Consider the following 63,846-nt stretch of genomic DNA (forward strand, 5'->3'; position numbering starts at 1 on the left):
ACCACCAGCCATGTAACACAGCAGGAAAACACTCTGCCATCAGAAACACTTGATGACAGCACCGGGCTGAGCCCTGTGAGAGGGCCAAATGACAGCAGTAGTGGTGGGACACTGCTGCTTTTCCCCATGAAGGAGGCAGGCTTAGAGGTGCATAGGTTCAAAAGTCATTTTTCTACAGCAACCAAGAGAATCACAGAATCATTAAGATTGGAAAAGACATGCAAGATCATCAAATCAACCCAAGATTGTAAGATCGTCAACCCAACACCACCACGCCCACTAAACCATGTTCCACAATGCCACGTCCACACTTTCCTTGAACACCTCCAGTGATGGTGACTCCACCACTTCCCTGGGCAGCTTATTCCAGTGCTTCACCACTCTCTCAGTAAAGAAATTTTTCTTAATATCCAGCCTGAACCTCCCCTGGCGCAGCTTGAGGCCATTTCTTCTTGTCCTGTCGCTAGTCACTTGGGAGAAGAGACCAACACCCACATCTCTGCAACCTCCTTTCAGGTAACTGCAGAGAGCAATAAGGTCTCCCCTCAGCCTCCTCTTCTCCAGACTGAACAACCCCAGTTCCCTCAGCTGCTCCTCCTAAGGCCTGTGCTCCAGAATGGTGCAGGGGACCCGTTATCATATTCGTAGGGCGTATTTCTGCCTCCAAAGCCCCTCCACCCTACCTAGCTGTTCTGCTTTCCTTAGAGCCTCAGACCCTGAGGCGACGCATTGCAAAACTCTCCACACACACACAGGAAGGGCAAAGTCCTACAGGCGGTGTGGGGAGGAGGCAGGATCCCGACGGCCTCGAAACCCGCAGGGATCCTTATTCCTGCGCCTCCTCACCTGAAAAAGAGGAAATTCGAAGAATACACCTGTTAACGTTACCAAAACTCCAACAGCTTGTACAACTACACCCCTCCCTCCACCACCGCCGCCGCCGCCATGTTCCCGCCGTGCTGCCAGCACTGCGCATGCGCAGCGCCGCTGCCGCCGCGCCGCCGGCCGCTGCGGGGCGCGGGCCTGCGGCCGCCGCTGGCCGGATGGAGGAGGAGGATGGAGGCCGGGGAGCCGTGGGGAGCGCGGCGGCGGCGGCGGCGTCCGGCCGCTTCGTGCGGTGCCTTTACGCGGTGGGCTTCCTGGTAAGCGGGGAGGCGGGGTGCGGCAGCGCCCTTCCAGGGTGGCCTGGGACGGGCGGCCGTGCATGAGGAGAGAAATCCTCCCCTCGCCGACGCACACGACCCACTGCTCGGCCCCACGGCTCCGGGGCAGCCGTTGGAGGGGCCGCGGAAGAGGGGGGCGGCCCTGCAGCTGGCTCCGGAGCCGTGAGGTTCTCTCAGGGCTGTGACAGGAGATGCTGCAAAGCCCGAGGTCGGGCAGGCAGCCCCCCACACACCTCCTTCTCCGAGTCCTTTGCCGCTGCCTGGCTGAATCCCGCGGGCGCCCGCCGGCCCCGGGTCCCTGCTGGCAGCGGGCTCCCCCGTCGCACTCTGGATAAGGCTGCGGGGGTTTGAGGTACATCACTGCAACTGCCTTTTTGGAGTTTGAACGTTTGTAGGGATAGTGGCTTTTAGCGGCTCTATTGTTTTATCCGTGCAAACAGTCGCGCAGTTTGATACAAAGTTATGATTTTTATCCTGTGAATGCAGTGGAATAGCAAAGCGCCCTTAAAGCTCAGTGTTGCCTTATGCTTATCAGAGAACTATTCCTTGTTTCATTAAAATACCCTTGAAATACCAGTAGCTGGTGTAAACTAAAAAAAAAAAAAAAAAAAGCCACAAAAAACCTGCGCTTTTTCTGAAAAAGAAAAAAAAAATTCCTTACTGAAAGAACATAGTGTATCGACTTTAAAGGTTTGTATTCTGTAGTGATTCTTGAGCCTTGGGAAAATGCAATTTAATTAATTTAAAATTAAAAGGGATAACTTGGAAAATTAGTACAAAGTGAGTACAGATTCACACTGTGAGATGCAGATATATTCTGTTACCTACCTTTTGGTTGGGCAGTAGAAACAATCTAGTTAGTTTGGGTCCTGGAGCAAATATTGCAGGCAAAAGTACATTAGAACAAGCTTGGCTTCTTACCTGACTTTTAAACACTGTGGTTCTCCAACCCTGTAATACCTTGCTGACACTGAGCTGGAGTACACACTGAAATCAACCAAGAAGTGGGTGTCCTTTTAGAGGGTGTAGAGTGTGGTGAAATACCATAATAAAGAGCTGTTGCCTGTGATGCAAGCTTCCTGTAACCAAGCAAATACAGCGTAGTTATCATTCGACATAAGAAATTATAGGTGAAATGAGAAATAACTACCCATCAGAGGGTAGTGGTTAATGGGTCTTGCTCTACCTGTATGCCTATGAGAAGTCCAGGACTGCCAGGGTATATTCTGAGACTTGTCCTTTTTCATGTCTCTACTGATGACCTGGATGAGGTCATTGAACCTTTCTTTAGGTTTGCAGATGACTCCTAAGATTGTCTTGTTGAAGATGTTAGTACCTCGTGTGCTCTGTTTGCTTATAGTTAATGACGGACTGTGAGAATTTACTTAGTGATACACACTGTTACAGTTATTCAGGCTTTGGGCATACTATGAAGGGCTAGTCTAGTCCAGCTCAAGCTGATCTTGCTCCAATAGATCTTCTGTAAGGTTCTGCTCTAATATACGATACTGTATCCTGTGCCAGATAGTAGTAGTGAAAGACCTAATGGGTCAATGTGGTTAGCTTAACAAAAGATAAAAAATCAAAAGGAATATGAGTAGGAGATCCTTGTAGTGTTCAGGATGGGCAGTGTCCTTTGCTCTCCTCTTACAAAACGTTCTTCACTTATGCTTTGCTTTTTTCCTTTTTTTCATGTTTCTGTCTTTTCACTACATTTCTTAAGTTATACACAAAGGCAGTCTGTAGGTAGGCTTAGATCTACCATAGCTTCTTCACCATTGTGGTTGAGAGTTAAAATACTGCAGATTTTCCAAATATACTATCTTTGCACAAGTAAAAAGTATCTTTAGGTGATTAAAATTACGGACTACTTTGAATTTAAAATAGTGGTACTAAGTACTTTTCTTGTTACACAGGTAAGGTTTAACATACATTAAAGGAATATTTAATGTTTAAATATGTATCTTCAGAATGATTGTATCTGGAGGGGGAAACAGGATTGCCATTTTCATAGTTTTAATTCCTGTGAGGCAATCTTTTACCTTTCAGTTTATGTGCTTTTGTAATTTTGTATGTACTGGATGCACTGTAGAGGTTACAACATACCACGTTGACCATGAAAAATTTTCTTTTAATCTTGTATTGATATGGCAATAATTTTAATTCTTTTAAAATGGACTTGATGATCTTACAGGTCTTCTCCAACCTTAGTGATTCTGTGAAAATATTGACTGTTATTAAGTCAGGTTGCCATCATTTTTGCAAAAGTGATCAGTTATTAAAACTTTTCTTGCCTTCTTTTCAGGATTTATTTGGTGTGAGCATGGTTGTTCCTTTAATGAACCTTCATATCAAATCTCTAGGAGCAAGTCATACAGTTGCTGGAATAATAGGTGAGCTGCAGTACTTGACTGATTTACCAAAGAATACTATAATGTGAACTGGATTATGCCTTACTGCAAATTGGACATTGTAACATAATTCTTCCTTGCTAGTAGCATAATAAAAAGTAAGGCAAATTTCCAAGTAAAACTGTATGGGCAGCCGTACTGTGTTAGACCCAAAGACCTGTCCAAACTTGAATACTGACAGTAGCCAAAAGCAGGTGCTTGGGAAAGAGCATTCTTGGAAAGAACAAGGAAGTCTTGCAGTAATACATGTACAGATGCTTTTCCAGCATCCAAGAATTCACAGCTCAGCAACTTTGGGAGCCACAGGTGTTGCTTTTAGTTTTATTGTTATTTACAGGCTTTGCAAACAGTACTTCTGCAGCTGGTTTTCTTGAGCATTCCAAAGCCTGTGATAGCTCCCAGTTTGATTACATTCCTTGCAGCTGTCTTTTGGAAAAATATTTATCGTCTTTAAGGGGTGTTTACAAGTAAATTCTGAAAGTTTGGAATTTTATCTTAAAAATGAAGTGGTAAGATGAAGTTCCGTAGTTCTAAAATTCTTATTTATATCTTATGGTACTGTTTACGGTTTGTAATGATACAAGTATTGTATTCTTTATAGCTATGTGTGGTTGACATTGGCTCTGTTATTCAGTTTTTTACTACCTTGCTTTTTTATTTTGGATTAAATTTAGCACTTTTCATGAAATAATTTTGGTTCTGCTCTAAGTTATCAGAGTATTATTTTAAGCAGCAATTCATCAAAAATATGTTTTCATTTCAACAGTCTGCTTTGATTTTTAACTTTAAGAGAAGCTGGGTTTTGAGGTGTATTCTTATAAATGAAAGAGGCTGGCAGATGTTTCTCTCTGGTTCTCTTTGCTTCTTCTCTTCTGTTACTAACTGCTGCTAAACTCTTAGCCTCCAAAATGAGAGAGTAGGGTCTGTGGTTTCTTCAGGGCTTCTGTGGTGCCTTGTAACACATTGAAGTGCCAAGTGGAAAGTAATTAGTGCCTCCAAGTAATGAAATTCTCTCCTGATTCTGAGAAACCAATTATAAATGCTAGTGTTTAATACAGTGTACAAAGCAACATCCTCCTTCGTTACATAGTTTCTGCTGAAAACTTGTACAACTATTTCCTTGGTTATGTGCTAAACTCCACCTTTGGTTTGTCCTGTTCCCTCTTCCTATTCTTCTAGTAAATTATTCCCAGAGTTTCTCTTATGTTTTCTCATTTAAAAATTTTGTGCAGTTTTCATTTTTTTAAAAAAATCAGTTTAATTTTTAACATTGGTATTTTACTTATTTGCTTTAGGATCTCTCTATGGTATAATGCAACTATTTTCCAGCACATTTGTGGTGAGTTCTAACACTGCATTTCTAAGTATGTTGGTATTTGTATGGATTTTAGGGGAAAAAAGGATGAGGTTAATAATAGTGTTGCTTGAAATTTTTAAAATGTTCATATAAGCATTTTTGGTTGGTGGATCCAGTTTTTAGTCTGTGTGGAAAATGTTTGTTTCATTTATAGGGAATTATCAAATTTTTCAGAACTAAACAGAATACCGTCTTTAGACAAAAACTAGAATCCAGATTTGGGCTCAGTCATGCATTACTGAGCATGGCTCAGTCACACAGGGTTCTCTTCAGTGGGGGTGCTAGCTAAAGGAGTTTTCTTCAATGCACTAGCCTGTCCAAAAACCAGCCTTACGAGTTAGCTCTTCATAGCCTGTTATCTAGAGTTTGCTTTCCCTGCTTAATGAGCAGTGCACTGTAATTTGCCATATGGTCTAAATTCATGCGTTACGCCTTTGAGTTTTGTTTGGTTTTATTTTCTGTTAGCTTTTGATTTTTTTACATCCTAATCTAAGCAAGAGTGCAAAGACCAAACATCAAGGCTGAACCTCTTGAATGTATGCTTTACCTGTCAATACCTGAGATCCCTTTATTTAGCCAGGAGCACCTTTAATATTACCCTGGTACCTCCTAGCTGTCAAGAGAGCAGATTTTGAGATTTCATCTCATGAAAAAAATTGTTACAGGATTTGTTATGCAGGCCACCTGGGATAATTTGCTTCTATAACCTTGTGGCATTTTCTTTGAACTGCAAGACTATTGCCTACTTTCTTAAAAAACTTCCTGTTTAGAATCAAGCTGATTTATAAGCACGCTACCTGCAAATTTACTGTTTGCCCTTCTCATAAATACTTCCTACTTGTCTGCACTCAGATGACGAACGCCTCATAGCTAAGATCATTCCTTTTAGGATGCTCAACAAGTGTCTAGTACATAGCAGTGATTGTTGCAAAGAAATATTTGTGGTCAATTATGATAACACTTTCACAGGGGCCCTACTACTAGTATTTCATGATGTTTATTGCAGGATTGTATTTTTAAAAGAGAGAAATTATTTTTTAAAAAGTTGTATGCATGGCATCAAATAGAATGATAGTTTCAACAGGTGCACTGCTGGCAGGGCAGAACTCTGCTCATCACTTCCAGATTTTGAGCACTTAGGAATGTTGTGTAATAAGCTTATTAAGCTTTCATTGACAGTCCTTTGATATCTTTTCTCAATTTAATTTAGAAGTACTGATTGTTCGTTGTACATAGTTAAATGTTATAAAAAGCTAATCTTAATTTCCTCCTTTATGAAAGGGCTGCTGGAGTGATATAGTAGGAAGACGGTATTCCCTGCTTGCTTGTATTCTTCTCAGTGCACTGGGTTACTTCCTTCTTGGAACATCCACCAGTGTGCTACTGTTTGCCATTTCTAGAGTCCCTGTAGGTGAGTAAACGCTTGGCATTTTCCAGTTTAAATTCCCTGTAGTCTCAGCTTGAGAATTACTACTAGAGAAATTGTCGTATGTGGATGGCTACATAGCATCATCATCCAGCAGCACCAACTGAACCCTAATAATGGAAAAATCTCCAGAAATCAAATATTCTTGTGACTTTTTTCTTAAAATAATTTGAAATTAATACTCAAATTGTCACAACTTTTATGCCACCTTGAGCAGCTGAATTTTATGAGAACAGGAGTGTAGCAATTCCGTGAATGAGGCTATTGTAAGGTTACTCATAACAGGTACACAATACACCAGATCACTGCTGGAAATCTTGGCCTGCACTTGGAACGCAGAATGGAATGATATGTGCATTATTGTGAAAATGCTGAAAATATACCTCAATGTGATACTACAAAATTTGGCTGAAATTTTAGGTCACTGCTTCTACAGAATATTTATGTTGTGCAAAAGCATGTACTTTTGCAGCACTGAAGCTAAGTTTGTGCCACAGTTCATACCAGAGTTCTTATAATAGCTGAACACCTTTTGCATATATTCTGATCTAATAAGCATTTCTATTTCTGTGAACACATCTACTAAAGGGCTTTTTTATGGCCCATAGTGTTGATTTAGGAACTGTTCATATTGTTTCTCAATTTAAAGACAATTTGCTAATGAATTATTTGGTTGATATTTGATTACTTAGTACAGGTAATACATTTTAACGCTAACAGCACTGTGACTGTGGCAGCATTGCCCTGGTCAGAGGGAAGGAGCATAAAAGATTGCATTATTAGTATTCCTGCAGTATGCTTACCCTTCTGTACTCTGCCACCTACCAGTCTCACATATGAATTTGGTATGTTACAATCCTGGAAATCTCCATACTCAGCAAAGTTGACACAGAGCTATGTTCATAAACAGACAAGCCATTCCTACTCCACCACTACCCACCCACCATTTCCTATTTTAGCAGCTATTTTATTCCTAGTGTGCTCCAGCACGCAGCTAAGTTACCTCTTCTTTCAGCAGGGTTGCAGGAGCACTCCTTCCACACAGATGTGTGAACAATTTTGATTCCTAAGTCCAAATCCTTGAACAGCCAGGATGATGGTCATGGCCCAATGTGCTGCATGACTCTAGCATTGAAGAATTTGTGATTTATGGAATCTTAACAGTAGATTTTGAACATTGATATTTCAGATAGCTTTTGTCATTTTCTATCTTTTGGACTGAGCAATACATGTTTATTATTTTGTTTATATTATGCTGCAGGTATTTTCAAACACACACTCTCCATCTCTAAAGCCCTGCTTTCCGACTTGGTTTCTGAGAGGGACCGCCCTTTAGTAATGGGCCGCTTCAATGCAGCCTCTAGTGTGGGCTTCATTCTAGGGCCTGTCGTTGGTGGCTACCTTACAGAGTTGGAAGATGGCTTTTATCGAACGTCTTTCATCTGTGCCTCTATCTTCCTTCTGAATGCTGGTAAGTTGTATGTCATATTTTGCATCTTGGGTCCCTTCATTCCTCACTTTTGTGGTTTTATGCCATTTCTCATACCTTGAATTCATGGTGTGTTTATCATCTATGGCATACGTGTTCTGTATACTGATGCTATCCCTTGAATTTCAACCTGTGTGGAAGGGCAGGAGTTTTGAAACAGTTAACCTCCAGATGCTTGTCCTTTGTATTCTATATATCACTTTTACATTCAGACACAGGAATGGGAATTTTTCATGTGCCCAAAGATGAAGATCAGAAATCAGAATTTTGGCTTTAGCCTTTAGGTTTGTTTATATGTTGCGAATGTGTCACCTCAGTGTTTTCCTTCCTTGCTTTCACAGCATTTAAAATTGAACTGATACTGTGAATAACACTAGACTTAATCTTTGTAATTTTTTAAAGTGAAATGATTGTTGAAGTCCTTTTTTGAATTTTGATCTTTACACAAAGTGAACTGTTACAATCAGACTAAAGTCTTCCATGTAAAGTTCATGCAATTGAATGAAATCAGCTCATTTCTTGATCTATATAGGTCTTGTCTGGATGTTACCCTGGAGTGAGGAAAACACTGGCAATAGGGAACATCAACAAGACAACAAAGGAACAGACAGTTTCTCAGCCAAAGCAAATCACGACCTGCACTTGAAATCAGCAACTAATGGAGCTATGGCAAGCAATAGTCTTTTCCAATCTCCGTGGATCCAAGTTGCAACAGTGCTGAAGAGGATTAAAGGAATTGCGTGCTCTGATCTGTGGGATATATTTTTAGTGCGGTTGCTGATGTCTGTTGCTATACTGCTGTACTATAGTAATTTTAGTTTGGCCTTGGAGGAGAGATTTGGGGTGAAACCCTTGTTCGCTGGATACCTAATGAGCTATAGCAGTGCACTTGGAGTCCTGGCTGGTTGTCTGCTTGGACCAATAACAAGACTCTATCAGCACAACACTTACAGAATTTTGTTGCACTCCAGCACTCTTACCTGCACGTTGATTCTCCTGTATGCGTCAGCACTGAGCATATGGATGGTCATTTTGTCTTCCACATTCTTAGCCTTTTCAACTACTATAGGTCGTACTTGTATCATTGATCTTGAATTGACCATTGGTGGGAATGAGGCCAGTGGTACACTCCTAGGTGTTGGACAGTCTGTGACATCAGTGGGACGTATAGTTGCCCCGCTCCTTTCTGGAATTGCTCAGGAGTTCAGTCCTTGCGGCCCTCCAAGTCTAGGGGTTGGACTAGCTTTAGTAGCTATTCTGATAATGAACATGAACAAACAAAAATACTGTAGCCATGGAAATATTAAGTTAAAAAATCAATAGCTGCAAATTTGGATTGCATAAAGGTATCTTACAGGAGAAGCAAAGTGAATCAACTTGGGATGATGCTTACACCTGCCAGACTTGTACAGTAGTAACCGGATCTTTTAAGAGGGCACATTATGTTCACATGGAGGCAAGTACATATAAATGTTTCTGCTGCAGGGATGTTAACTCCAGGCAAATGTTATTCTAACTGGTACCGCTAGAACACTTGTGAGAGGGACAGGTGTTGCTGTATTGTACTGGCTGGGATTTTTTAATGGATTTTTAACCTTTTTTGGAGGGAAATAAAGAATGACATGAAATACACAAATCCTGCTTGTAGCTCACATTTGAAATAGTGTTTAGATTGATAGATTGTTAAAAGACAGAAATTGATTCTTATTATTTAATCAGAGGTGAATTTTTATTATTTAATCAAAAAGAGAATTTGCATTATAGCCTTAATTTCTTATGCTGTGGTCTGCTGCCATTTGTCTGCTGTGACAGTAGCTTAATTAACAAGAGTATTTGCTTATGTGATTTTGTTAAGCATACTTTGTCTACAAAACTTGCTGCACAGCATGATTAGGCACCTTGGGGTAGCTATCTGACCCCTGCTGATTCCTTGTCTTTCCCAGGTAACGGAATTGGGTATATGCTCAATTCATGTATTAGAAGGCCTAATATGGACAATTCTAGAATAATATGGGGCCATTCAGTCTGAAACTGAGACTGAATGTAAGCTTTATTGAAACTTATCCTGGTGGTTTCTGTTTAGTAATAACTTCTACCAAGCAACTTTGTCATAAATTTTTTGTTAATATTTCCTATGCAATTTTTCTACCTTCATTTTAAGAATAAATTTGCTTCTCAATTCTTCTGAATGACTGTGAAGGTGTGCTGGAGGAACTAGCAGTAGTTCATGGATCTGGATTAATGCATTCTCTCATTTCTGGAGGCATAAGTGACATTTCAGTGACAAGAGAAAAACTGTTTATTTGTTGGTATTTTAGTCTTTTCTCTGCACTGCTTAAGTAATGAGAGGTTACTCTCAGCTATACTGAGAGTTGTAGCACTCTCCTGTGCTATTTACTGTTCAAGCTCATATTACTTGCCAGTCACCACTGTGTGCATTTCATGTGAAACATACAGAAGAGGTATTTTGCACTGATAACATTTCATATGCTTTTACTAGTATTACTTGATGAAAGTACAAAGTCAACTATGTACAATTGTTGGGGTTTTTTTTATTAAAACCAATTTAGTTATCTCTTTGAACACATCCATGCAAATAGTGTTGCTGCTTCAGGATAATCATAGATGCTGTTTTGCATTTTTTACTTTTTTTTTTTCTTTACCTTTTCCAGTGCCTACTATCATTTAAATCCTTGTTGAAACCTCAGTGATTCCCGTGGCAGCACCATGGGAATATGTATAGAACTCTGAGTTGTTTTAATTTTATATATTGACATAATGAGTGTGTGTCTTATTACTGCTATGATTTCAATACATATCCTCAGAGTTCCTTGCTGTAATAATGTATGTTTCATTTCTCCCCAGGAACTTGAGGCATTTTCAAGTGTCTTATCTCCTCTTGTCTTGCTTGGTAGATGCCCCAAAACATCCTCACCCTAAATTTCCTATTTTGTTTCCATCTTTTAAATTTTTTTTTTTTTTTTTTAACCTAAAACCACCCTTCTGTAAGTCAGGGACTTCTGTTTTGCAACTATAGCAAGGGGTGAAGGAAAAGGGTAGGAAAAAACCCTAAAAAATTAATACATATGAAAGATTTAGTAGTTTTTACTATACTCGTTGGTTGTATGAGGTAACAGATAACATTTATCCTTCTAAGTTGCTGCACTGATTAAAGCTGAATTCTGTAAACACCATAAAATTCAGTTTATACTAACATAAACAGCTATCTGAGTATTGCTTTTCTGCTTATAAAAACTTCAAAACTTCACTGTTTTTGCTCATACAAAATGTGCTTTGCACAATCAGCAAATGTTTTTGTTTCATTTTAAAAAATAGTTCTCCATATACACTAAATAAAAATGAAATTAAATAATTGACTTGAGAAATCTGTGGAAGGCTGTGGTCTCAGGGACATGTTGCAACTGATGTTAAAGAAGAAAATTTTTTTACTTGTAGGCCAAAATGATTTCTGAAGTGCTGCACAAACATTTCTTCTTTGTAAAGACTCAGTTACGGAAAAGTTGCCCTAATTTTTTTTTTTTTAAGGAATAGAAATAAAATGAAGTGACATTCCACATCTATAATTTTGTTGCTGTGTTTTTTCCCCCCTCTTCCTCTGCTGAAACTACAGCACAAAATAGAGGTGTTCAAGTCAATGTGGATGGTTTATTTTTTTTCTTCAAGCTGTTCCTTAAAATGATCATTTGAATCTGCCTACTTTTCATGTGAAAGTCACAGGAGCCAAGGATTGAACCAAGAAGTGGCTTGACAGTGAATGAAAAAGAAATAAAAGAGAGAACTTACCGGTTTTGAGACGGAGTGCTAAGAGCTACTCTTCCTAGTGCCTGGAGACCATGTTTGGATCCGCTGTGTTGTCTCTCAGTTGCCATCACTGTGCAAGTTCAGAGAGTGATGAGTAAAAGACATCCCTGGAGATGTGACTCCCCCTTTTAAGTTGAGGGAGGAGCAGGTGCAGCTATTTTTGGCTTCAGTCTAGTGGGCTTTACTGAATTACTCAGCAGTTTCTGGAATCCAGTTGTGGTATATGAAGACTGTAACAAAACAGAGATCTGAATGTGGACTACAGAACGTTTCTACCTGCAAATCACTGCAAATTAAGATTTTTCTCTTGCTTGCTGTTACTTTAGTTTTGGGTTGGATTTCTTGGGCTTGTAGGCAGGGTTGGGTTTTTTTTTACTTCTCACCTTTTAAAATTTTCATTTTTTTAACAGTGACTACTTTTCTGACCTTTATGATCAGCTGATGTTGAAGAGGCTGTGTATACAATATAGTAATTTATTTCTGTAAAATAGCTGGTAGCATATGATATGTACTGAGCTTCTTGCTTTTAAATGATGAAGCAAATGTAAGATTTATTCCATGTTGGTGTATGCTGCATACATTTGAAGACATCCTTCATAAACATACCAGTTCTGCAGATTCCAGTTTCTTGCCCTGTTTTCTTTTCTCTGAATTTACTCACCGCAGCACCATCACAGAGGTTAGCACCATTCTTACTTTCTGAGAACAGCTTGATTATTGAGCAGATAATGCAGCAACAAAAGAGGACAAGCATTGCTTACTAACTGTCTCACTCATTACTTCAAGCACTCTGTAATGCTGTCGCATTCTAGCTGATGGGAACCTCTGTGGGTATGTTCAGGTGCTTCCAGCCCCCATTTGGTTATGGGAGCTGTGGAATACCCCTGGGTAAGTGATGCTTTATAGCTTGGTGCTTTGGGATTTGAAAACCCAAGACTCGACTGTGCTGTTATTGCTATAATTTTGAAGACTCATTCACAAAGTGCTCATCATGAGTCTTGTAAGGGAGTACACTGGAGCCTGAACTTTGAGAATCAAATGATTGTGAGTGGAGCTCAGACTTCTTTCTCATAAAAATGAAAGAGTTTGTAGAGCTTGTTTTAAAGGGAAGTCTTGAAAAACTTATGCGTTAACTTACAACGAGAAATGAAGCCAAATTTCTAGTTATTTTAAATCCTAAATTAGCATTAAAGAACTATTTTTGAGATGTGCTACACAATAGGAACTGCTTTTCCATTCTGTCAAATTCATAATAAATAGGAGGCCTTAGATATGAAAAATAAATGAAGTAAACTGGGGTGTTTAAAATGCCTTTTCCTTCTTGTGGCAAAAAATTACTTTTTGAAACAAAACCTGTAGGAATTAGGGTGCTCTTGTAACTCACAAATTACAAATTTAAACCTGAGCACATTTCAGATCATGAACCAGTGAGACTCGCCAGCGCAGCCAGTGTAAATATTGCTTTCCCTTCAGCAATCTTAGGCCTCATATTCTGTCAAATCTCACAAGATAAAAAGGCTTCCAAAGCACGTCAGTGCTGTTGCGGGAACCGCATCAGTGTTTCCAACTTGGGAGAGGAATGATGCTAACCCATTCTCCCATTGTGTTGTCCTATTAGAAGATCTGTCTACCACCTGCAAGAATAATTCTTCTGATGGATAAGATTCTCAAGTGGCTCAGCACAGTCCAAGAGGGACAATTTTCAGCCCCAACTTTGATTAACTCCCAAATGCTATGGTTCCTTCAACTGTTCAGAGGAGAATTAAGCTGCCATGCATTTTTTTATTATTATTTTTTAAGTAGCTCCCATTTAGCTGGCCATCTGATAAACAGGCCAAGAGGGAGATGAAACTTTTTGACTTGAAAATTGTAAGACAGCTTCCTCGTGGTTGTTCACACAACTGACAGTGTCAAGCACAGCTGCAGGTTTATCTAGAAAGTGCAAGTTACATCATGATCTGCTAAAATAGGGATAAAAGGACTGTTAGTCCTCCCATCTCTCCCAGATTTAAATAGCACCTGAATCAGTTAGTCCATGACACCTCTCTCTACTGTGTCCTAAAGCAGTTCCTCCTCATGCTCGGGCTTGGTATCCCCTCCATCATGTTTTCTGGCCTGAGCCTCCAATCTGTTGTTGGCCTGGCTGGGGCTGTGTATTGCAGATGCCATGTTTTAAGCATATTTTTATAGGATGAGAGCTCTTGTAGTACAAAAAGCATTCCTCCAGCCAATTTCAAAATCCTTCATCTTTTCTTCAGGAGCTGGGGAATGTTGGCAGAACTTAGACAATTTTGGAAATGGTGACTAGCTGAAGCATTTCTTGTAGTGTCAGTTGCTGGCATCTGGCATCTGGAATTGGTGGACTTGGCATCTCTTGAAAAAGGTGGTGCAGGGTGCAGTGCGTTTGCTCCCAGAGACCCCAGGATGCCCTTCGTAACAGCATGCATGTTATCTTGGCCAAGTTTTTAACTTTGTTTCTCTATGTGATTTCTATGTGGCTTCAGTGCAGAAGGATATTCTCAGTTTCTAAATTGTTATGCAGCATGGTTTTCTTTTGTTGAACACCTGTGGTTTCAGTGGAGCTTGCATTATACTTTAGTACCAAGTAGGACAGCCCTTAAAATTATGCCTCTTATGGCAAATTATTCTCATTTTCTCTTTCAAATATCTGCTTAAAGCAGATAACTGGATGTCTATCTACTCTCGAGCCCTTGCTATACCTACTTTCTTATCCTATGTGCTTTCAATTTATAGGCCTCTCAGCAGCTGAAGTGGGAAAAATTCTCAGAAAACCCTAACTCAGTGTAACATACGTATTTTCCTACTGTCCCCAAAACTGAACAACTGGGCAGTAAAATATCAATAGTACAGAGTGTACTGGGGAGTCCATCTGGAAACAAAAAATTTGTATGTGGATTTGGCGAGTTTCGCAGCCACTGCTGAAGACGTGGTTTCCTGAAGAAGTGAAAAACATGTCCCCAGTCAATACCTGACTTTCCCCATCAGATGGTGCTCGAGGACAGATTTAGTGGGCATTTCTGTCTCCAGCAAACTCTCTTCGCTACATGAAGGAAAAGTCTCCTCTGCAAGCGAAAGTTAGATGGGCCTTTTAGAAAGATCAAAAAGTGCTATTGCACTTTTTTTTCCTTTGCAGGAAAAGAAAAAAAAGAGGAAAAGGCAAACCTCGGACCCAAACCAGAGTGAGAGTTGAATGAGAAGGGCTACCTGGGACACAGCTTGTGTCAGCTGCTGCTGTCACTGCTACTGAAAATGAGACCAACCAGGCTAGTTCCCAGAGGTGATGAGGGTCTGACCCAGCAGTAGTGGAAAAGAGCCTGAAAAGGGTGGGAGGAGCAGGAGTGGGGAAGGGAGAGAGCACTTGCAGGGAGACAGAGTCCCAAGAGATTTGTGACGCTGCTTCACAGTGTAACCATGCTGGAGATCTGCCTTGGTACTGGTCTTCCGTGGATCTCAAAGTGCTTTGGAAATGTAACAATGTGCTAGCACGTTTTGAAGCACCAAGAGCTTAAGACCATATTTCATAAAAATGACCTCCAGTTTGGTGTGCTTGTACTATGGAGCACCCAGTTTAAATACCAATGACGTGAGCATGCACTGTACTAAGGGACAACCAGCAAAGCAGTAAGGTTCCCAAAACCTACATTCATTATTTAAAATTGTGCCAAAAAAAAAGACAACCATTTGAAAAAAAAAGGCAGCTTTCCCCAGATACAAGCTGATTGCTTGGTCATGACCAGCACATGGAAGAGAAAGCTCCACAGGGAGTAAACTAAATGTTGATATGCAACTTTTCAGATTTATTTATTTATTTGGTCAGATTTCAGATGGGCCTGATATAAAACACCTCATCTAAACAGTCTGATCTGCAAGGAGGACGTGGTTTCAAAACTGAAATCCAAACTCAAAGCTTCTTTCTTATTCAAACATGATCCCAATAATGCACTGAGAGAGTACTCGCTGACAGTTTTACTGATGAAACTTACTTTCCTGTTGAAAGAGAAACCCAGTTTGAACCCAGTTTTATTTCCAAACAGGAGATGATCATTAAAGAATAGCTAAGTATTGCCTTCCACAAAAATCATTTGTTGAGACTAGCCATGAACATTTGACTGAGACTTCTAGGGTTCACAGAGCCATTTCTCTGCAGCTTAGACTTTGCATTTGACACACAGCAGAAACCTCCATAGCTGGAACAGAGGAAAAAGACTAAAAGACCTGTGCCAATAAAAGAGTTTAGGAAGGTTTGACATTTCAAATACATAAGTGAAGTAAATATTTTGGAAAAGCTGTTAGAAGAAGGAAAGTCTTAAATCTCCATTTATAAAAGTAGTTTATCAACCCCCGCCCACGAACCTTTGAAAGAAATTTACCCTGTGCTTTTAAAAGGAAATTCTGATTTTTAATAGTTCTTTCAAAACAAGCTTAAATAAAAAAAAATAATCTTATTGCCCACAGATTTATAAATGTGCTAATGAAAAAGGAAAGTTATGATTTCACAGTGTACATTCTTCAATGGAAGTTATCAATCTTGTAACAAGTAGAATGAAAATGATTTCTTCATTGTGCTGAAATGTGTATCTGTGCTAAAGCAAGCTCAAAACTTAAGACAGATTAAGTGGGACAGAAAGTGCAAATTCCTGAGAGCTACAGTTAAGTATCATTTATTTTAATTCACCCTCCCTTCCCATATGCACTCAAATGGCAGCCATTTACGCTAGGATGAAGAAGTCCGTCTTTCTTATGGGTGTTATTAAGGGGCACAGTGACTTCAACTGATTCCAGGGCGCTGCCGTGCTACTTTTCTGTACAAACAAATTAGACAGAGCATTGTTGTTCCTTGGAGTGCATAGTTCAGACAAAGAAAAGATTATCTTCCCCCTTTTACAGATGAGGAAACAAAAAGTAAAAGAAGTTGACCAGCGTCACAAGCATGAGTGAACGAGCTTTCTTGAGTCTCAGTGGTCCCTCACAGGAGACTGCTCGCTTTGTCTATGTGCAGTGCTCTGCAACTATTCTACTGCTGTGTTTGCACTGCAACCAAGAAACTAAGGTGCAAAAAGCAATTTTGAATAAGAACATTATTTATTCACTTGAAGATTTCTCTTTTTAGGGCTTCTGGTGTCCTGCTAGGTGCTCTCAGCTCTTGTTGACATTAGTGAAAGTCAAGGTCATTCAGATTTCCCTTGGCGATCCTCAGTACCTTTCGAAGGTTATATATTGACAAAAATTCAGAAAGTAAAAATTCAAGCTATTCAGGTCTTGTCTCTGTTGCAACTGCTCTCTATAAACTGTATTTGCAGTTCTGCTCCTACAGCTTGTTCCTTCTCTTCTTCCTCTTTTTCTGCATCACAGCTCTTTGAAGCTGGGCTTCAGGAATATATTTATTCTTCTTACAAAGTCTGTATGATAGGTGCATTGTGCAATTTTCATTGTTACTCATATTAAAGCTCTGGTTAAAACAAGTATTATTTGTTTATAAATAAAATCTGAAATGATACAGAATTTTTTTTAAGAACCCATTCATCACCAGACTTTCAACAATGGTTTTCAATGGATAACTGGGTATTGAACCTGCATGACTTGGTTCCACAAGAGATGATGTGATAAGGCACATTTCCATTCTATCTTAATAGTGGAAATAATGTAATTAAAGCATTGCCATAAGTTATTTATAAAAGAGATTTTTTTTTTTTTTTATGTCTTCAGCTTTGCAATTGCTCCAGTATTCCTTTCATTTAGTTAATGGCATTGACTTTACCCAAATGGAAGTGGTTAGATCCACACTGAGGCTTGTTTGTTTTTTTTTAATGGATCCCATAGTCTGATCAGATAGTTTAGAATCCTAATTCGGTATGTATGTCCATGGTTTATTACCAACAGTTCTCTTTTTGCTATGTTCAATACGGCTGGTTCTCAGGCTTATTTCTCTGCCTTTCCCCTTGCGATGCCTGCCTAACTAACCGTGGTGGTGGCGTAGGTCTTGCTGACCCATGGTCTGCAGTCAAATCTTCCCTGCTCAAAGTGCCAAATCTTGGTCTTGTCAGCAGCGGCTGCCTGAACCCGATGGATGGCTGAGGCAAGGTGCTCAGCTCCTGCTGCTCTCCTCGGCCGTCCTGGCTCCCATCAACTTCATTCTTCCACTCCACCCTAAACTCAGGCAGTGGCCTCTGCTGTCTCAGTCTCTGGTCTCTCAAGATTTTCCCTGCTCTGGGTCTTAGATTGAGCACTGTGGTAGCGGCATCCATCTCAGAGTCACTGCTGTCACCCACTGTTAATTGAAAACAAAATTAAAATTTTAGGTGCAGAATACTACTGTTCCAGGAATATTCAAATAACAGCACACGGAGCACTAGCAGCCAAAGAAGAAAGTTTCCCTGTGTTTCCTAAATTTGGTGCTTTCTGATTAGATCCAATAATAGACACTTGACTCTGCCGGGACAGAGGATAGATTTGACTTACAAACATCACTCCCCTCAAAACTGTGATTTTTAGAAAGCACTCACTCAGCTGCTCCTTAATTGCTGAGTGCCCACCTGTTTGAGTTTGATATTTCCCCAGTTCTGTCTATGGACATGGAAAAACCTGTCTCTGAGCATGGAAAAACCTGTTTCTGAGCTACTTGTGGTCTAGTTCCCACTTACGTCCAAGCAGGATACAGAAATGAGATTTCTCACCCTCACATCCCATGGAATCTAATCTGAGAAGCATTTCCAGAGCACGACATGTATAGGGACTCTAGAAACTTGACTTTGGAAAAGAAGCATCAATAGTCCACCAAGCAAAGGATCTCCCAAGATCAATGTACAGATGGGAGGAAACAACCCATCCTTAATACGCCTGAATGTAATATATCAAAGAAAATCTCCATGACAGATCTCACAGGTTGCAAGTGCTGCAGACTCCTTCACCCCATCACAGCAGGGTAGAAAATGGTCAAGGGAAAGCTGGCATAACCATTCAGGGAATACTCTTAATTGATCACTATCAGGTAAACCAAGCTGGAAACATTCTGGATGTGTACATGTCCATATATTTTCCCCAGCAGGCTTCTTTTAAATTGACTGACGTCTTTATCAAAACTTGCACACTTCAGTCATTTGATAATCATTTTAACAATCATCTATGAATGCCTCAGATTCATTCTTAGGCTTAAGTCAGAGATGATATTTTAAACATATCAAAGCAAAGAATTGTGTACTGTGCAACTGTCATAAGAACAACTTCCATTAGTAGCCTACATGTTCTTTCTTTTAAAAAGGTGAGGAAGGGGTCAACATAATATATCACCACATAATTGTCCATTCACCCAGATAATTATATATCAAGGAAGGTCTTCATCAGACTGTGTTTGCAGGCTTTTCCCCCCCTAAATATGTCAAATAATATATTTTTTGACAATTGAATAATCTGGAGGCACATTTTCTCTTTAATTCTAGGTGACAGTAGGTGACCTCTGCATACATAACTACAGAATAAAAGGCATCCTACATTCAGGAGAGAAAAGTAATTATTAACAGCCAAAACATGGTCTATTGCTAAAATAATTTGGAAGAGTGGGAAACTTATTGGGGTGGGGATCAGGACTTTTTAGTGACTGTGCAGAGATTTAACCTTCCTAGCAAGAGATCTTGATTGTTGCTTGTCATGAAAGGAAATGCTCCTGAGCATGGTATAAGCACAGTAATGCAACCAGTAATAATCAAAAGTAATATATAAAATTGGGCAAAGTTTTCACATCAAATGGTTGTCTTCCTCCAGATTTTTTATTTTTTTGTTAGAATTCAAGAACTCCAATATAAAACATCTGTGAGTTTAGGCAGAAAAAAAACAATGACATTTTGGTTGTAAACCACAGCATTTTGAGAAGTTCTTCATGAGAACTATAAACCAGATCTCATGTCCTCATTCTCCTCTCTGGTTTGGTTCTCAGAGCAGTGTCCTCTACCCTGACGCCAGTGAGAAAAGAAACCAAATAGGCTCATAATCCAAGAGGGAGATCTGGACATTATGGAATAAAGACCAGGAGAATGAGCCATGGCAGTGGTTCTGGTGCACAAGTGTTTCAGGCTGCTCCTTGCTCATATGAGGAGATGTTCTGGGACGACTATGCCACTACAGTATTTGAACTGAGAAAGCCCCACAAGACTCTGCTTGCTGGGGCATTTCTAGACACTCAAATACCCACTTCAGGACTCATCGCTATTAATGCTTTAAGACCCTGCTAAATATCCAACACCTAGAACTATGCTATGAAGGTATTAACTCTAGAATGAAAGCATGTGCACATAAACCATTTAATGTTTATTTGAAATTAATATGTTGATTTCTCTACAACATCCCTGGAAAAACTTTCCTTCTTTGTAGGCAAAATGACTGCAGCACAGTAAGAGACAGCAGAAAATCTTTCATTACCTCTGGAAGATGTTTTATTTCTCACTCGTAGTTTCTCTGGGAGTTTAGTGTTTTTAGGAAGTGAAAGGAATCTTTTTGTATTTGCAGCAGCCTGTGTGCAAAGAAATATAAGGAATGTTAAGTTACTGCAGACTGAAGTACCTGGATAATGTATGTTAAGTTACACAGCTGAGGCTTGAACAGGTTTACATAGCTAAAGGGCTGGAGAGTAGTTTGGGATTAGCTAATATGTGATCTTTTACTACACACTCAAGTTAACGCTGATTGCTGGTTGAGGTCTGTGCTAACTAAGGTAAAGACTGAGTAATCTCAAGCAGCTAAATCAAAGGAAAGCCTAGTGATATGCCCTCTGAGATCCAAGTTAATAAATGCATGCTCTCTAACCTCAACCTTACCTGTACAGGTTTTCCTAAGGAAGGCAAAGGCTGCAAGCATGGCACGACTACATGCAGCTCCAGTTTGAAACTTTTTATTAGTCAGCTGCAAAAATTAGGTTGAGACTGAAGCTCAGGCACAAGAACTGATCTGTATTCTGATCCTGCAAGCACTTTATACATATAAATGACTTTATACAGTTGACTAGTCACACTGAAGTTGATGGGGAAGTTAGGCACCAGCATGATCATTTACCAGTTCAGGGCATAAAAACCTTGTTTTCCCAAGGCTAAACTCTAAAGGCCCTGGGAGCAGAGCACACCTCAAACTTCCTGGAACATGAGAGGTACTTTCCAGGACAGGTTGCTTTTTTTTTAAATACAAAAGTTTCTCAAGGGCATCCTTTCTTAAATTTGTTACAAAGATTTTTTAAAACCTTTACAGTCTACCAGCTCTCCTCTGCTTGTACCATTCATTGTGGCACACTCAAAGGGAACCTGAAAGGAAGTTTATTTTCCATGGGACATTTTTCCTCTTTGGATATTGTTGTGCTGCTCAGGACCACTATGTTTCCCTCTGTGGTGGATTTATCCAAGGATAATTATTTTTGAAATTACAGCCTGTGCACTTTAAAAAGCTGTCAGACACCCTGTTTCTCTCCCTGCCCCAAAAATGTCTCAATCCTGCTGAGTCTCTTCATTATTCCACCTATTAAATCTTTTCTTTATATGACAAAGACCACATATGAAACTGTGGTTGAGAGGGAAAAAATTATTCAGGAACAGACTTATTATCACAATTAACACCACAGTAGCCCTGTAGCTCTACTAAAGAGCCCACAGCATTTTTCAAATGAAGAGCTCACTGACTGACTCGATTAAAAGTTCTCTTTCCCATATTTTGGAGCATACTCTAAGTAGTCTATCTTAAAGCCATTTTCGACCCGAATCATCCACGCTTCATCAAAATACTAATAGAGAATACTGACCATCCCTTAGAAGTACACTGTGTACAGAGCCTGTTCAGCTCCTCTGAGACAAAATTATGATAGCAGATCCCACTCCCGTACCACATTCTACAAGACCGAAGCTTTGCTGAAGGGGTCAACACAAATGAAGGGACCCGTGCGTGCAGCTCAAGGTGTAAGTGTGACATTATATGTGCAGTTGTCTTCCAAATTCAGGATTTATTTGTTTTGCATTTCAGAAGATTTTTTTCTGCATGACATTTAGCTACAAAGAAGTGCTTTCTATAAAACAACCAAAAAATGCAAGTACCGGTCTTTCTCTTGACAGGCTGTTTGTTTTCCTCAGGCTCTCTCTAAGGCTGTGCCGGCGACGGATCAAAATTTCTTTGGCTTGCTTTTCATTTGCATCTGCAGCCAGGCTATGTCGGTTATATGACATTGTCTGAAATATAAAAGCAGTGGTCATATTCTGAAAAGCATAATGTCAAATTTGTTGAACTACATGCACAGTGCAAAACAGGCTTTTTGCTTTAGTGTTTTAATAAGCATCATAAATCCTTGTGAACAAAATCATATTGCAGATGATTAAAAACAAGAACAGTAATTATGCCAGCATTTTTTTAGTCATCTGCTTCAGAAGCACCTGTTTGGCTTGGTTTGTTTTTTTTTTTTAACCTGCTGATATTTATAATGAAAGAGAAATTGGAAAAAGCTGGCTTAATACAGTGTTTACCCCCACATTGTACTAGCTCAGTCAATAGGTCAATAGAGGATGCACATTTGAAAGCAATGAGTCACCTAGGGGGAAGTGATTTTTACCTCCAGCAAGCTGAAGCTTGCTCCACTTTTGAATGTTTTCCAAGGGCTCAGGCATTCAAACTACTTAGCCACAGGAGGGTAAATGTGAAATGTCCTTTTGCTTTTATTTCACTATTTTTACAGCTCATCACCTCTGCTCTTAATACAAACAAATTCACAACTGGAGGCAAATGGGAAATCTAACACATATCACGAAGTGAACAAAATACTGATATAAGTGGGGCAATGTTGGGTTGAATTTGCACCTATGATCCTTTTTAAGTAATGTAAGTATTTGCAGATAGTAACAAAACAAAAACATTAATCTTTATTGATAGTATACGATCAAGTAAGGTATTTACATAAAGGAGTATGAATATGCTGCTGTACGTGTGGTAGGAAATGGATTCATAGGCAACAGAAGTAAGTAACAGCATTAATTATTATGTGTGGTACAGTAGATGCTGCACTAGCCCAAAGATAGGTAAGGAAGGTAATCAGTATATTCAAAGAGTAGTGGAATATTTAAGTATGCAAAACTTCATCCTTACTCGATGTCGTATTTGGTAGAGATTCTTTGTTAATATTTCTCGCATGTTTTCCATTTCAGTGGGAGAAAGTGGCTTTATTTTTCCTTCATGGTATTCACTGTGGCAGAACAAAAAAAGGAAAATAGAGGAAGGACAGAGAGAGGAAGAATGTTTTTATTTTTATGATTGGGAATTACATTTGAACAATTTCCTTTGTTAGCGTTGGAAACAACATTTCAAAACAATCGAGGAACAGGTAAAAATGTAACATGTCGGAATGAAACCTTGATCTCATTTGAGTCAGTGGTAAGGCTCAAAACTCAGTCTCCAAAACTCAGTAGAAATTACATTAAATTGTAAACTGGATTAAGGTACTTTTCAAACTGCCCCTCAGGCTTTCCCCATAGCTACATGCAGCAGCTGTGCATGCACTGGTTCAAGTCCAGCTCCACTCTACATGCCAAATCAATGTTCCCACTAGCAGCTGCCCTTGTAAAACTACACACTCCAGACAAGCACAGCTCACCAAGCACTTCGTGTGTGAGCTGCAAGCGAAACGCTCTTGCTTCGTATACGCTTACTGTTCGGGTGACATTTGGACACAAAGTGTCCTAAGACAAAGTGATTATCCTGCCTACAGACTGGGCTGTGAAATAAATTATGTGACCCAGCTGAAATGCTTGGCCACGCTGACATCACTTGCTTACCTGAGAGACACCGACGATGGGACCTTGCTTATCATTCCGCTCTCTGCCATCTCAATGGCATGTTTGATTTCCAGCTTCTTGTATAAAGAAACAATGCTGGATTTGGGCTGGTTCTCCCGGATTAGAAGTCTTCGCAGGTATTTATTGTCAAACTTTTTAAACCTGTATGTGAGGCAAACCAACCCAACCAGTTAATTTTTACTGTGCATAGTTAAGGAAAGCCAATATACTGTAGCTAACGCAATTGTGAAGGAGTTTATTCCCTGGGAATGTGTCTGTTCATATTAATAATCTACTGCTGAGTAACATAATAAAGGGTCAAGTTCATCTTTGCTTCAGATAGACAAACTTAACCTATGTTTTGGTTAATACGTTAATGGACAGACTCCCTAGCAGCAACTCTTAAATTTTAGGTATTCCATGTTATTAGACAATATTATTTTTAATTCTCCATTTTCATCGAGACAAAGAGAACATTAAATATTTACTGTAATAACAAATAAAAAGTCTAAATCTGCACTGGCTGCTTTTTCTTTGAAATTTTAGCCTGCTTTTGTAAAACTTTGGAAGTTCTCCCTTCCTCTAAAGCAACTGCAACCCTCTTGAATGCTTAATGAAAAAATATTGATTACAGCTGGGGTGATTTTGTTTGTCAGAAAATATTTTGCCCTCTGGGCATTCTGAAATTATTCTTGAATTTGGGTCGAAAATGTTTCTCAAGGTCATGAAGAAGTGGGACTCTCCTTTGCTTTGTAATCTGCTAATTAAGATCTCACACAGACTGGAGGCTGAGTAAAGGAAAGTTGTACCCATGTCATACATCTGTCAGGACAGTGTCCTCACTGTCATGCCCTCAAGTCATTTGGAGAAGGCTCTTCTCAGCCCTTCCTGCTCTTGCTATTCCTCTTTGTAGAAAACACTTAAATTCTTGTTGGAGCAGTGTCTAGGAGGTGGGTGAGCAATGCCCATGCTTTGGGTCTAAAGGATTTGGGTGTAAAAGAGTGTGCTTCTGAGAAAAGGGAGTTAGATCCAAACCAATGATGACAATGAGTCAGCAGCTAAACTGAAAACATGAATTATTCAGGTATTGCTGGTGGTAATCTTCTTAACTGACACTAAGTCTTAAATAATAGCATCAAGAACTGTGGAACTGCTTGCCATTAGGATCTCTCATGCACCTCATGCCAGCTAGTGCCTTGGTCTTTACAGAGTAATCCCAAAGCTTTCGTATGATGTTTCCCATCAAACAGCGAACTAACCCCTCACTTAACACCACAGAGATGTACAATTTGCAGGAGGAAAGCTGGATGGGATGAAAGGATGAGCAGACATACAGGAAATGGTCTGAAACAGTCAGAAACAGGGAGAGGACACGCAGCCTCAGAAGGTACAATCCTTTACCCTGGGATCAGAGGGCTGCCTTTCTTCCCAGCTGGAGATTTTGTTCTACTTGCTTGTGGTTTAGTAAAGAGACATTGTTTTGCTGCTTTCCCTTTGTAATCCACACGTTCTAAAAACAACCATCCACTTTAAAGAATAAAATGCTGGAAATGAAATCTGATGCCCAACAGCCTTCGTTTGTTGCTGCTGAGCCAGTTTAGCCTCTCCTGTAGAACAAAAGTTTTAAATTACGTTCTTACTTATCTCTCCAAAAGTTGTGACCCCAGTGGCCGCACACATCTTCAATTCCAGTCTTCACGTGGTCGAAGAACTAAAGGGGAAACGTTGGTTCATTACATAACTTACAGACATCTCTTGGCTTGCCCTTAGATATTAGTAGTTTCTAACTTACTTCAAAACAGAAAAGCCTAGTCAGAATTCAGGACGATGCTTCAGTTTAACTAAATGCAGTCTAACCAAACTTAGAGGCAGGCTCTGTTTTGTTCCCCTGGAGCTTCCTTAGCTCACAGCCCCAAAAGGACAGAAGTTAGTTGCTAATTTCCTTAACGTCAGTCTTGCTCAGCTCCTGCCTGAATTTGGAGGTATTTTTTTCCCATATTTTCATTTATTTTAAGTTTCCTAACCACTTAGGGCTATGCCTGGGACTTGTCCAGGGACTTCCCCAGGCCTTAGAGTGAACCAGGTCTGAATTTGCGGAGTGAGCAGCAGCTCCCCATGTCAGCACTGGCCCCTCAGGATGCACAGGGCAGAGCTGAAATACCCAGCAGCAGGTCCTGAGCTGAATCAGTTCAGAGTGAATCAGTTCAGCTAAGATCTCACTAGATCCCCAGAGGCAGCTCATTTGCTCTTAATTCAAGTACCATAGTAGGGGTCTCTCAAATTCAGGGGGAAATCCTGGTAGATATGTCCAAAGGATAAGCTCTAAAAGGACGGACTTTTAGATGCCTAGATAGACTTCTTTGCTGAATGTGGCCCTTATCATTCCTCACTTTTAGAATTTCAAAACACCTGCCACAGGTATGCTGAAAGGAGAAATACATTCAAGAATATGCATGGCTAAGAAACTGCAATAATTGGAGTCATACACATACCAAATACAAATCCATAAATAGGCTGATGATGTGAGAGTTAAGTAAGTTTAAGAGTGTGTTTAAGAGGAGTTCACATTTGTTTAATTAGACTAACTCAAATGCAGTGTAATGTAATTAAATTGCCAAAGCTTTCCTAATGTAGCCAAGTTCTAAAATAACACGTATCTCATACGTGAAACAAACTACAGAAAGTTAATTTACATCAAGAAGTGAACAACTAAGAAAGCGAAGATACCAAAATAATGACAGGTAATAATGCTAATTTTGATAATTGCCAAAGGTTAAATATAAGCTTTACAGTTATTGTGCTTATAACAGCTATCAAAAAGAGATCTAAAAGAGTGTGTGCGTCTCTCTGTAATACTGTATGCTGAATCCTTGTCTTACTGAAAGCCACTAGGAATTTCATCTATATGAGGGTTTCATCTATGACACTGAAGCTGCAACATACCCTGTTATAAATTTCTTCACTGACAGCAGGCTGCTTTTTATTTGACCTTTTGACATCAAGAAACTCCACCAGTGGGCGAATTGTTATTCCCTGTGAAGGAAAAAAAAAAAAAGGCAAATACTTCTGGGGTTTTTTCGATAACCATAAAGAATAAACAAAGCTTTTGGGTCTTTTCCATCTCTGTCAGAGTACTGAAAATGTCTGTGGATACCTTTTTAGCTCTGGATACCCTTTCACCTTCCTAACCCCAAAATCCAGCCTGACACAATAATTATAATAGTGAATTCACTCTTGTGATTAGCAGGTGTTGCACTTAGCTATGAAGTCCTTGTCAGCACACAGACTCCACCAATGCAACAGAAGGAAGGGGCTCTCTAGAGCTAAGAGGTTCAAGAGAGGCAACCTGACAAACCTCATCAGGAATACATCAATTACCCCATCCATAGTATTTTTAAACTTTTTTTCACTTCTGTTATGTATTAGAAAAACCCTCATTTGTTTTCTGAATTAATAAACAGATCCCCGTCATTCCAAAGCAAGCATATAAAGTCCTCTTTTTCAGTGATTACTTCTGAAACAGGTACTCAAAGATGTGTCAACAGTAGCACTAAAGCTGCTATTCAAGACCCGTGACGCTAAGAGTTTTTGTAAATATGCATCCTTGCCTGACTATTCTCAGAGAAAGAACAAAAAGTTTTGGCTATCCCAGAATGATATCATGGTTTTGAACAATTATTTGTGGAAGAATTGACATAATTTGTTTATTTGTATAGGCGCAGTGGCACAGGGGAGAGGAATGAATCTCTCATGGTGTTGAGAGCAGTCCCTACTGTCCCAGACAACCAGGTCACGCATTTCTTTTCGTAAATGAATTGAGCTTTATCTTAAAGGTAATTAGGTTTCTTTGCCCCATTGCTTATACTGGAACACTCATCCTGAACATCATTGTTCTGATAATTAGAAAGCTGCTTCTTAATTGCATCATGGTCACTTTGTACCACTTTGTTCTTGTGCCAACATTTGTCTTTTTAGTTTAAACAATGTTCCTCCTTCTCTGGTGTTCACTCCCTCGTATAAACAGTAATTACATTCCCTCTTCTCCTTCATTTTGCTAAGGCCAAAACATCTAGGTCTCCTTTCACACGACAGGCTTACCAGTCCCGTGATCACTCTAGAACATGACACTATTCTCTGGTGGAAATACCTGTCTCAGTACGTTTGAAGATCACATTTGCCTTTCTTCTGTCCCCACTGCATTGGTGGCTTAAACTCTACCCTGTGTCTTTTTCCCTTTCTATTTTTTTCCAAACAAGAGGTTCCCATTTCATAAGAGAAATCTCTAGTAAGAAAGTCCTAGCCAGAACACATTTGCACTTATTAGTGTTAAATTTAATTCTGTTTCTATCATATCGGCCCTCAGTTATTCTCTTCTTTCTACATGATACCCCATCTCACTGTCACCCTGAGAACACCTTCCAAAGCTTGTCATCAGGAAACATCAGCAACAAAAGACTTCTACATTTATGTGCTATGGTCAATAATGAGAATATTAAACAGAAACATCCCCAGGAACTGTCCCTGAGGAATTCCATTAATAACATCTCATCAGCCTATTATCTGACCAAGATGGTCGAACGCTGAAGCATGTGCCTAGAGAGGCTGGGGAATCTCCATCCATAGAGATACTCAGAACTCAACTTGACATGGCCCTGAGCAACATGACCTAGCTTTGAAGGTGGCCTTGCTTTGGGCACGGGGTTGGACTAGAGACCCCCAGAGGTCCTTTCTGACCCAAAGGACCATATCCTTCTATTTCCCTTTATAGGAGAAAATGTCAGCTCCTTCCTCATTCACTTCACAATCATCCTAATGTCAATCTAAACCTCAGTGTAATGAGTAGTTAAGCTAACAATCTCCTATGTAGTCCCCTCCCCCAAAGATTTTACAATAGTTCAGTTAGATGAGATTACTCTAGAAAATAAATTGACTTATCAAAGAATGACACCAGGTTTCCCTTGGGTAAACCATGTTGCATTTCATAACACATTCTGTTTACCTCCATATTTTAAATTATTCTATCGTTCAAAATCAGTTTTCACAGCTTACATGCTAAGGCCAACGAACTGACCTCCAGCTGTTCACGTGTTTATTTGAGGGTCCCAGCCTCCTCTACATCTTGCTGGTTTCAGTCACTTCCCTCTCTCCTGGTCACTCTTGACCAGGCCTCCATGGCCAGGTGGACACCAGAGACAAGTTCTTCCCATTTTTCCACACACCTGGTGCTTTTGGATGGATGTCCAGCTGGTTTGCAGCATTACTGCCTAACACCCAGGCTCAAACACCCCAGTTCACCTCTCAGTACCCTCAGTGTCTTCCAGCCCCTGCTCACTGTGCACCATACCCAACACCGAACTCCTCAGTAAATGCACAACTTGAAATATTCTAACAAGGAATTAGTGCTGGGGCTGTACCCAGATTATCTTTTATCTCTACTCCAACCTCACCAGGTCTTAAATGCTTAATACTACTTATATGTTAGCATAAGTACTTAATATCTGGCATACTTTTGCTACCTGTCTGCAGTCTGCACAGCTTCTTTTTTTTAAACTACGACCATGCAGAGTACCTTCAAGTATGTTCCTTCCAGTAAGTGAGGACATTTGTTTTTCTACCCACTGCTTATTTACAACCTGTCTGAGAAAGAAGAAGTCCAGAAGAGGAAAGGCATTACCTGAATGAAAACAGTAAAGAAAATCACCACAATAACAGCAGTGATGAACAACTTCTTCCTGGGAAACACAGCAGGAGGAAGCAGAAATACAAGTGAAAAACAAATAGCTCCTCGGAGGCCTCCATAGGCGATAATAAATTGGTCCTTAAAAGTGAGAGGAATTGTCCGGAACACATTAATGATCTGAGTCAGAACAAAAACACCTGAGGGAAAAAAAACAGAAATACAGGGAGGAGGGAAAAAAAGGGAAATCAAATTACACAGAAATCCCCCACAATGCTAATATTTGTTTCAAAACATTTTTATTTGTTTCTTACCTATATATTATTGAAGAAATGAAATTTACTTAGCAGCTTGAAAACACTATGGAAGAAAAATTTAAAATGCCTAAGGAGCATCATCTTAAACATATTTAGTGAGCTAACCACCTCAGGTCAGCTGGATTTAGGACCCAAAGCAGCTAATTGATCTCCACAAGACATCTATGTGCTAGACTCTGCACCTCTAGAACGGCAATAATTCTCTGTGTCGGTATAGACCAAGACTCCTAATTTATTTTTTTAATAGGATTTGAGGTGTTTTCGGACACTTTGGCTTGTCACCTCCATCAATCTGTGCTTTGAATCCTGCAAACCCCTATTCAGTCACTTAATTTTACTTGCACAGACAGGAAGGATGCAGGACTGGGGATGGAGGGAGAAGATGCCAGTGCATGCTGGTGTGCTGAAGGCAAAGGCTCCAGGGGTGTGGTAGACTGGAGTGAAGGTATAAAGGCAGGTGAAGGGAGCAAGCATGGGGGCCAGGAGCTGGGGGGCAGTCAGGCTGCTTGGCTGCTTTTCAGCATAAAGTATTAATTTTGGGGTTGCAGGTGCAGGAGGGAAAACAGTCCAGATTTCTGCACTGGAGAGAGACTTGGGAGCTGGAAGTAGGGGTGCAGAGGCAGCTCAGAGCATGAGCTGCTTTTACACACGGAGGGATCGAATCATTGTAGATGAAACTGGGGCGAGGGGCAGGTTTAAGACCTATAAGCCTGAGCTGCACTTAGGTCTCAAGGTAAAAGAAAAAGAGCTAGTACTGCAAACTTAGGAGGGATCAAGCAGTTTCTTACAGGAATTTTTACTTCACAATATACACCTGAACAACACTTCAACTACAGTGTTTCCTGTTTTGATGCTATTTATGCCAATAACTGGGAAAATCCCAAAGCTAGTAAACGTAAATAAAAAAAAACCCCACAACCTGTTTAAAATTGTTGTACAACTGCTAATTCTTTTAAGCAAAATTTGCTTATTTGTAAATAAATATTTACCCAAATACATGTACTCTGATTAACAAGCAGGCTGCCTCTGACTTCAGATGGGCAGGATCAGGACCAAACTGATTTTTGTTTTCCGTTTTGGGGGAAGGTAGAAACTGACCCTGCAATCTAGGACACGTTACAAATAAGATGACCATTCTACAAGATGATGGGACTCTGTCTAAATTTTGGCATTTTCTACTTGAGAAGAGGTAAAAAGTTTCACTTGCAAAGAATATTGATGTGTAATCTGAGACTTGCTTACCCAGTGCCCTCCAGATTAAACAGAAAAGGAGGGTGAAACTAACAAAGGCCCAGTTCCACTCATGGTTCTTCCCAACTGTAGACACTCCCATGAAGATGAAGATTAAGGTCTCACTGACACTGCTCAGCATCTTCATGAAATACTTTATTGTCGTATAGGACTTTTGAGAAACATTTTCCTCCACGTATTTATTCATGGTCATGGCACAAGCTGTAATCCTGAAAGGCAAACATTATCCTGTATTTCATTGGCTTGACTTTTTTTTACTCTCTCTCATGTCTAGAGAATATTATTCACTTTTCCATAGTCCTATTTAAAATACAAAGCGTAACTTACTGCATAACCAATCTCAAATTTATAGACTTGGTGAACCTACAGTTTTGGGCATGAGATTTTTTTTCCGTAGTTTTCTGAGAAGACATCAGTATATGGAGAGTTTTGTCACATACTAAATCCCCATGATCTGTGCAGGCGTCACTCAAACTCTGTGTTTTGAAAGAGACAGAGCTGAGGAGAGCCAGGGAGAGCCCTGGAAAACAGGGATTGCTGCTTCTATTGCTGCTGTGGGACATCGGACAAGATGGCAACTGCATGTCCTGGGGCAGGGCTTCCCTCCCTTCCCCCCAGCAGCTGTCCCACCAAACCATTCCCCTCCTCAATGGCAGTGACAGTAGCCAGCTCCTCTTTCCAGGCAAAGTAAGCAGCAAGGCTACAGACAAGTTGTCATCCTCCACCACTTTAGGCCACTGCTTGCTTTGCCTGTGCATAGGGTTGAATAGGAGAAAAACACCACCAGAATTCACGCTGGTGTTATTGCACATTTAAAGCACCTACAAACGAATGAAATGGGCATCTCGGCTGACACATGAGAGAACAGACAGGGCTTACTGTAAGTATGCCTACATGTCTGTGCCTGTGTTAGTAAACAGAGTTCCTTAATCAGCAGGAAGAGCAAAGAATGACATTACTGGCTGTACATCACTTGCTCAGTACGGTTGCCCATGGTGCAGGGATGGCTGAGGACCACTCAGCTACAAAGTTTACAGGTTTAAGAATAGTTAGCAGAGCTGGCTGGAGGATAACCTCAAGGTGGTGACTCAGAGTAGGGAAGCACAGTCTGAATTGCCTAATAATTATCAGGGTGGGCAACTAAAGCAAGACGCGTTGTGAAAGAGCTGTCACTCCTGGTTCTATTATCTAGGGCAAAAACATGTCTTCTCTGACTTCCCAGTTAAAAACATTATACATACCCATGTATGGGTTCTCAGTCAAACCATGTACACTAAACCTAAACAAAGAGAGGGATGTGTATTTATGTTGTCTTTTTGAATACAGCCCATGAGGACTCGTCCTACGGTTATTTATCCCAGTTCCACCAGGTTTTCAGTTTATAATTATTTGCCAACATGGGGGATGTTTCTTCCTACTGAAACCTCCGCACTTCTCTCTCTCATGGAGGAGGATGGTAGGTTTGCCAGCTTATCTATGGAAAAAGCTGAAGGACACTCTCCCACATCTCATGGAGATCCCACTGCAGAAAGTCTTCTGCTGAGCATGTCCTGCCTCCAAGCCAAGAGCCCCACCTCTGAACAACTCAAAAGTCCCTGAATGTGAGTGTAAATGGAAACGCAAACTGAGGGAGAGCTCAGAAAAAGCTCACTGACATTATGAACACAGGTCTAGGTCCTTTCTTCTAAAAGAAGGGATTAAAAAAAATTTGCAAAGCAGAAAGAGGAATCACAGAAGCAGCAGTAACTTCAAAAGGACCTTCGCATAGTAAACTTCCTTAGCATTTTGCAAGAGGGTGTCCACAGCAGCAGCTCAGGCTGTAGTCACTGGCAGACTCTGAACGTGTTTCTCCTAATTAATTAGTTTTGTCCAGAAGTTTCCTTCTCTTATGTGGAGCCAGCATGGCCTGCTTTGGAGGACAATGGCCAAGATCTGAAACATAGTTGTAGATCTCTGACCCCATCAACACATCCACGTCCCCAAAGTGACTGGGCAGCATTACTTCTGAGGGACAAATCCAGGAGGACACATGGACACTGGGAGAGGACACAGTGTATTTCGTTGACCTCTGTCAAGCGGCAAGGCCCCTGCAGGCACATCAGGGTGAATATAACACAGGGAAGAGGGTCTGATGTGGGGACAGATGCTGTCCGATGGGGCAGGTAGTGGCTTACAAATACAGGTGGAGAGGGTTTGCCAGCAGAACAGTGCACCTAACCTAACCTAATGCATTGACCCTGCATTTTCATCCACCTACACGTGGTGGTAGAGAGACAGATCTAGTCAGCACAAAATAAAATGGCCATTGCCATGCAAAAACTAGCTCCAACCCTAAGCAAACTCCAAGACTAAGAAGAAGGAAAGCTTGACTAAAACTATCCCAGACCCCCATCTGCATTTAGTACTGACATAATGGTCAGCTCGCTCCTCATTGTCAGCTGACTTCACCATTCTTGAACAGAAGGATCCTCTGTGGCCCAAGAGTAGCATACTGTCTGGGAAGCAGAGTTCATCATGGTTATGTGGGATCCACCGTGGAAGAAACCATGCAGATTTCATAAGCATGCAAGCTTCCTCCCTGCAACACTCAGTCATTTAGGTAATGTTTCTAGTTTGAGCGTGTGGTTGGGACAACAGAGGTCCTGCATTTTTGCCAATACTGACAGACTGCCGATGCTCTTCACAGCTCTCCTCCTTGTGCTGATCTTACAGTTGCCCAGATCGGGGACTTGTCATAGATCCCACCACAGATCCCATAAGCATATGTGCCTCCATATCTCGGGAAGAAAGTGGGAGAGGACCTGGGCCATGCATGGATTTTGTCCTGACAAGGAGTGATGACTTGGCCAGGACAGACACCCAAGCCCGGAAGCTGTCAAACATTCCCAGGTTCTTCAGTTTCACCATAGCCCTGGTGACCAACCTCAAAAGTATGTGTGAAGAAGGCTGCACTGACAGACCTACAAATATCTCAGGTTATGTCACGGGTCGTGACAGCTCTCCTGTGCGTGCACAGCTTATCTGTACAAGTGTAACAAGTCCGACACATCCCAGCTACTTCCAGCCGATTGCACACACAGCGGAGCTGGCAAGTGCAGAGGCAGCAAATGCAATATAGCAAGAACGCAGTGGGCAGGCTGCAAAACAGCCATTTCCAGACCCGTGGTCATTTCAGAGTCTCAAAGCTGCAGCTTACTGCCCAAAGCATTAGGGCTATCAGGTCTGTATCAAAGACACAATAAAACACTCAGTACTATTTATTACCGTCTTAAAATAAATAGTTTTCATGATTACAGTCATTTACGAAAGCCCTGCAGCTTGGGGAGTGGGGAAGCATGCTCTGGACACTGTTTTTGGATCCTGAGGTAATGGAGACACTGTAAATAGATGTCACCAGATTAATCAGGGTCTTTGCAAACTGTAACTTAAAACAGCTACCATGCTTAACCACAAGAATTTAAAGGGACGACACTCATATATATATAACATTATTTTCAGTCACATTTTGCATTCACTCAATTAGTGTCAACTAATCAATGAGTTGGTTCACCAGTATAACAAATAGCGCTGTACATTATTTGTTACTCTTCAGGTAAGTAATATTCCACAGGTAATCACTGCTCACTTTATGAATCTGGTATCTCTTCAGAGTACTTACCTACATTAGAAAAAAAAACTGTTGAAGTCTCTTTAATTTGAAAATGATATGGCAACATAGTGTTAGAATTTAATATAAAATCAATTTATTTAAATATGCAAGTTTTTATCTACATTATTATAATACATTCTTCCCAAACTAAATTTTTACTGTCATCATAATCTAAGCAAAAGCTTAAGTGTGTTTTATTTTACATTTCTTATCCACACATATTAATTCTGGCTTCCACTTCTGTGACCTGAGGTAGTTGCCTTGGTCAAGAAGGGGAGGGAAAAAACAGTTAATTGCAATTAACCTGCAACCTTCTGTGCTTCTGAAGAATAAAAGTCCTCCTGTACAAACAGTACAGTTTCTGTCATGACGGCAATAAACTAGGCCACTGAGTTCAATCCTCAAGTTTCCTTGACCTACTAAATTTACAGTAGTTTCAACGTTTGTCCCTTTCGGCCTCCTAACTCACTGTTGCAAAAAAAAACCCCATATATTAATAGTGTTGCTGTTTCACAGCCTTTATGAGAAATTAGTAAGCAGAAAATGCAGCATTATAATTAGAAATGGAAGCAAGCAAATAAAGTTCAGATTCACATCTGTACGTTTTACAGCCGTGCTCCTGATTCAAGCCCGGCTCTAATTACAGTAGAAGCTCTTTCCTCTCCTTCTGGAGAGAACTTTCTCACTGCAGCTCACAGGGACATGGTTCAGCCCCTTCACTATTTCAGCCAGGTAACCCAGTGCAGGGGTTATACACGGATGCTTCAAGAATTGTTTGTCCCCAGAACAAGTACACAGACTTTTCAGAAGAGGGACAAGCACCTTTCATTCCCCTCTATTCCTCTGCCAGTGAATTCCCACTTGCACAGAAATGAGGCACTCTGTGTATATATTTATGTGATAACGCTGTATGTTCTTGCTCATGTCCTCCACCAAAAGTGTGGTACAGCATGTAACCACAAGGTCTTACTGAGTATCTTTACGAACCTGGTTATGAAGGAAGTGGGAATCAACAGTGTAACAGACTCACATGGATATGGGTGAAAAATGGGGGTCAGGCAATTATCCCCTATAGGCTGAACTATAAATGGCCACAGAATCACATAATGAAAAAACAACCCAGGTTGTAAGGGACACTCCAAGGTCATTTGGTCCAACTCCATGCCCAAAGGAGGGCTGACTTTGAAGTCAGACCCAGGCACTCACGCCATGAGTCATTCGCTGCAGAAAATGACAGGGAACTCAATACCAATGCATGTTGCACCGTGACGCAGAGCAAAATACTGTCTGCAGTTCAAAGCCTAACAAAATGTGAAAAGAAAGGGGTAGATTTACTCCAAGGGGATGTGGAGATTACAGGAGCTCCAAGGCCCTCAGCAGCACTGCTGGGAGGGGGCACGCTTTATGTCTCATGACAGCTGAGACACCACAGGGCTGCAGAGAGCCCCTCCTGCTCCCCCTGGGTGGTACTGATGTACCCAGCTCCCTCAGCTGTTACAAAATACCTTTAGCATCAAAACACAGACAGGGCATTTTAAAGATCACTTATTTTCTGGTGCGCTGTGGGAGGGAAAAAATACTTTGCGTTTCCTCTACTCTTTTGCACCTGCTCAGGGGCAAAAGGAGAGCAACAGGCTATTAGTGCCGTGCAAAGCACTGGTGTGCTGGTTGCAGGCACTGGCATGTGGTGGGTCCACTGACCCACTAGCAGACCCGCCGTGCCCCTCCCATTGCATCCTCGATGCAGCATGTCCAAATCAGTATTTTCATGCATACTGTTACAATTTTTTCCATGTACAGTTTAGCCACACGTTTTTGGTTTAGAAGCCCTTTAAATATTTGATCATAGGATGTCAAGGACATTTGACTTAAGAAGTGGAGGAAACTAGAAACCACACAAATGCTATGAATAGACGCTAGGGAAAGAGATGGCACATTTATGAACTCGGTCAAAGTGGATGCATATGTTACTTTATTTAGGCTCATATCAGAGAAAGAAACCCATGCAATCTTTAGCTCTTTACTTATATTAAAGTACTAACCCCTCCTGTTTCATGGCACATTTCTAGTTTTATACTACTGAAATCATCAGTTGCAAGTTTCCATGTAAATTGCTTCCCAGCCCCAGAAAACCTTATACTGGCATGAGTATGATACCAAACCTATCTTTACTTTCCTAAAAGATAATAATCAGATGAGGTATTAGCAAGTATTAGTGATACTCAGAAGTAACATCTGAGCTTTCATAAACAGCTATGCTCCTAATGCCTGAATGACTCATATTTGCCACTAGAACAATACAAAGTCATCAAAGAAGGTTGGCCTTTAAAAATATTACTTGGAACCAGAGCAAACCATTTAAGTATACCAAATGCCATAAAGTCTCTTTCTAAAGTTGAGGTTGTTACAGTATAAACAGCATCAAGCGAGAGGCTATGCTCTCTTTACTGAAGCCCAGGAGTGAAAAACCAGGAGTGAAAATATTTTTATCTGTTGGAAGTGGGAAGAATAATATTATTTTATACATAATATAAGCATTATAACACACAGGCACACGTATCAAGATACTAAACTAAAGGGTTATATCACCATAGGACTAGATTCTGCAAATTTTACATTCACCCAATCCTTACTGTGCTCGTAATCCAACAGGAGTTTGCCTTAATGATATATATACATTGTCTTCATTGAATGGTACTTAGTGGCTGCTCACATGACAAAGTGAACACGTAGTTTCACAATAGACTGGCATTGGAAGTGGAGCCAGTTCATGAAGTTCCCAGCTACCACTCCCTCCCGGTCACCGCTGCCCTCACATCACTGTGGGACACCCCTCAGCCATGCCCTTGTTGTAGGGTCACATGAGGACACAGGTCACCAAACCGATCTTGGTTAAAAATAACCCCACCGAAAATACAAGGGATTATTTTTAACTTGGAACATTTCAAAGATATGGTTTATGGTGTGATGCCATGAACAGTTTTAGTGACACAGCTGGTGTGGTGGCAAGCTGAGAGAATGGGATGGAAGGAAGCAGGAGGGGAGAGGCCGGAAATCCTCAAGCCAGCATCGCTGCCATGCGTGGTAGAACGATGCCATATGGCAAAGTTTGCAAAATCTGGTCCTCTCTGCAATTTCCTTCGGCATTCTTACTTGGGTGCTATTATTACTGAAGTTTGGGGTACTTACGCCATGATGCCCGAGAGATGAAACATTTCAGCTGTTATGTATGACAAGTAACTGTACAGGAAGACAAAGAGTGGCTCAATCACTCGGATTTTATGGGTGAAACGGGTGGTAAAGGCTGCTACAAATCCCAAAAGGATTCCAATCAATACTCCACCGATCCCCACTATAAAGAAGTTAGCAATCCCAGCGAATATGTCAATAACCTTAATTGTGCGCATCTGGCAGAAAGACTTGAACAAATTGTACAGGACCTATGAGAAAAAGAAAGCACATTATGTTTCTGAACTCTTCTTAATTTCCCTTCATGTCATTATGTTCCTCTGCTTCAATGTTGAACTTTGAATTTCTCTATCTACCTCGAACTCACTTTTGAGAGATGCTGTTGTTTACCTCTGGCATATTACTTGTCAACCATAAATATCAGGGAGATATACAAAGAAGGGTAAATACCATTATTCCCATTTTTGCAAATGGGACAGGTTTCTTAACCCATGCCATTCTGCAGGCCAGGAGCATAGATCTATCTGATCTTTCTTTAAATTCATTTATTTGCAAAGCTGCTAATTTTTCCACAAATGGCCATTTCAGATTTTCCCCAGAATCAAAGAAATAAAAAAGGAGAAGGAAAAAATACAGTTTCATAATCAGTGAAAAATCAGGTTATTTTCAAATGTGTTTGATCTACATAAGACACGGAGAGCTGCAGTACTGAATTAGACCATAGATCCACCCAGCACGGGGTGAGGAGGGAGAGAGGATGGACAGTGACCACCCCAAGGAGTACAAGAAACATGGCATCCATGGAGTGCTCTTTCTCTGATATATTAACCATTAAGAATCCAATGGTTTAAAGACATCTCAAACTTCAGATAATTTCTAGAGATTTGGATTTAATTCCTATTAAAAGACCTGTTACCATGTATTTGCTCAGTTTAATTTTCAAAGAGGTTATAACCATCCTCCAAAACAAACTGGGTCAGTGGGATTATCACATTTTCTTAGCCAGAGTGCCTTTTTGTTTTACACAGCAGAGAGAACGATGTAAACTTCACATTTCTCTAATATCCAGCATTTTAGTTACTACAAAACAGACAACAATGGAATTAGTTACTCTTAAAGAAACCTTAAAGGGTCTCCTCATTTGCAGACTACTTGGGAGATTTAAGCATTGCCTGGTGCTGCATATATGCTCCCAACCATGGGATACTGTGATGACTACATAGTCCCCTTGTACAGATCTAAGCTTGGTCATAGACACCTACTCATCACAAAAAGGACCTAAGCCAGAAGTGGAAAATGGGTTCACAGGCTAAGCCACCTTGGTCATAACAAACACCCAACTAGTCATCTTGGACAGTTTGCAGGAGTTAAACCTCTGCTTTCTTTCTGGACTTCTTAGTAAACCAAACAGGTTTCTCTATCAGAAATGCTATTTGAGAGAACAATGCTTCATCAGTACTTGCATTGTGCCAACAACGTAGGTGTTTGAATAGCGACTGGGAGGGATTTGTCATGTTCGCAGTCTTGTTCTCCCTCACATGACAGAAAGTAAGTTGTACAGCTCTTCTTGGCCAACATCTGATAGCTCTTACAAAGATAAAAGTTCTCACTACAGACTAATGCAAAGACATGGCCTATTATGGGTCCTTGGGGCTAAGTAAAAGGAAAGAACCAAAAAAGAGAAGAAAAGAAAAAATATATTCCAGAGCAAGCATGAAAAAAGAAGGTTAAATCAAACCTAGCATGGTCACCAGTAATTTCCAATTTTCATTACAAAGTGACAAACAGAGCAAGAGCAGGAGCATGAACTATTTATTTGATAAGAATTATGCCCTCGGGATGAGTCCACCTGGGAGAAGCATCCTCTTTCACCTGGACAAACCCTTTCATCTTGTTACTCTGAGGCAGATTCCCATCTTTTTTGTCCTGTTCCTTGTTACTATGTCCTGTGCAGGACAGGAAAGTAATGTCATAGGCTCCACTGGTTTTCAACCTGTTTTGATTTGCAGACCTTATGGATTTGCATGAAGAGAAGTATATCAGAATTAAGCCTATTGACAATAGATGTGCCTTTGTTGGTCACTTTACAAGGACCTCCCAGTCCACAGACTCCCAGGAGTCTCCATGAATCACAGACTGAACAAAAAATACAGTCGGTTTGTGTTGTTCGCAAGGAGAGGATTTTCCCTGAATCACTTGTTGAGACTTGGGACTACCCCAGAGTTGTATTATTCTTCAAGACACCTACAGAATTTGACCTGGCACAATACTCCCTTGGTGTGTGCTAGGGAAGATGATTATTTTCTTTAACTGGAGCTTTAAATAGCCTTTTTTATATTCTAAAAAATAACTATATACAAGGCAAGTCTCCAAAGTAAGGCCAGTGAGAGCTGCTTGTAAAGAAGCATATAATTTTTGATCTACTTAAGCAATAGCCTTTCCATAACATCACCTCATCCTCACAGCAACATATTCACCCTGCAAACAGAATGAAGCCCATTGCTTCCACATACAGACATCCCCATAAATCTCAGGTCTATTGCCGTAAGTTATTTGGAAGAAGAAAAGCAATGTTCTCCTTTGTACCTCGGATCAAAACCAGACCGCCGTGGTAGAAGCAGCAGCTAGGACTATGGAATGTCATGAACATGATTTTAATCTTGTTCCTATTGTTCTTTATTTACACTGCTGTAAATGAGATCAAAATCAGGTTCACTCCCCTTTTACTCTACAGCAGTTCAGTTTTACAGCTCTCTCTAAGCTTTCAGGCAAGTTAAACAACATCAACTCTGGTCACATTTTGTAATGTGTTTGGTATGAGAACAGGGCTTTTTTTCAAGTTCAAGATTTGCATTTACTCAATATCCTTCAGCTGAACTCGCTGAAGGCTACACCAAGGAATAACAGTCACCAATCACTTTTTAATCTTGTCTCAGAGTATCTCTGCTCTTCCTAGACACTAATTGCTTATTTTCATCAGTTCTCAGTTATTAGTTTTTAATTCTGAAATTACTTTAAAGCACTCTAAAATAATGTTTTCAGTAGAGGTGGAATACAGAGCACTGCTGTAATGTTTTCTAACATGGGAATAATATTATTGTAATGTCACTGGCTCCTTCTTTGTGATTTTAAGCCCAGAATTGGAATTTGAACTGCTAACACTCAACTTCCAACTGTGATCTTGCAATTTAATATCACTGTGCTAGTTATCACTGATGCAGTCTTTCAGTAAAGGACCAACTCTGAACAAGAAGTCAACTGGCAAACATTGTCCTCAGCCAAATTCAAGCTCCAAAATTCCACCAGTGGGGGAAAAGGATCATCCAAATGCATGGGCATATCGCAAAAACTATTGGACATGAAAGACCATCTGAGAAACGCAGCAGAGCTGAGATTCCTGAGAAAGTACACCTTGCTTTATATCTAAAACGGTGTGGTAGCACATTTTCTGAAAAGGGAAAGCATAATGACATTGCTATCCTAGTAAAAGCTTTTATTAGGAGCAGCCAGGCAGTGCAAGTGGCATAGCAGGAAGAAGGGCTTAAAGTATTTAGAAAGCATGTTTACTAAAGCCACGCCGTTCTGCACTGCCCATCTGTGTAGCCCCTGGGTTTTTTGATACTGCAGTGGCCATAGGAATTAGGCAGCTTCTGCGGATGGCCAGCCTGCCTTCAGCTCCCCTCCTGCTTCATCCCTGCATCCCACCAGAGGCACCTGCCAGGGTAGGTGGGACTCAAGGGCTCCAGCAGACGAAAGCTGGAAGGGGTTGAGCCCTGCCTGCTAGCTGGTTTTATCAGCTCTCCCGGTAACACTACAAGGGCAGAGGAAGAGAGAGTATTTACAAAACACCGTGTTCTTTGAGTGTCTTCTAGCTGTGTAACTCCGGCAGCACCACAGTGAGGACTGGTCCAGCAGCACCGCTATGGGCAAGGGAGGCGAGGTCCTCTAAGGGCACCCCACAGGGGATCTGTGTGGTGGCCTGGGTCACATTTTAAGTAGAATCACATGATTTCAGGTGTGCAAAATCATAACAAGGAACCATTAGCAGACCAATGCTTAGCATGTGGAAAGTACTTGATCTCCTGCCAAGCGATAGCTGGGAAGTAAGACCAAACGTACTCTGAATTCCTTTCACTCCCTCATGAATATATGTCTGGCCAGGGCATATGCTGGGCTGGCCCTACAGAATCCCCAGAGTATCTCCCCCTGTGTTAGGGCATCTGGGCAGGCATGCCATGAGAAAGGACTACCTCCAAATAAGGCAATAATGACGCCTACAGGAAGCCATGCATCACAGTTATTAAATTGCCCGGCCAGCACCAAGAAAAATGGTGTTTTGGAGTAATCTGCCATTGGGCAATAGCATGCACGAATACTTCCATCATCAGGATGCAGTGTTTTCCTAGCAAATCTTGCTGAATTAACCGTTGCTCCAGTGGAAAGGTGATTGATTTTGTGATTGGAAAAAGTGATTTTGGTTGGAAAAATCCACCAAAACAAAAACTTTACATTAACATAAAAGCAGACCTTTTTCCCTCAGAAGAACTTGCATGAAAAGAATTCCACTGGATGAGTGGCCTTTAAGAGTGAATAGAGACAGACACAGCCATGGCTGAACTGCTAAGCCTTTTGAAACTCAGTATTTACACTTATTTTCAGGACTGGCTTAAGTAACAGTTTAGTAATGGCAGGCAGTTTCAGCTGTAAGCTAATGAGAAAGCTAGGCTTTAAGGCAAGCGCAGAAGAGAGGATGCAATTCAGCTGGCTGGACAGCAACAGATTCAGGTAAAGCATGAAGCGAAGTGGAAAAAAAACCAGTACTCCCACGGACACACAAGAAATTATGAGTACCAAGGCTCAAATTAAATTATGAGATATACATGTGTTAAGCAGGCAAGGCAAAGTCCTAGAAAAGGGAAAAAACAAAGGACAATTCTGCATAGAATGGGACAGCAATAAGAAGCCAGTGACAGAAACAGGGAAGGTGCGGACCCAATTCATGAATCTTTCTGATCCTTCTGGCATATGAAAAAGTGGACCTTCATGGCTCACAAAACAGAAAGCATGCCAGGACATAGTTGGCATGGGCAGGATTTCAGTTAAGGCATGGATAAATGAGAGTAATGTCCCAGACATGGTGTCATCAGGTACAAACAAGGGGCACTGGGGGTATTAATGGAATTTGCAGATTGCTGTCCTCAGGCCTGCACCACAAACCCAGTTCAGCTAGTTAATGATTAGAAATTACTGCCTCCAGATGGCTGTCCTATCTCATCTGTAGCCTGGGAGAAATTTATTGGTGGTCTCGGTGCAGTTCCAGCTGGACAGGCACATGCAAAAGGCCAGCATCAACTGGGTCCTGTGCCTGTGGTAGCACAATGATTTGCCCATTCTCTCTGTGAACATGCTGGGACACCCCACACTGGTGCTTTTCCCTCTCCCGTCCAACAACATTTCTGAAGATGAGCACCTCCAGTTTCAGATTACAGAAGTAAAAAAATTCAAAGATGCAGAAACGAAAGAGATCAGGTAGTAAAATACCTAGAGCAAATATGCTATCATTACACATTACTCTGGTGTAGCAAGACTACCGTAGTTTCTAAATCTAAAGTTTAGAGAGTTACATAAACGCATTAGCACTTGTTGACTTCCATCTTTTAGCAAATTCTAATAACCAGATACAAAGAGACGAGTGGCATGCAAACAATAATTTATCATTTTTATCAACTAATCATTTATCAAATATGTCATTTATCAACTTACCACAGTTATAGCATCATTCAGCAAAGACTCTCCAAACACCAGGATGTAAAGCTGCTCATTGACATGAATATTTTCAAAAACAGCTAACACCGCCACAGGATCCACAGCTGAAATGAGGCTGCCAAAGAGCAAATTCTGCAGCAATGTGATATCAGTCAAACCAAACGCACTGATCTGGCAAATTCCATAAAGTGAAATTCCAATGCCAATGGCATTCCAGAGCGTGCCCACCACGGCATACCAGAATATGGTACCAAAGTTCTCGAAGAAAAGACGAGTTGGCATAAAATATCCAGCATCGAGTACAATGGGTGGCAAAAGATACAAGAAAAAAACATCACTGTTCATTACAGGTGGGGACTTCTCCTCTGCTCCAAAAATAATCCCACCAAGAAGCAATCCAACCAGAATAAGGAGGCAGCTTTCAGGTACTATTGAGGGCAACTTGTGATAGAGATGAAAGCCTTCAAAGGAAATTCAAACACAAGAAAGTGACGTGGTTATTTGTACAGAATCCAAAAGATTATTCTGGGTTCTGTTATCTTAGTTTCTGCAGTAAACAAACAGCAATTGCATGGCAATTTCATTTTCATTGCAAAGACTGAACTGGACCACCACAACAGGCAAATTTGTCAGCTAGGGTACTTAATCCAGTTAATTTGGTGGAGAGTCAATTTAATAGCGAGACGTTCCAGTTAATAGCTAGGCTGGCTGAAGCAACTGTGTGCAAGGGTTCTGTCTGTGAAAGTGTGGAGTTTTTGTAAAGTGGAATCCTCCAGAAACACAATCTAAACACTTTTCTAGGGCAAATTACATCTAGATAGAGAAGAAGATCACACTAACCACCCCTTTGTCCAGGTACAGCTTCACAAAGGAGTTTAAGGAGTACATTAATTTCATTTTTAGATGTTTTTTAGAGTCTCAAAGCTAGGGAGGGGAACTAGCACATGTGACCTGCACCCAGTCACCCATGGTCACTTCCCCAGTCACCATGAGGAAGCATTTACAGACACATTATTCTTTTAACTTTAGCGAAGCCTCCACATTAATTTCACGATAACCATCATATTTTCCATAAAGTGACAGTAAGTTTTAGCCTGTATTATTACGCTGGTTCTTCTGTATTATATGAATTGTGGTAGTGTCAGGAGTCTGTTGTAAAAACCTGTGCAAAGTACTGAAAAAATGAATAAAAAATTTTCTCAATAAGGAATTAATGGTTCAATGTTCCTTAGCCTACTGAAACTCTCCAAGACATGCAGTTTTGATTTAAAGATTCCCATTACTTTTAGAAGTTGACTGTTTTAAGGATGATTTTGGTAATGAATGGGAAAAGTTTTGAAGGAACTTACTCTGCCCAATCTAATGGTATGATCAACCTTAGGCACCAAGGTCACATTCCAGGTCCTGGTGATGCCAATCTTTTCCAGGCTCCTCCTTATCTATATTTGGCCCACATAATTATATAGAAAACTATCCACACCCACAAGATCCCACAATTCCTGCCTAACTAAAAAGCATTTAAATTATTTTAAATGAGAGCTGCTCAGAAACACTGGGTGTGGTAATAACGGGCGTCTATTTCAGTAAAACTATTTCAGTAAAAATCAGACCTGTAGTCGAAACAGTTAAACTAGTGCAAACTTAGTATAGTTCACATCCAGTTTCCCAATTTCTGTACCCTGTGGCACCTATTTTGTTAATTCTCTTTTCGTCACAGATTTTTTCCAGTTAAAAGAAAGGCTGAGTTCATAATGAGGAAAAAAAAACTGATTAAGAAGGACTAAGGGGAGAGTTGTTTTCATCTACCAATTTTTTACTTATGTATTCTATAACTATTAAAGCTATTTTTAAAAGTAAGCAGCTCAAGCTGCATTTTTTTTTCTTTCTGGATGAATACAGATTGCTTTTTAGTATTTAGAAACACAGTGTATGTGGCTTGTTAGAAGGACTGCCAAATTCACTGTCATTACTTGAAACCGGAATCACCAATATCCTATATTGGCAGAACAGGTAATGACCCTGGAAACACAAGAACTTGTGGTTGGAGGCTTGACTCTTCACCTTTCAGCCACTGCCACATAAACATTTTATGGTTTGTCTTAGTTTCTGTGGTGGCAGGATGCCAAAATTTCCGATACAGTGATTGAAGTTTCCCCTGAGTAAGTAGGTTTTGCTAAAAGAAAAGTTTTTAAAAGCCCTTCAAAAGTATCCTAAATCATTTTCTCAGTAAAAATGGAAGAGGAAGGAATTTTTGTAAATGCAGCTTTTAATGAAAACAAAAACATCCCAACCGGTTGTAATGCAATGGCAATGAAATGTCTATTGTGAATATAAAATAAAAATCTTTTCTTCTTTACAAGTCCCTCTTTGGAAAATTCATACCTCTCAGAGCTTTTGGGACACCACCTCATCCTTAAAGGTAATGGAAAAGCTCCCACTAATTATGCTTTTTATCCAAGTGAACAGCATCAAAACCCCTAAAAGACTGCCTGCCTCCATGAAAGGCGTTCAAAGGTGATTAGGGACAGGCTGTGGGTCCCCATTTAAGGGCAGAGAGCTAGGATTTAGGATCCAGTGCACATTGAATCAGGTGCAGGTGACCTGAAGGATGAGGGACATCTCCCCTGCTCTGACGGATCCACAGCCATGTGGTCAGAAGCGCCCTGGGAGCAGATCCCCTGCGGTACATGAGTACTCAAGACTTCTATGCTGAACCCAGGAACACAGCTACTTTCTCCTCCTCTGACCCTGTTCTTGGGCTCCTGACTATGCAGTGACCCAGCTTCAACAGCACAGAAGATGTTTACCCTTAGGCCATTGGGCATTAGGACACTTGCCTGAAGTGCAAGTTCAGTATTCTTCAAGCTAAAAGTCATTAGAGTACTGGTTTCCTACTTCTTGGGTGAAATCCAGTGCACTCTGATGCTGGAAATGCCACCGAGACGTGTACTTCTGATTATACGTGAGTTTTCCAAGGGCCCTCTGAACAGCTTAAACCTTTTTTCAGGAGAGAAGTGTTGGAAGGATATCAGCTCAGTTCCCAGAAGCAGCACTTCTAATTGTGCATTTGTGATTAAATGTAGGAGTAATGGGAATCTGGATCAGTTAGACAACATTTTGTAGGTTCAGCAGCATAAGAATTAAGCAAAACTTGGAGGTAAGTAGACTAGTCTCACTGCCTAGAGACTGCAGCATACTTGGGGTGCACTGGGTCCCACCTAATATACTCACAGAGTCCATCAGCATGTGAGTAACATACCTCCTATATGGTATCACCACACAAGGTAATAAATAAGTAGAGGTAACCAGAACATCACAATTCTGTTCAAGGCAAGTTCTTACATTTCACAATGTGCCCTTGTTCTATGCTGGAATAAACAGCATCATGTTTCTAATATCTTTGTGAAAGTGTACCTTGCCAAAATGTTCAAGTTCTGCTTGACAACTTCAGATTTTCCTTTCTCATGCCGTCTTTCTTGCTCCCTCTAAACCTAGCCTACAATGACACGATCACAGCCAGGATCTGAGAAACCTTTCAGGTAAATCCCCTATAAAAATCAGCAAATGCTGGAACACTTCAGCTCCAGTGAAACTGCACTTCTGCGAAAAGACATTTGTTCAAAAAGACTCGTCAGGTGATGAGCAGATGCTGTAACAGAGTTTTCTTTGGGATCCTTCACACACTGTGAGAGCTGTTATTAAATGCGACCCTATCTTCTGAGCTCCTTGCAGCTGAAAAGACCTTAGGGCTAGCTTCATAAAGGTTTGCAACTCGGCACTGCCAAGCATAAGCATTCAGCGCCTAGCCCCAGAAAGGAATTTGCGATGCCAGATTAAGCACCGAAGGTTCCTGGGCAGTGCGTGAGTCTCGAGGTGGATTTTGTGCTGCCTGGCACGACAGGGGTGAGATGCCTGTGCTGCCCGGCAGGAAACGCTGGGGAGAGGAATGCACCGGGGAGCCTCCTCTCTCACAGAGCTGCTCTCGGGGCTACAGGCAGTGAGACGGGCTGGAAAAGCCCTCTCCATCCCTTTGAACTGAGACACATGGCCCACTCTTACAGCAGGACACAGCAGAGCCGACATTTCTGTATCGCAGCAGTAGAGAACTGCCCATCTGGGCTACCTTCAGAAAAAAAGACAGCACAAGCAAGTGGAAAATTAACGCTGTGGGAATGTGACTTAGGAGCAATGAGAGTCTGTGCTGGGAAGGTTTACCTGATACAGGTAAGGATAAGGAAGCACAGAAGGAGCTCCAGGAGCAAGAACTGGATGTTCCTAATTCCAGTCCCGGAGTCAGGGCGCCTGCAGATAGGTGTGGTGAAGCTGAGCACTGCCACACCTAGGGCCTCTCCTGGATCCGGCACTCATTGCTCAGCGCACGCACGCTTAGAACAGTAGAGGCAATGCCCTAGATTAGCCACACTAGCTTTCGTTTGGTATCACTGAAGGGATTTAAAAATTAGGTGCATTTTTCCTCATCTATGTTGTTTGCTTGTTTACTGTACTGCAGTCAGCTTGGAAAATTAAAGTAGTCAAGTCACCTTTTTTTTTTTTTACTTTTTAGATGCCTGTGCAAAATATCATGATAGTCGGAATGTACAGTCCCACAGAAATTATGTATTATTGTGCATGTGAGTGTGTTTACCTGTTTCAAATGGCTTCCCTGTAATCTTCAATAAAACAGAAAGTTTGTCACTAGTCTGAGCTTATTCAAGAGTTCTTGCTGTATCCAAACTCAGAAGCCAGAGCAATTTTACAATACTCAACTGGCTGAGATAAGTTCTTTACCAAACTCCGTATTTTCTGGCTATTACAGTTCATGATATACTCGAGTGTATCGTATTTGAACTCTGTCCTGATCCTGCAAACACCTAAATACATACTCAAGGCTAAGCATTCATCTTTAATGCATTAAGATACATGCATCAAGACACACGCATCCTTAATGGATGCAACATACAATATTTCTGCAGGAAGTAATGAAGCCATAGCAAGTTGCTTGGGTAGAGGATCAGGCCCCCAACTACAATGCTAGCCGTGGCAGGAGGTGAGTACAAATTTTCGTTTTTGCAGAATCCTCATGACCTGATCACTAACTAGAATGTGACACAGTCTATTTAAATGTCACAAGCAGAAGTTGAAGTTTCATCAAAGCATTTTATCAGAATGAGTATGATCATAGTTTTTACGGAAATCTGAGGTGCAAAATCAGGCTTCTGAATCAAACAAGTGGAGTATGAGTAAACATTTTTTTTTGTTCCCACGGCTTTATTCCTTACATTAAGATTATCTTCTAGTTAAGAAGATACAAAGCTCATCATTTGCAGAGATTTACTGATTTTTGAATGGCTCCCTAGTACACCTTTATCTGACATTCTTTAAATTATAATACCGTACTCATTCTTCTGCTTGGAACATAGAAAGCTAATTACAAAACATTCTATATAAGCTGCACAAAACACTGTGAAACTAAGCAATACAAATATTTTCCACATGAGGGAAGAGGTGGCCTTTCTTACTCATTCAGCGCTGTCTTTTTTGTCTTTCTCGGGACATAAGTGAATGGTGGGAAAGTACAATGAGGAGGCTTACTCTGCCCTCATAAATATTCGCTTCCCATCGATCGTTGTTCTGTTCTGCAACTGTCATTATACCCGGCGTTATTTTAAGAAAAAGAAGACAGTGCTCAAATGACAGTAGCGCGATCAAGGGGAAGTCAGTGACGCGCTGGGTGCGCTCTGGGTTTCACAGTCCTCGTAGCCCGGGGTTTACGCGCTGCTGCAGAGGGCCGGAGGTAATCTCTTTTCTCCGCCGCACCTCGCCTAACCGAGAACACCCCGTCTTCTGCCAGGCAGCCAAAGCGCGCCCGGGCATCCCGCCCCGCCAAGGCGCATCAGCCGCCGGCCGCCCCCCCACCCGCGCCCCCCACCGCCGGGCGCGCACCGGCCCAGCCCGGCTGCCCGCGGCGGGTCCGGGGGGCGGGCGGCGCCGGAGGGCAGAGGGAGGGAGGGTCGCCCGACGGCCCCGCTCACCGATCTTGGCGAGGGAGGCCAGCAGGATCCAGAGGGTGATCTCGAAGGGGATTTGCACGTGGGGGTAGTCCAGGGTGAAGACGTGGAGCCGCGTCTCCTCGAAGGCGGTGCCGCTGGGGCTCGGCGGGGTGCCGGTGCCCATCGCCGAGGCGCCGGGCGGCTGGCTCTGCGAGGTGGCCCGCGCCTCCGCCGCCCCGGCCGCCAGCACCGCCAGCACCGCCAGCACCGGCACCGGCACCGGCAGCAGAGGCGCGGCAGGGCGCGGGGGGCCGCCGCGCCTGCCCATGGCGTCCCCGCTCCCGGCCCGGCGCGCCGCTGCCCTACGGCCCCGCGCTGCCCGCCGCCACCATCCCGCCGCCGCCGCGGGCACCTGCCGCCGCCGCGGCCCCGCCGGCTCCGCCTCCTCCCCGGTGACTGGGCGAGTCCCGGCCCGGCGCCGCCGGCCGGCCGCGGCGCCCCGCTCCCCCCGGGCCGCCCCCGGGGCCGCCCCCGCGGGGCAATGCCGCGGGCTGGCCCCGCTGCAGCCGGCCGCCGCCCGCGCCGCCCCCGGGCCCGGGCGGCCGCCTGGCCGCCGTCGGGCGCCGCGGGAGCGCCCGGCGGGGGCCGGATCCCGGCCGCCGCCAGGTGCGGGGGGCGGGTGCGGGCCAGCCTGCCGCCGGCGAGCGGAGCTGCGGCGTAAAAGGGTGTGCGGGCACCCAAGCACCAATTCCTACCCCCCAGCGCATCCCGAGACGAACGGGCCTGCCAAGGCATAGACATAGCCGGAGTGTATTCCTTTACATTACTTCAAAAGAGATTTGTATGCAGTCATATAATGCACATACATATATATTTATTTAAAATAATTTAGAGCGTCAACGCACTCTATAAACATACATGGATATGTAACTGCCTATACATACATAGACATGCATATAAATTCTCTCTATATTAGAGAGACAATTTAGAGTTATTTAGATATATGTATAGATGTACATTTGTATGTGGATGTATATTTTTATATATATATGTGTCTGAATGTGTATATAGTTATATACGCATGTATGTGTATATGATGTATTAAAAGTAATTATTATATATGTATATACATATGTATGTCTGTATATATATGTGTGTGTGTGTATATATATATGTTGCTGTTACCAAATACAGGAAAGGTGTCTCTACCAAATGTATGAAAGACAACATTCTGTTCCCACTAATTAAAAGTTAAATTCTGTTAATTCAAGAGAGTTAAAATAACACACTCTGTATCCATAGATATGTAGGTTCACATAACTGTATATACAGGCTATACAATATATATAATATTATATGTTATATATTGTATAATACATGATATATAATTATATATAATATCTAGTATATTATATGATATATTTAATATATAAAATATAATCTTTTTATATATTATCTATATGTTGCCCCCTATCAAACATATGATAGGCACAATCCTGTTCCTGTTAATTCAGAGATTTACCTTCTGTTAATTCAGAGAGTTAAAAGAACACGCTGTATAAACCTATATGAGTGTTCATACATATATTCTCCAATATGTTTATATAAATATATAACTAATAATATATTTATGTGTGTGTGTGCGAGAGCATGTGTTGCCAATATTGAACATGTGATTGGCAAAATCCTGTTCCTGAAGGCACTGGGATCTGATTCCATCAGATACTGCTGAGCACCAGCTTTCTGTATTTCCTGAAAGAATGGAATCTCAGCCATGATTTGCTCATGACCTCATCACTTGCGAGTAAGACAGTACTGCAAAGCTCAAACTCATAAAATCTTTATAGCACACCGTCCTGCCTGCCTCTGTAGCAAAGCATGTCTTTCTTGACTTCAAATAAAACTAAAGCAGGTAGTAAGAGCTCGTCTTTTTTCCCCAGATGGCAAGAAGTAACCAGTGGCTACCATTTCTGTAGGGAGTTAAAGGTTGGAATCAATTAGCTGAGTATCTGTAGCTGTCATTTACCCCCACAACCTGAAAACAGGGCACTAAGCCTATGGTTTTAATGACAAATTTAAACTCATGACACTAATAAAAGGGTTTTCTTTATTTTACCTAGAAGCCAGCCAGCTTGAATACCTAACCAGTGTACACGCCATCTAACCCTCTAGCAGCATGTGATATCTTCATAGGTCCTTTTATTTGTTATATTAGATTCTCTGAAATAAGAGAAATGGATAAATATTGCCAATTCTGAGGACATTTCCTTTATATGCAAAAAAAAATAATAAAAAAAGAAAACACTCTTTGATTCCTGAATCTCCTGGTCCTTGTCAGAAGACCATGCATAACAACAGAAGTCTAACCCTCAGGTGAAGGAGATTGCATTCTCTCTCACATGCAAATCAGACTGTAAATCATAAATTTAATTCGGTCTAAAATCATAAGATCTATAATTGTACTTGCATGTCTCATTTTATGACCTTTCCCGCAGATGAAGAAAGCCTTTCTGAAAAATACGATTATGAAAGTGTCAATAGCTGCTCTCCTAAGAGCAGCGTTACAGATCCTCTCTAGTTATCTGACCTGTGCCTTCAGGATATTGCACTGGACTGAGAATGATCTTCAATAATGTCAATGAAAATGCATTGGCAAGAGGAAGCTGGCCAAGGCTATTGGAAGTGTAGTTGTTTATGTACTGTCCCATTGACTCTTTTCTCTAATATCACCTCATAATCCCCCTCTATTGCCCCATTCAATAGTCACAGCAGAAATATGCTGTAGAGCAGGGAACCGGACCACTGTCCAATAGACCTGCAGGCGTTTGGATATTGTAAACAACTGGCTGAGGATTTTCAGTTTCCCACAGGAGGCAAAAGAAGCCTGTGGCTGGGAAAGTGCTGAGGCATGAGAAGGTGGAGGAAGGTCCCTTCTCATGGAAAATGTTCTTCATTGCTGCCCTTTTCCCTACAGGCAGTAAGGGATGACAGAGCCTGGCTGCTGCGGACTGGGAGAGACAGCGATGCTTTGGCACCCAGGTCATGCCTTTACAGTCACAGTTTCTCCCAGACACAGGAATATGGACCTTACCTTGGGGCAGTTTGCCCTTATTTGTCCTCTTACTTTCCTCCTCTCCAAAAATAAAAGGGCACACACAACAGAAATCCTTCTAGGTCTGACACTGCTGTGGGTCTGGGTACTAGGCTAATTTTTTTTTTTTTCAATAATACTATGAAAATGAGAAGTTGGTAAATGGGAAGAAAAAAAAAATGAGGGAAGGGTGTCATTAATCCTGAGGCTGGTGACTTACATGCCAGTAATAAAAAGGGGAATAATCCATTGAAACAGACCCCAAAAAACTGGGAGAGCGAGGAAAACTAGAGTTGAGATTAATTACTAGAGTTGATACTCTCCATTGTTACACCAAAATAACCTAGTTTATGGATGGATGGTATAGATGAGACTATCCAACATTTGGATAGGAATTGCCTTCACAGGATAGCACGATACAGCCAGGGAAGTGGACCATATTTGACTTTGGAGCTTGTTGAAATAGATAGAGTGAAGATCAGTACAGTATAAGGTGCTGAAGGTCTTGTGGAATTTTTCTAAGTATTTGCAGCACGTGCTGCTTTTCATTGCCACCAGCTCTGTGCAGCTGGTCCCACAGATGCTGACGGGTTTCACCACGGGTGGAAGGTCTTTAAATCCAGGCAGGGATTTGCCTGAGACAGCAGAGTGGGGTATGATATTCCCATTATCTCTGCTTCACCCAGGCTGTATGAGACGGCAGCAACGCCTTCACTCCTCTCCACCATCGCTCGCACTGTGCCCGGCCCTGCTGGTACCTGCACAACAAGCAGCTCCTCCTGAGGGCATGGCTGGGGACATCGCCATATGGAGAAAATATTCCCGAGCCTCAAAGCTGCCCAGGGAGGTGAGGGGGGTGTCCCCTCAGCCAGGGAGAGCGGTAGAGGAGATGTGAAGGTGTGTCCCTGGCGCCACGGTGTCTCGTCATGGCTCTGCCCCTGACAGCTCAATGCATCTGCTTCCACTTCAGAACAATTTTCTGTCGGGTCACTCCGCACCATTTCAATGACAGCACAAACAGAAAGCACATATGCCGCACTTGCCTGATTGCAACTGATCCATAGAGGACCTTCCTGCAACGCGCCCACAAATGCCTCATTGCCCGTGCTGTGCCGTGCCACCTGCACCCGGGTGTACTTTCATCTCTTTAATTCTGCTCACAGGCATTGGCTGTTTTACCAGATACAGTGCTAACAGCATTTCACGTGACAAAGTGCATGCTATTTTATACATCAAGATGGTAACTCACATAATTCAGTCTGTATACCTTTTAATCCATTTATTGATTACTACTGGAAATTACTACCAGAGCAAGGGACTGCTCAGGCTATCCACAGCGTGCTGTTTGGGAAAGAGGCATTGGTAGTCGCACCACGCAGGTTTGCAAGAGTTCAGGTGGTTCATACAGGTGTTATGACAGTTTAGTTTTACTTTTGCTGTAGTAGGCATTGGGACTTTTTCATTGTAGTCACAGCTTTGAGTTACAGGGTTGTACATCATCCATTAATATTAATCCAGCTTCATCTATATAGTAGGAAAAGATCTGTCTTTATTGCTATTATCAAAATTCTGCTTTCACAATGAAAAAAATAATGCTGATTTGAACAAATGAGAATTTTCACTGTATCATAAATTTAGCTCCATTTTTAGGGATTCTCTAAAAATCATGAGGTCATATTTTCATACTTAATTTTTTGACCTCTCTTTAGTATCAAGGAAGCATTTCTGGAAAATGTTACTGTGAATATTTCAATAACTGGATCTTCTATGAGCAATGTTATAGGTGTTCTCTAGTAAATATGATCAAAAAATCAAAATCGTTGAGGGGAGAAATCATAAATGTATTAATAAATATTTGTCCGTAATTTTCATTGCTGTTTTAGTTTGACAGAAATTTTCAGCAGATTAAAAAAAATTTTATATTCTACTGCTGATATTTTATTTTGATGGAAATTAACTTTGTGCAGAGGAGCTTTTAGGTTGCATACTTCTTAAATTTTCACTGACACAGTCCAGATAGCAGTATCGTAAAATCTGTGGTCCTGGTTCAGAAGAAAAGTATAAATTTCACCCTTCTTCCTAGCCACTTCTCTAAAACAGACAGACAGACTTTCTCCAATTTTCCCCAAAAGTACAGTACATGAGACTTAAACACAGACCATCTTACTGAAATACATCAGTGTGTTACTAAAATAAATTTGTTAAAAATTACAGTATTTCCATTAGAACAAAGAAGGAAGTTTTGAGGTTACCTCAGGTAAAAAGGCGATTCTTCTTGAGATCTGCAGCTGCACGGGAATCACAGTAACACAGGGAAAACCTGTGCCTGTGGTACATGTCACCAGGATGTTCACAGAGTTAAGGGAGAACAGACACCAAAGAGGTGACATAGATCTCTTTTACTTATTTAGAAATAGCTTCAGTGGAGATTTAAGGATTATAAAATACAAACATGCTTGACCAAGGGTTGTTTTCTTTGGGAGGGGAGGTGGTCGCTCACCTGCATGCATTACGTTAACAAACATTTCTCAAAATCTCTCTTCCATTAGGGGTTAGACTCTTTTTTTGAGGGCTACGTCATCAGGGCCTTGACGATGTAACTTTGTCTCTAAATCCATTAATTAGTGAAAGAATATCTCAGCTATCGAATGTTTTATTATATGAAATCAATAGTCCATTGAGGATGTGTTTTTCCACAGCCTTTTCCAGGGCTGCTTAGCAACCGTCCCCATAAACCAGGTCTACCAGAGGCATTATACCTTCCTAATATGGGCACTTTAATGGCAGCAATTTACTTGTGCAGGTCTGAACTTTGGTAAGCTGTTTAAAGGCCCTTGGGATGATAACTGTTGTGTCTGCACAACTCAGTTTTTAAATTGGAAAGGGTTGAGAAAGGGCACAGGTACCGGCACCCGCCTAATTTTCCAGCAATGGAGGAGTGGCAGGAGTAGCAGCCTACAGGACTACAGGCGCAGAGCACAAAGGAAGGAGCATAGCTATTCTTTTAATCTTCAAAAGCAGCCCCATGAATGGAGCAGCAGCGAAGCTGAGCGTGAGTTTGTGACGCAGAGTGGAGACAGCCAGCGCTGAATTCAGAGTCATACGCTCTGCTTTTTTGGGGTCCCCTGAGGCTGCACGCAGAGGCTGCCCTGCCACAGCACCGGTCACAGTAATTCCAGCGTGAAGCCCTGAGGAAGCAACGTGCTGCTGCTTCTGTGGATTATGGGCAACCACCTCCCCAGAGCCAGAGCTAATCTGGGTATCAGAGTAATTGCACCTGTGTGAACACTCTCCCAAAGACTTCTCCTAAGGCTTTCCCCAGCCAGGTGGTGTGTACACAGGCACTGCTGCTCACCGTGAGTAAGCACCTCTAGCAGGTTCAACCAGGAAGCTCTGGGAGAGCATTTTGTGCCTCGTACCAAATAACAGAGAGGCTTTTGCAGTGCTGCAGGGCATCAGCATTAAATATCACCCCAAAGAACAAAAAAGGGACCCACCGTCAGCTACTGCAGAAGGGCTAAGTGATGTTTCTAGCTCCAGAGGGACACTTATAACCCAGGGAGGCTAATAACCCATGAAGTTAATTTTTGCCCTTACTTGAAAGTAAAGTGCACTTCTTCTGTTCATAAGACAGGCAAAATCGAGAGGGGCTGCCCAGAAGGGGCTTGTGCTGCTTTTACTTTCTTTCACTACTTGTGTTCCAGTTGATCTGGGTATCACTGGAAAATGGCATTGTTGGGCACATATGCTGGAAACCCAGAACCGGAGATGACAGACTGGTCTCCATCTCTTAAGGATTAGAACAATCTAATTGTTTAATAGCTAAGCAACATGTTTAATGTTTAAACTGTAAATTCCCTCTTTAGCTCATTCTGCACCAGGACACTTAGTCGTTGAATGATTTCTGAGGCTGTGTCCCCATGCTGGCTGTCAAAAGTAGCCACTGTTCTCAAGCCTAGCACCTGTCACTGCCATGAATACAGAAATACTAATTTAAATGTTTAACTTTTGGGGGGAAAAAAGTTAATGACTAAAAGAATGCCTCCAGTTTCAGCCTTACAATGGCATCATAACCAACAACGAGAATTTTCCTTTGAAAGCAGAGTTTGGTAGGTTTATAAACATATTTTTAAATGCTTTCACATGAGTTCAAGTGTTGGAGTTGGTGACTGAAGTGATTCCTTTAGTGCTATAGCTATACCAACTCTGGTAACCTTTAAAGCATAGAGGCATAACCTGTGTTTGCAAAGGGCAAGGTAAAGGCTGACCCAGTCCTAGAGTCCCAGGAGGCCTTCTGATAAGCTGCATTTCCTACTTGTCAGTCGATTAATGGCACAAGCGTGTTGAACAAATGTTGCTTTCAAAAATGCTGAGAGGTGGGGGTTTTTTCCCTGAAGAGAATTTCATTTAAAAATAAGTGTTACAATGTTTTTCAAGCAATTCTGAAGCAAGCAAAAAATGTGTCCAGGCTGTGCTCTGTCTTGAATCAAATCAACTGCCACCTTATTCTCAGACTTTCCTACTATGACCAGTTCCTCTGACCCAGGAGCTTTCTTCTCTGTGCTTGCACTCAGCTCATAAGCACAGCCTAAAGTCTGCTTCCCCCTTCACCAACACATGCTGGTTTGCGTAGGCATAGCAGGTTAGATTTAGGCCCTTGATAAGGGCTTTTCTAAGGGCACTCAGTTCTTCAGGAGGAGTCTAGAAATGTCCACTGGTGTGCCTCATAGAATGTCATCCTGTAGTCAGTGATACAGGTCAGTTTATAACCAGTAGCTGGAATTGCTATGCGCATGTGGGTAGTATAGGGAGCTGTTCACCCCATGGCCCCTTTCTCACCTGCCCCTTTATTTCTGACACCCTCTCGTCTCTCCCCTTTACACAGAGAATCCACCCGCAAAATACGAATACACGTACCCTGTGCTTGCTCAGTCAGAGCTGATCAGCACTGGTCATTACTGAGCCAAGAGGAATCATCCTTTAGCAATGGCATAAAGAACTACCTTAGATCCTCCACAATCCTCAAAGCTGACTCTCTGTCTTGGATGATGCTATACATATCCCACTGAAGCCAGGGAAGTGTTCCTGGCAGCTGAAGCGGAAGCAGCCCCAATACAAAGAAGGTGTTTTGCAGTTTGAAATGCACTAAAAGGTGGTTTGTGAATTGCTGCAGTGGTCAGCCAAAGAATTAACTGCCTGTACACTAATACTGTATACACAGGGGTTAAATAGTGAGCACATGTTATCTAGAAAAAGAAGAAACCTAGAGTAGGTGGTATTTTCTATACACTATGTATAACTTTCTGTTAGGGTTCAGAAATACACATTGCAGGAGTTGATGAACTCTTACTTCTTTGCAGTGGCTTGCGTTTATGTTTTGCTTATCTCTCCCCAGTTTTCCTTATTTCTTATTTCTCTTTATCTAGCCTACTCACTGAAGTTAATTAGCCATTGCTTGCATCTCTTATGTCACCATATTTTCATTGCAGAAGGTTAATAAACCCTTGCAGAATCTTTAACTGTTGATCTCAGCTATTTGGCTTTATAACCAGCAGACAGCTGGTGTGAACATAGGTTTTCCACTTGACTTGGTGGAAGTTTGGCTTTAAATATTACACAGAATGTTATATATGGCTTTTTTTCAATAAAAAATAGTCCATTTTGTTGTTGTTCCAAAGTCATGTGTAAAAATAAACCTTCCTCACCTCTTCACATAATCCTGTCCTTGGGAAAGTTAGCACAGAACAATCAGGTAAGAAATTAATGAAAATCATTCATTCATCCAAGAAGAAATATCATGGGGAAGTCCACCCTCCCCACTGCTGCATAAGGATAAAGTGTGTTTGGGAGAGTATAGTCAGTGAGGCTGTGACAGTCAAAAGAAAGCCTTTGGTTTGAAGTTTCCTGTGGGCACCATAAACATAGAGTCAAAAGGACTATGGCTGTTAAACTCTGCCTCTCTGCTCTGGAGATAAAGGGTATGGCATTCAGCTGCAAACAAAACCCTCCCTAACCTGCAGCCCCATCTTTAGCACTTCCTTCCATGCTAGGTAGCATAGCATCAGTACGTGGGGTTAACAGAGTCTCAGCCTAAAATATTCAATGTTGCAGTGGTTAGAGCAAGCAGCAACCAAGCATCAAAATCCTTTGGTTTATAGAAAGAGCTTTCTCTTGATCTCAGAGATGATATGGTTGAATCCCATGCCTCATTTAACCTTCCAAAAGAGTGTAAAGAAAAATGTACAATATTTTCATTATCAGTTTTCCAAATAAAAAATGAAAAGTAATAGGATAAATTACTAATATTATAAATTTTTTCAAATAATTTTATTGGCATTTTAAGTTGGGAAGATGGATACAGAGGCTTTCAGGGATGGAAAATGTGGACACTTCATTGGAAAACTTCCAGATGAGCGGAAACTTTCGTTCATAAACTGATGGTTGCTGGCTGCTATAGAAACAAATTGGACACATTGGCATCATAAGGAAGATGGCAAATTTTCTTTGTCTCAGTAAGACGACTTCAGCTAACTTTAACAGCATTTGCTAAACTTTTTAAATGCAAGACATATGTAACTTATACCACTGGAAAGATCTGATGAACCTCTTCAGTCATCATAATCCTTTGGTGATCATCCTTTGGTATCACTTTGACTCCCATACCCTCTGTATCTACCTATATTCTGGGTTTGATTATACTGGAATACTAATAGATCAGTAAAGGACAAATTTACTGCTCCTGCATGGTCTAACAGCCAGCCTCTTTTCATTTTACATATAGATATATAATATCTGTATCTATACATTTACACACAAACACACACACGTGTATAATTTTATTTATATTTTATATATCCTCCATGTAATTAGCTCTGATCAACAGCCCTACATTTTAAATTATTTCTCCCTTTCTTCATGAACGCAGATATTGCAACTGGAATCTGTTCCTGTGTTTTTAAATCATTTCAGCTAGGCATAGATACTTAAATGTTAGAGTTCCCAACTTAATCCCAAGCATTTACAAGTTAAAAAAAAAAAAGCAGTAGGATTTGACGCCACAATTACATGTGGGGATCAAAATGTGAGCATACCTTTTAATCAGAGAAAAGGCTGCACAAGGAAAAAAACAAACAAACAAACCTCAAGAAAACCATTTTAATAAGTATAGCAGGAAAGTTCAGAGGAATGGTAAAGTGCCTTCCAAAGCCTACAACAAACAAATCTACTCACAGAAGCCATGTCAGGATAGCATTACTTTATTGAGAAGATTATATCCATTTCTTTGTATTTTAACCTGCCTCTGATTGCTTTCTTGTGCAACAGTCTTTCTTGGAACATTACATCACAGAAAAAAAAGGTGGAGCAATTATGTTCATAGTCATTAACTACCAGTATTTTTTTAACTCCTCCTGCATGACACTCCATCTATACCTCCTAAGGAAGGAATGTACTGCCAAAAAACTGAATTAGCAAAATTTCTAACAGAATTGGCAAAAGGGGTTATCATCTCTTGATACGCAGAGATAAATAAATAAATCCCCTTCTCCATTTGCAGGCACCTTGGAAAATGCCAGGAAAGTAACAATGTCAGTGCTGAGGAGAGGAGCAGAGGCTGCATATCTGTCCTGTGCAATCAACCTCTGCTTGTCTTGTGGTGAAGTAAGTTTGTCACATAAGCAGTTTGGTTCTCATCTCAGCTCAACCAGCATGTTGGTGCCAGTTCTGTAATGGTAGCAAAAACCATCCCACAGTGTTTGAAATAAACCAGAGCAGCTAGTTATCTGAAAAACCTCAGAGAGGAAAGAGAAATCAGTCTGACCTGTGTTTTCTATTGTAGAAGTCAAATGCCTTAAAACTTGAAGCTGCATGAAGTCCAGCAGCATGGGACTAACACATTTTTGATCCTGCATGTAGTACAGCTCTGGCAGAGGGACTCCCAGGCTAGCTCAGGACAATACATGTGTGGGCACATATGTTCTTAGGGCAAAATAGATGGACTTCTTAGATGAACATGGGCACAGGGCTCATGATACAGAGGTTGATACAGCTGTGCTGGTTCTGGAAATTGCTTTTTTAAAGCTAATGCAAGTATCTGGGTACAGAACTACAGTAAAAGTATCAGTACGCTTTTAACAACTGCTCACAAGTTCAGCCCTAGCATCACATAAAATGTGTACAGATGCTGCTCATAGAAAGATCAAAATCTATTAAAACCCCTTCAATCAAAACCCCTTCGTGCCCCTGTACTTGCCGCTGATGAGGCCACACCTCAAATACTGCGTTCAGTTTTCGGCCCCTCACTACAAGAAGGACATTGAGGTGCTGGAGCGTGTCCAGTGTCCAGAGAAGGGCGACGAAGCTGGTGAGAGGTCTGGAGCACAAGTCTGATGAGGAGCGGCTGAGGGAACTGGGGTTGTTCAGTCTGGAGAAGAGGAGGCTGAGGGGAGACCTCATCGCTCTCTACAACTACCTGAAAGGAGGTTGCAGAGAGGTGGGTGTTGGTCTCTTTTCTCAAGTGACTAGCGACAGGACAAGAGGAAATGGCCTCAAGTTGCGCCAGGGGACGTTTAGACTGGATATTAGGAAAAATTTCTTTATTGAGAGAGTAGTGAAACACTGGAACAGGCTGTCCAGTGAGGTGGTAGAGTCACCATCACTGGAGGTGTTCAAGGAATGTGTGGATGTGGCATTGTGGGACATGGTTTAGTGGGCATGGTGGTGTTGGTTGATGGTTGGTCTTGATGATCTTACAGGTCTTTTCCAACTGTAGAGATTCTGTGATTCTGTGAATTCCTCAGTAAAAGGTAGTCATAATTTTATTTTCAGTGTGGCTCATCTGTCCTTTAGCAATGGCTTCTATGTCCCAGCTTGTCACCCTGGGCTCTATTTAGGGCTCCTGGAAAGCAGCAGGCGCTTCAAAAGGGCCTGCTTGTTGCTTCCCAGTACAGGTCCATCAATCACTGCCTGTAGTTGCTGACTCTTACAGCTGAGCATGAAAGGAGACCAGGGTTGACAGGCTGGCACACATGCCTGAAGCCAGATGTGGATTCCGATCCCCTTTGTCCTGCTGCTGCTACTAAAATCACAGACCAAGCTGCGTAAGGTGCCTCCTCCCTCATCATTCACTGCACATACCCCTTTTCATGAGGTTTTCTTAAAGTGCTTGGATGGAATATGAATTTTGGCCATTGCTAAGAGACTTGCAGCTGTGTACATTGTTCGGATCTTTTCCAAGTGACTACTTACAAGAGGGGAAAGGAGCCATGGATGAGGGGTTGGACTAGATGACCTCCAGAGGTCTCTTCTCAACCATTCTGTGGTTCTGTGATGAGAAGAGATTTTACCTACCAACTTCTCAGTGGTTGGTACTCTGGGAGCTTCTGACAAAGCCTTCTCTCCTGGGGTTGAGCCTCAGGTTTGTCCCACCTGCAGCATGCTAAAACAGGATGAGCAGAGAGATGCAAAATGCCAAAATCACCATGGTTAAAAGAATGGCAGGTTCGGATGCAGTTTTTGGAAACAGGCATAATTGTTAGGGTTCAGAGCTGGCACTGAGCAGAGAAGTTGGCTTCTAACTCAGGAGGTCACTCAAACTCTGGGTTTGGACTGTCCAGTTTACCCTGAGAAATCATGCCTGAATGCCTCTGTGTGAGGCCAAAACCAGAAAGTATGTAAGTCTCCTCACTGTAAAAAATCAAGCAATTGACCCAGCCAGCAATTATTGCAGGATCCAGATAATCTTCACATACACAGAGGAGGAGAAGCTTGGGGCTGTTTGAAAGAGGAAATCCTGCCTTGCTGAACTCAGATGCAAAAAAATCCAAACCCAAATATTATTTCACCCTATATTATACTCTTGCCAGTGTGGAGATTTTTGGTTATAGATAAGGATCAGCCAGGGTTTATTTCAAAGTTTATTTTGTAGTAAGTCTGTAGCAGCAATTAAAGTTCCAAAACAGTTTTCACATACTAGTAATTTAAAGAAAAGTACATCTCTGAAGATGTAATTTTCCATTTTTAATCTCCATCCAAAGATATTCTTTAACTTTGAGCAAATTCCTGTCAAACAGTTATAATTGTATGAAAAAAGATACTTTTCCAGATTTAAAAAAAGATGACTGCTGACTTTTTCCTTTCTCTTCTATAAGATAAGCCAAAAGAGCTGACCTCTGAAGACTGGTACATAAATAACCACTCAGGAACTTGTTCATAAATGCACTGTAAGATTAAACTGGAAAAGAACTAAATTATAAAGCCTGAATACTGGGTAATAAGAATGCACAGTAGAAAAATGGCAATAAGATATCTTGATTCCTTTTGAGTCACAACCTGCTTCTTAAACCATACCTGAGGTAGCAAAGCTAATACATGTGGAACTGGGGCTCAGCTTTAGCACGGGTGCCTCATCAGAGCATGGGTGATTTCAGCCTTCAGTGCAAAAGTTGTAGCTATATATACAATTTTACAAATGTTCATTTTAGAATTATGTCAAGCAACCTAAAAAAACCTAATTGTCCTATCACAAGGTGAGCTTGGCAGAAAATATTATTCTTTATATAGAATGGTTTTATGTGCTATTCTAACATAGAATTCATTTGCTTAATGTATAAACTCTCCCAGGAATAGAGCCTTTTCTTGGGGTATCTTCAGAAGAGTGAGTAGCTACCTAGAGTCCTTTAACATGTAGAGGTCTTTGTAGGATGCTAAATATATTGAGGCAAAGAAATCTTTGATCCAACTTACCACCCAGCTGTACTTCCCATCCTGACTACTCTCCACAAAAATTTGTCAGACTCATGCAGAGTGAAAAAAAACAGACATAATTTCCCAGAAGTCAATGAAGATCTTCACTAGGATCATTAATTATATATGGAAGATACATCAATACTTCCTTTATGCCTGGCAGCATGAAGTTCTCAAATAGGTAGCTATAATACTTGGCTTTATTGTGAAATTTGTATAAGATGCCATAACATTTATGGCATTTATAACATGCAAACTAGGACTGATTTTAATACTTCACATTTTGTGTATCTTAATGTTCTTAGACTGGCAGAGCAAGTACACTTCTAATATCCAATTGATGATACAATAGCGCACTGATCTATTATTTAGTTTTCTGATTTTATCGATATCAAAGTAAGATACTGCTTTATGTACAGCTTTTCATGCTTTTTATTAAAAATAGAATGACATTGGGTTTTTTCCCTCCTTACACTTGCAGAAATTGTTCTCTACAAAGCCTGATCAAGGATACCATAGTGGATACTAGTAAAGTGTTATTACCAATATCCATTTGTCTCTTGTGAGAAGGATGTTTTAGGATCAGAGGACAGCAGTGGTTCTGGAAAGTATACTAAAAATAAAACTTCTCAGGCTCTGGTGGAGACATTAACAAATTAAAATACCTGAACCAGGAAAACTCACAGTTTTGTGAT

The 63,846-nt window shown here is 41.3% G+C and overlaps 2 protein-coding genes across 2 annotated transcripts; one reads left to right on the forward strand and one right to left on the reverse strand.

Annotated features, from left to right (window-relative positions):
* Positions 1–1,089: 1,089 nt before the first annotated feature.
* On the forward strand, positions 1,090–10,553 carry MFSD9 (major facilitator superfamily domain containing 9). Its single transcript, XM_059819194.1, has 6 exons — positions 1,090–1,142; positions 3,469–3,556; positions 4,870–4,913; positions 6,213–6,342; positions 7,619–7,828; positions 8,379–10,553. The coding sequence occupies exons 2-6, from the start codon at positions 3,487–3,489 to the stop codon at positions 9,167–9,169; spliced, it is 1,245 nt and encodes a 414-aa protein (XP_059675177.1). The 5' UTR covers positions 1,090–1,142; positions 3,469–3,486; the 3' UTR covers positions 9,170–10,553.
* Positions 10,554–17,586: 7,033 nt separating this feature from the next.
* On the reverse strand, positions 17,587–49,645 carry SLC9A2 (solute carrier family 9 member A2). The gene is made up of 12 exons (XM_059821098.1): positions 49,360–49,645; positions 43,325–43,788; positions 37,562–37,812; positions 30,715–30,932; positions 29,153–29,355; positions 26,422–26,511; positions 25,119–25,189; positions 23,479–23,640; positions 22,793–22,889; positions 21,754–21,885; positions 20,102–20,192; positions 17,587–17,957 (listed from the first exon to the last, which is right to left on the reverse strand). The coding sequence occupies exons 1-12, from the start codon at positions 49,643–49,645 to the stop codon at positions 17,587–17,589; spliced, it is 2,436 nt and encodes an 811-aa protein (XP_059677081.1).
* Between the last annotated feature and the right edge of the window lie 14,201 nt (positions 49,646–63,846).

This window comes from Gavia stellata, chromosome 1 (genome assembly GCF_030936135.1).
Source record: "Gavia stellata isolate bGavSte3 chromosome 1, bGavSte3.hap2, whole genome shotgun sequence".
NCBI classification, from domain to species: domain Eukaryota; kingdom Metazoa; phylum Chordata; class Aves; order Gaviiformes; family Gaviidae; genus Gavia; species Gavia stellata.

Excerpts from the sequence above, each read along its gene's own strand:
- MFSD9 (XM_059819194.1), top strand. The coding sequence starts at position 3,487 with ATGGTTGTTCCTTTAATGAACCTTCATATCAAATCTCTAGGAGCAAGT. Across the intron at positions 3,557-4,869 it reads TACAGTTGCTGGAATAATAG|GATCTCTCTATGGTATAATG; the intron begins GTGAGCTGCAGT and ends TATTTGCTTTAG. Across the intron at positions 6,343-7,618 it reads CATTTCTAGAGTCCCTGTAG|GTATTTTCAAACACACACTC; the intron begins GTGAGTAAACGC and ends ATTATGCTGCAG.
- SLC9A2 (XM_059821098.1), bottom strand. The coding sequence starts at position 49,645 with ATGGGCAGGCGCGGCGGCCCCCCGCGCCCTGCCGCGCCTCTGCTGCCG. Across the intron at positions 25,190-26,421 it reads GTGAAGAAATTTATAACAGG|TTCTTCGACCACGTGAAGAC; the intron begins GTATGTTGCAGC and ends TTTCCCCTTTAG. Across the intron at positions 20,193-21,753 it reads GCCTGTCAAGAGAAAGACCG|GCTGCTGCAAATACAAAAAG; the intron begins GTACTTGCATTT and ends CTTTGCACACAG.